A 72089-nucleotide genomic window follows, 5' to 3' on the forward strand; every position below is an offset into this window, starting at 1 on the left:
TATCGACTTACCTCGGATGTCGTCGACTGTTAAATCGGCTACTCAACCACTTGTCTTTCCCTGATCCAAATCCGATTTCTTTAATTCTTGATCTAAACATATTCAAATTAAGCTTATTTAAACACCATTCTATTCAATTTAGCCTAAAAACACATGAATGGGCAAATTACAATTTTCACCTAACATTTCACACTTTTTACAATTTAATCCTTCTTGCTCAAAACACAAAATTTGACTACACTCCTTAAGGGTCGAATTTTCCTAGTGTCCATACAAGTCCATATTTTTCATTTATTTAGCATTTTAGTCTCTCAAAAATTTATTTTCACAATTTAACCCTAATTACTCAATTTCACCAAAAATTCAAAAACAAAACATGTCAATGTAACAAATATATTTCATATTTCACCTACTAACATCATAAAACTCAAACATTCATCAATGGCACATTTCAAAATCATCTACAATTAAAAAAATTAAGACATGGGTTTTGAAGAACACGAAGCAACGATCTTAAAAACGTAAAAATTATCAAAAACCGAACCAAACACATACCTAAATAAAAAATCACTGCATGGTTTCTTCTTTTCTTTCTTTTTCTTTTGAAGTTTTGGCCATAAGATGAACCATTGCATGGTTCTTTTATTTTATGTTTTATTTTATTAACATTATATTAACATTATTATTATTTTACTAAATTAACCTTTACTAATTAATATATATACCATATAATTTAAGGTCATTCTTGACCATTTCCATCCACTAACTTATATAGTGGACTAATTGCATCATAAAACCTCCAAATTATAAAGACAACAACAATTAGGCACTTTCATATTTAACCACTAAATTTTCATTTTTACGCGATTAAACCCTTTTCTCAAATTAAGCACTCAAAAAAAATTTAATTTACGAAACTTTCACACATGTAAATTCACACATAATAAACACAGAATAAAAATATTAAAATATTTTTCAGACTCGGATGTGTGGTCCTGAAACCACTGTTCCGATTAGGATCAAAATCGGGCTGTTATAATAATGAAGTACCCACGAAGAATAACTAGACTTCCTTGGATCACTCCTTCGAAAACCACACCGCCCACACCGTGTCATCACCAATCTGCATATGTTGAAATGAGTGGGTGAGCTTTAACAAGCTTAGTGAATACAAAGAATTTCCACACGCAAACATGTCACCACGCAACACAGCCAATCATGTACTCACAATTACCTTATTTTTAAGTCTAACATCTTATAGTATTAAATCATGCATCATCTAATAGTTTATTATCATTACACATGCATACTCATTCAAGCATAGAACATAATCCAGACAATTACATAAAATATGATAAATTGGGATAAGATGGCACTTGCGTTATGAAACATATAGTGAGCTCTACCATCACACATCATATACACAGATATCCATTACACCATATAAACTCTTAGAGTCAAACATGTCCCAAAAGTGAAGCATTTAGCCAACACTCTCATTATTTCCCCTCACATGTCCTGTTGAATGGAGCTTACCTCTCATTCCCTTATCCCTCCAAACATGTCTTAATGCCTCAACACACAAAACCACTATACATATAAGTGAGTACTCACACTCCTATAGCATGCCAACTATATTCAATGGTTCCAAGGTCAATGTAACAGCCCGTTTCAGTGAAATCAGAACAGTAGTTTTGGGACTAAAATCCAATTTAAAAATATTTATTTTATTATTATTTTAATGTCTACAGCATGTTAGTATTATCGTATAAAAATTTCGTTAAGAAATTTTACCGTTTGCATACTTAATTTGATAAAAACGACTAAACTGCATAAAGTGAAAAAGTAGAGTTCTATAGGCTAAAGGCATTAAATATCTATAGAACCTTAAAGTATGAGTCCTTATGTGGTAATTAGACAATTAATGGTGTTAGTGGATGTGCGTGGCTTGGTATTAGTGAAATTTTTAATGTTTTAAAAGGGTAAAAAGTTAAATGAGTAATTAAACTAAAATAAACTAAGTAAATAATGTTCATCTTCTTCATTTTCATCAAGACACCACCGAAAATACTCTATTCAAATAAGCTAGGGTTCAGCCATCTCTATTTTGCTTGCTTAGTAAGATATTTTGTCCCGTTTTTAACAATTTTTATGTTTTCGGGATCGTTGTAGCTTAATTTAGCTGCCTTGGGGACTAATTTGTAAAAATGTTAAAATATTAAAGTTTTTCCATGAATGAATATAGGTTTTTTGATATTTTATGAAAGAAAATTGTTAGTTGTAGTTAGATAAACAACTTTAAGTGATTTTTGATGAAATTGTCAACTAGGGATTATATTGAAAAATAGAAAATATTCATGGTGAAATTATGAAATAAATGAAATAAAGGGCAGGCTAGGGAACTATATGAAATCCGGCAATGGTAGGTTTTGGGAAAATTGCATGAATTTTCATTTTATGAGCTAGGGATTAAATTGAAATGAAATTAAAATTATATGGGCAAAAATGTAATTTTTCTAAAATATGAATTTGGATTGAATTGAATAAAGTAAGGATTGAATTGAGTTGATTTATTCATTTAGATCAAGAAAAACCTTGTACGACTTTAGACCGGGGTAAAGATAAAGTTTCGGAATAATTGCCTCCGTATCTACGTTTTATCGTCGAGGTAAGTTTGTGTAACTATATTGTATTTATGTACTTGTAATTGAATTATACATGTATTGTGGATTCCCATATATATATATATATATATATATATATATATATATATATATATATACCGATTGCATATCCAACGATGTTACGTCGACTACTGAGCCTCGTTTGAACCTTAAGAATTCATAGGATACAAATGACATGTCATTAGGGTTTACATGATTCGAGTGCTGGTCTTGAACGTCCTACCAATGGCTGAGGTCCGGCATGTGTTGTGGATATTCCACAACTAGTGTAAGCAGCATCATGTAGCTACATTCCAACCCACAGCTCATGTGAGCAGGCCCATTTTCATAACTCGTATGAGCATACATGTACAGGAATTGACGGATTACAGTTATATGAGTTAGCACACTATGTGTGAGCTATCCCGGGTATCCAATGGTATTCTAAATGGTTCAACAGGCATGATTTGAAAAAGAATGGTATGAGTTCATAACGAACTAAGACATGAACACATGTGAATTTCATTTAATTGGTAATACATGGTATAATGAAAGTTGAGATAGATGATATATGCATATGATACATGATACATGATTAAATCTTGTGATCATCCATGATTAAATTGTTTATGTTATATGGTTATATGGCTAACATGTTTGGTGTAAATGTTTAGGCTTTGGCCAAGTGTGGTTATATTATGCCATGCTTAACTTACTTAATATGTGATGATGGTAAGTTGAGTCTTACATTATACAAACTTACTAAGCATTTATGCTTACTCTGTGTTATTTTACGTGTTTTATAGTGAATCGGAAGCTCGTTTGGGTTGGAAGCTTGTTAGAGTTATATCACACTATCCATCGACTAAATCGATAAATTTTAGTGTTTTTAAGTTTTGGTTATAATGGCATGTATAGGTGTTTTGGTTAATCTTAAAGCCATTTGTTTTGGCTTGTGTTTATGGCATTTGGGTAATGAAATGGTATTATTTTTGGCATGTATATATTTGGCCTTAAAATGATTGATATCTTGGCTCATGATGCTCGAGTGATTAAAGATGGAATGGTAGTTAAAATGTATGTTATAAAGTGTCTTTTAATATGTTTGAATGTGGTGATTTAGTATATTGGTTATAGATGACATATGTGGCTAAGGGTACTAGATGTTAAATGGTAAATTTGGTACTTTTGGAGTGAATTTGATTGGTAAACAAAGTGGTAAGTTTTAGCATAAACTTAGTTATAAGTTAGTTAAACTTTTGGCCAAATTGTGTATATAGTTATACATGTCTAATTATTGTGATTGAGGTGCCTTTTGGGCATATTGGTTGTATGCTTATGTACCTTATTTGGATAACTTGATTATGCATGTTTTTAGTGCAATTTGAAGACTTGTTTATATGTGGAATTTTGATTGTAGGTATGTGCTTGAATAGGTGAGAAAAATGGGTTAGAAATGGCCTATTTTTCATCCACACAGGTAGATACACGGACGTGTGTCTTACCCGTGTGTCACACGTGTGTCCCCTGTAGCTTTCAAAGGGTTGCAAGTCAGGTTGTTACACGGCCTAGCACTAGGCCTGGCACACGGGCGTGTGGCTTGGCCATGTGACCCAAGTTAGACAGTTACACGGGTACAGACACGGGCTGGGACACAGCCATGTGTCCCTACTTTGAACGTCCACAAGGCCGTGTGTCCCTACTTTGAATGTCCACATGGCCTGAGACACTGGCGTGTGTCTCAGCCGTGCAAGTCACACGACCGTGTGACCCCTACAGTTTGAAAATTTTCATCTTTTAATAAAAATTTCTATATGTTTCCGATTTAGTCTTGATTTGTTTCTAATGTGTTTTTAGGGCCTCGAGGGCTCGTATAAGGGACAGTATGTATTGTATTGATTGGTTTGGCTATGATTAATGATATAAATTAAAATGTATAAAAAATTTGATTATTTTGAAATGAAAACTCCGGTAATGCAACCCTATTCGGACGAAGGATACGGGTTAGGGGCATTACAGTCACAAGGCTAAAATATCCAAAAAACAACACACATTACTTACTGATTATCCGTGCACTGTCACTGCATATTAGCATCTTTTGCAAAACACTAGCATAGTCATATAACATACATTTTACGCATTCACTTTACACAATAGTCACTATATTCACATACAACTTTTCATGCACATTACATAACCATAAAATCTCAAGATAATTATGGATTCATGGAAACTTACACTCGAAACTTAGGCTACATATAAATTCCCAAATAACACATAACTCATGTTTATGAGTAGCAATTCCATACACTCACCACATTATGCTTTTGCTAAAAAATCGAAAACTCAACTAACGCTTCCCTAGCTCGTAACAAGCTCTAACAAATCCAAAGCTTTACACATATAAATCATACAATAACCACAGTCAAATATCAACCAAAAATTCACTTAAAGAAACTAACACACAAGCTTTAAGCTATGGTCCCGTGTAACTTAAACTATTAACACATAAAACTTTAAATTCTAATATTTCGGTCTATACTCAATGTTGTTGTCTAAAATCAGTTCTGTTCATCTAATTAATCATCTACACCTAATTTCCAACCTTTAAACTAGACAAATCTACTCAATTTATGGTATCGACATTTTTCGACATCATTTAGGAAAATTTCACATAATGCATTAAAACATGAGAAATCATTAATGAAACTTCAAGGTAAGTTTAAAAACCTTCTAATCATACTAAAACAAGGTGAAAAACACTTTGAAACCAAGTTTTGACTCAAAATCCTGAAATCCACCATTAATGGTTCAATTTTTTACTTTTATTTAAAACATGTAATTTGAGGGCAAATAATTCAGTTTTAGCATCTAAATAACATTAAAAACCAATGGATACATGAATGGTTACCTTTGTTGAAACAATGAACAAGTTTTGACGAAAATCCACGTTTAAAGATGATGATGAAATCTATAGAGTTTTGGGTGTTTTTCTTAGGGGTTTTTTTATGGTAAATGACTTAGGAATGATAGGAAATCAATGTATTGTGGTTTGGGAATAAAAAATCAAGTTAAAGATCAAGGGAATGGTAAGGGGCGGCAAGCACAATAAAGGGGAAAAAGAAATTGACGTGAAAACATGTTCATGGGAAGAAATAGGTTCAATTTTACACAATGGTAAAACTGCAATATAAATTCCTACTATTTTAACTTTGTTACAAATAAGTCCTTTCTCAAAATTAAGGGTTTCTAAAACACTTGTTCAAAAATTGATTTATCAGTTAAGATGCCAAAGTCGAAAACATTATCGAGTACTAACTTTACGAAATCCTAAGCTCTTCTAGGCCAAAATTCCTAAAATACCCTTAAAACTCCTAGGCCCTATTTTAGGGTGTTACATGGGGAAGGACTAATGAAGTAATTAAACTTTTTTAGGTTTGTAGATGGCAAAATAGAACAAAAAATTAATTAATTAAAGAGTAATTGATGGTAATTTTGTAAATAAATCAAAATTAAATAAAACAAATTGAAAGAAATGGACATTTCTTCTTCATTTTTTCTTTACCTATTGCCGAAACACCATGGAAGGAGGGCTCCAAGCTTCGGTTTCATCTCCCTAGTGCATGTGAGCTCAATTCTCACCTATTTCTTGAATTTTTTATGTTTTTTAGATCGTTGCAACTAGGTACCTTCGTTTTTGAATCTGTCAAAAATTTTATAAGTTGCCATTGTTGAGCCTTGGTAATTATTAATGATAATTATGTGTTTGAATCTTTGATTTTGGTAATTGGTTGTTTTGTGAAGTAATTGTTATTAGTTTTTGATTTAAGGATTAAATTGTTAAAATGTCAAAATCACATGGTTAATTGGTGATTAAGAAGTGTTTTGTGGACTGTTTAGATGCCTTAAACATTCGGTTGGAATGCTGAGTGTTTAGAAATGGTTAATTTGGCGATTTTCGAGTTAAGGGACTAAATTGCAAAAGTTGTAAAAGTTAGGGGCAATTTGTACTTTTAAAAAATATAAATGGGTATGAAATGCAAAATTAATTGGCATGTGTATATAAGCTAAAAAAGGGAAAATTTTACATTTTAGATCAAGACCCTGTTGATTTATGTTGAAAAGGGAAAGTTTCATAATAGTCCCTAAACTTCTACAACTATTACAAATTTGTCCAAGTAAGTTCGTTTTTATTTTTATGTAAGTATGTTGTAATTTATTTCATTGCATTTTCCTTACAAGTGATTTGAAATATTCTTGGGTCACTAAACTATGGATTTAACGATGTTCGATAGTGAAATTGAACGTATTGAATGTATTGATTCAAGCTTAGTGCCTAGCAGGCTTAGTGCTGGTGTTATACAAGCTTAGTGCCTAGCAGGCTTAGTGCCGGTGTTATTCAGGCTTAGTGCCTAGCAGGCTTAGTGCCGGTGTTATTCAGGCTTAGTGCCTAGTAGGCTTTGTGCTAGTGTTAATCAAGCATATTGCCTAGCAGACTTTGAGCCAGTGTAGTAAATGTTATTACTCCTTGAAAACTTGGTAATAGGTAGTAAATGAGTTGAGTTGCCGAACTTACTAAGCTTCTTTGCGCTTATTTGTTTAATTTGATTTTGTAGGACTCTTAGAGTCGTAGCATCGATTGAATCAACTTGGAAGCTTACACACTATCATCTATACCTTGGTAGTTATTTTGTGCTCATTTGAAGTTGGTTAAAAGTGGCATGTAATAACAAAAGAGTCTTGTAGGTGGAACTAGAAGTTAAAAATGGTCATTTTGATGTTTGTATGATATGTTTGACACTTTGGTGTTTATGCTTGTAATTATGATATGCGATGTGTAACAGCCCAAATTTTGGGATAGTCGGAATTGTGGTTTTGGGACCACAAATTCGATGAGAAAAAAATTATTTTCATTATACTTTTATGGTCTACGATTTCACAAAATGATTTCGTGAAAATTTCGTTCGAAAATTTTGACGTTTGGGCACTCAATTTAGTCAAAAGGACTAAATTATAAAAAAGTGCAAAAGTTGAGTTCTACATGTTAGAAGTGTCCAATTGTTATGAAATTTTAAATTGGAGATCCTTAAATGGTAATTAGACCATTAGTTAACTTGTTGGACAAAAATGGACAAGAGATAAGTGAAATAGGAAATTTTTAAGTTGGGGGCATTTTGGTCATTTAGTAATTAAAAGAATTAAAAAGGCCAAAATAGCCAAAAATTTGTCCATCTTCTCCATGGTGAACGAAATCAGCAAGGGGGAAGCCATATTTAGGGTTTTCAAGCTTCCAAGCTCCATAGTAAGTGATTCCAAGCCCCGTTTTTAATGTTCTTTACGTTTTTGGAGTCCCAGTAACTTGATTTAGCTTATTCTAGCAATAATTTAATCTAGGGTTCATATTTGGAAAAATACCCATAGGTGAAATATGTTTATTTTGATGTTTTATGGTAGAATATGAAGCTTGAAAGTATGTTAAATAACTTTTGCTAGCCGATTTTAAGTGAAAACGAGTAAATTGACATAATTGGTAAAAATACCTAATGTTCATAAGTAAGTGTTATAGTGAGAATTTGATGTTGCCATAGAAGGGAAAAATTTTAATCATGTCATAAAACATAAGAAAAAGGAATAAAGTTTAATTTCCGAGCCTAGGGGCAAAATCATAATTTTGTGAAACTTTAGGGGCAAAAATGTAGTTTTGCCAAAATGTGATTTTTGAACTGGATTGAATAATTTGAGTGTTAAATATCAAGAAAGACAAGGAATTGACTTTGATTAGTGAAAAAGGAAAAAATGAGAAAAAGTGAGAAATTTCCCAATTGAACATTTGGAATAAAAAGGGATATGAATGAAGTGACAGAAATGATCACATGTGTGGCATGGACTGTGTGTAGGCCACTATGTGAAAGTGAAAGTGATGGTCACGTGTGTAGTACTATGTGCAGGCTACTATGCGTACCGGATAGCTTCGATCACGTGTGTAGTACTATGTGAAGGCTACTGCGTGTATCGGATAGTGATGGTCACATGTGTAGTACTATGTGCAGGCTACTATGTGAACCGGTATCATTAATTATAAGGTGGTTGCTATGTGCTGATCCCACCGGATATCATTGGTTACAAAGGGTGGTTGCTCTGTGCTGAATCCACCGTGTATCTGTTATTATTCCGAAGTGTTCATCGGGAAATTGACTAAGTGAAAATCATGAGATCATGTAACGATTAAGTGTGATTGAATGATGAATATATGTGGAATTGAATTGAATAATGATTGAAAGTGAAAAGTGAAATTATGAAAAGTAAAATTAGCAACAAAAAGGTTTAGACAAGAACAATAGTGTGACTTTGAAAAATCACCAAAATGGTGGAAATTGAATTAGAGAGTGAATAAGATATGAAATGAAATCTTAATGAGTCTATTTTTAAATAAAAGAAATAGAGCAAGCAAAAGAGTTATATATTTTGAGATATTTGAATTTTAGTGAGGCAGGGTCGGATTGATTTCGGAATCCCCTATTCTGATTTTGGAAAATAATTAAAAATTGTAAAAAAATAATTATGAGTTATAATTTATATCTTAGAATCCTTAATGAGTCTATTGTCAAAGGAAATAAACGGAAATATCATCTGAATTCTGTACAATGAGATAATTCATTTTTAGTGAAGAGAGGTTAGAGATGTTAAGCAGTGAAACAAGGGTGACTTTAAAGAATAAACTGTACTAATTGGGTAAGCCAAAAATTCTGAAAATTTTATGGTAAGAAGATATGTGAATTTAGTTTCGGGGAAAATTAACAAAACTTAATTTGGAGCTCTGTAGCTCTGGATAAAAATAATTTAGTGACTGTAACTCGACTAGACAACTTTGAATTTAAATATAAGTGAATAGTGAAATTATGTATAATGCTATTTAAGCATGTTATATACATAAAGGATGTGGGATGGAGAGGAGGAGGAGGACAATAAAGTATATGAATGAATTGTGTATAATTGGTTAAATGTCTGATTATAATCGATAAATGTTGAAATAGGAGTGATGCTTATATTGGTGCATTACTGGTCATGGTAAGCTCATGAGAGAAAATAAAGTTTCATAGCATATGCGTGTGGTATATTTGGCATGAAATGATGTCATGAGTGGCTCATGAATTAACTCATGTTGGTAAATTGATGCATAATTATAGTATTCAAATATATACATATTTGTAATATTTTGCTATGTGATTTAGAAAAAAGGGAATAAATAGCATACTGAAAATTTCGGCCATGGTGCTAGTTTATGTTAAAGGAGTGTTTTATGGCATATCTTAAGTAATGGAATGTTATGAATTTTGAGATTAATTTGCTAGTCAAATAAATAACAAATGAATTGATTACGTATTCGTAATTTTGACATATGCTTGGTATATGAAACGTAATAATATATGCTTGAATAAACTTTAAGTATTCGAATGACATGGATTTGATGGTGATAAGATTTGATGGTGATGTATTATTTTTGTGAGATAGCTTGGTTCGAGAAATTTGTTAGGTAAATGGTAAGTGAAAGCATTTATGGATATAGAAGAAAATTTGGAGTGAATATGAAATTTAGCTCAATTAAATGATTTCATCAATTAAACATTGTGTATACCGAATGTGTTAGTGAATTACATATTCGTAAATTGACATTCAAAGTTCGATTAGTGATATATGAAAATAACATGAAAAGATTTATGATTGTGATTAATATTGATTTTGACTTAAAGTGGATTCTTCAATATTGGATTGATTTAACGGATATATTGAGCATATGAATAGGTATGCATTGGGCCTTGTAAACCTTAATTAGCGACTCGAACATAATAATTTGAAATTTTTTAATTTGGATGAAATTTTATAACTCGGTTTAATATGTTTATAAGTGTATTTATTCTGGTAATGCCTCGTACCCTATTCCAGCGTAAAATACGGGTAAAGGGTGTTACAATGTGACATCACCAGATTCGACCCTAATGTTTAAGTCGGGTTTGGGGTGTTACATGATGCATATATATACAATATTTGAAATAGTTGAGATTTTGATTGTGATGGGTTTAGGTTATTTGATTATTTGCATGTGGTACCAATGAGGGTACATTGGTTAGTTGATGGAAGTAAGTTGTATATGTGAAATTGCTTTGTTTGGTGGAACTTGGTTGGGTTCAATGTGGTGCCTTTGAATGGCATATTGGTTAGTTGAAATAGGTTGTTTAAATTGGTATGTCTATAAGTGTTTGAAAGGTGTTTAGGTTTTTTGAATGTATGCACAAATGTAATGGTTGATTGAGTAAGTTTTGGTCTTAAAATAACTTGTTTTTAGGGTCAAATTATGGAACACACGACCTGGGACATGGGTTGCCACACAGCCGTGTGTCACACACGGCCTGGCTACATGCCATGTGTCACTTGTTAAGTTTGGTGTATCAAGTCAGTGTGTTACACGACCTAGCAGACGGCCTGTGTCACGGCCGTGTGACCCTACTCAGTGAATTACATGGTTTGAGACACGAGCTGGGACATGATTGTGTGTCCTTTTGTTCGATTGTTACACAGCCTGAGCTATGTCACACGGCCATGTGACCCCTGTTTTCAAAATTTGCAACATTTTTCAAAACTTTCTGATTTGTTTCGAATTAGTCCTGAATTGTTTCTAAACTTATTTTAGGACTTTGAAAGCTCGATTTATTGCCCAAATGTATATGTATGTTAGGGTTGTAATGAGTTTCAAGTAATTATTGTTAAATGATATTATTAATATATTTTGATATTAAAGTGATCGGATTTGCATGGTAATGCTCCGTAACCCTAATCCAGCGATGGAGAAAGGTTAGGGGTGTTACACGCCCTAAACACTTACACGTGTTCGTTCTTATAATATAATTTTTTATAACTTAAATTTCCATAAATTTTTTAAAAGTTGAATCATGTATAAGTGTTTAGAATGTCATGGGTTAATTTAAATTTAGGTGTAATTATTCGCATAATTACTCTAATTCTCGCTCTCCCCTAATAATTGGAAGGTATAATTTAGGTACTCAAATTATACTTAATTCAATCTCAAATTATACTTAATTCAATGGACCCACCAAATAAAATGGTTGTCCAAATACCCCACACATGTATAATTTACAAACATTTACACCAAAATTCAATTATTAAGTATTTAATATTTAAAAGAGCTAATAAATATTAAATTCACCGCTTTGAATAAACTACAAGTTTAACGCTTAATGATATAATTAGAATTTTTAAGTTAAATTTTGTCATTAGTTCCTGTAGTTTGTGAAAGTTGTATATCTAATTCTTTGTAATTTAATTTGATCAATTTTAGTTCATGTACTTTTCAAATTGGTCAAATCTAGTCCTTGTACTTTTCAAATTTTAAAATTTTAGTCTTAACCCTAAAAGTAGCGTTAAATCTGCTTGGTAAATTTAGTTACTGAGTTCGGACCATGCATAAAGTTGTAGATTTAATCCATATGCTTCAATTAGATAATTCTAAGTCCCTATATTTTTGAATATAGTATTAACACTAATGATTGTAGTTTGTAACATAATTTGATCTCTATTTTTTGTAATGTTATTAAGTAGTTTAATATTTTTATAATGTAATTAATTAGTTCAAATAGTTAATATTGTTAACTTTTCAATTAAAATATTATATGGTTATACATAATTTGAAGGTAGATTTATAAATCTAAAAAGTAGGGGAATAAATTCTTGAAAATAAAAGTATGAGGATGAAATTCCAAATGTACAAAATGTAGAGATTCAAAGTCATAATTGTTTGAATCGATCGGGGTATCGATTTGAAGAGAGGAATTAGACCAATTGACCTGCAAACTAATATGGGCCGATTAAATCAAGTTAAAAAATCGATTGAATTGAGATTTTTTTTAAAATATTTTTATTTTTTAATAATTTATTCAATCTAACTGTACGAATTAGTGACCTGACCGGTTTGATCAACAATCTAATTCTATAATTTAATATTTAAAATTTTATTCTATAATTTAATATAAACCCAAACCATATATACCATACCAGTTGGATTGAAACGGACCATGCCCGTACTAAAGGTCATACCCAAATTCGATCCGACCCGCAGAGCAAGTAGATTTATTTGTGTAATCGTGTTTTTCCGGGTTTTGCTCGTCGGCGTTACGGTACAAATAAATAAAAAATAATTTTAAAAGTGAAAGGGCAAAAGGAAAAGCCCCTTCTTAAACCCTTACTATCAATTCTCTCTCTCAGTCACACCTCTCCCTCACGCCGCTCACTTTATAATATTTCACCTCCGTCTCCGTTTCAGTTCACCTCATAGCCATTCGCCACCATGGCTCAAATCACGGAGGTCTTGTTCTCTTCCTCTGCTGTTTTATTCTTCAATTTTATGAAGTTAATAAAGTTTTCTTAACTGTTTTTGTTTGACTTTCTTTTTGAACCTAATATTCCGAAGTTTACTGAAGTTGGAAGTTTGCTTTTTTATGGAATGAATTTTGTAGGGAGCTACGGATTCAGTGGATGCGGTATGGTTCAATTTCATGACAACCGAAGAGGTTCGAAAACACAGCGTTTTGAAGCTCACTAACGCCAATTTGCTTGACTTCATGAACCGCCCTATGCCTGGCGGTTTATACGACCCTGTTTTAGGGCCTCTCGAGGATCGAACTCCGTATGTTCTTTGTTTCTTTCCTGAAGATTTCTTTTTTCTTTCTGCTCCGTATATGTTTTTGCCCCATAACATGATAAAAAGTTGGCATAAAGAGAAACCAATGATACCTATAAAATTAATTACTCGATTAAGAATAAAAAAATAAAAAAAAAGTTAACACCTATTCTAACGTAATTTGTTCATAAATGATTTTTTTTTTTGCATTTTTTGTTTCCATTTTAATTCCTTAAACTGAGCAATGGATACAAAGCATTTGTTTTCTTTTGATGTAATTACATTATTTAAACTTCTAATTTGCAGTTGTAAAAGCTGTGGTCTCTTGAAATTACATTGCCCTGGTCACTGTGGTCACATTGACTTGGTGTCACCGATTTATAATCCCTTGCTGTTCAACTTTTTGCATACACTTATCCAAAGGACCTGCTTTTTCTGTTATCATTTTAGGGCAGAAAGGACTGAGGTAAATTGTTTTTTTCTTTAAATTTTTTTTATCTTGGATTATTTTGTTTACTTCTCTAATATATCTTTGACTTTTGGGTTTAAATTTGTTTAGGTTGAGAAATGTATTTCTCAATTGAAACTCATTGGAAAAGGTGATATTGTTGGTGCCAAAAGGTTAGATTCAGACTCGAAAGATTCATCATCACATCCAGAGAACAGTGAAGGGTGCCAAAAATTAGGTTCTAGACTACATGAGTCTGAGGCTGTAAACCCAAAAGAATGGACATCTCTTCAGCTTACTGAGGCAATGTCGGTTTTAAATAAATTTCTGAAGGTGAAGTACAAAAGGTGTAAGAACTGTGATGCAAAAAATCCTGCTATTACAAAGCCCACTTTTGGTTGGTTTCACACGGTATATTTCTTATTTTGCCTTTCCTTTTCTCCATTTTCTTGCAGACAATAACAAACTAAGTCATTTCCTACTATGTAGTCATTGTAGCCAAAAGTAGTAAATACGGAAGCAAGTGCCAAAATATTTTTTTATTCGGTATTGGGCCATATCAGTATTGTTGTGTTTTGGTGTAATGCTTTTGGTGTTCTAGCAATTTTTCTAATATTTTCATATACGGATACATTTGTAGCCTATTTCCAAGTTTCCTAATAAGATATATACAACTTTACCTGCATTAGATGCACTTATATGTTCATATACAAATATAAATTTCAAAATTATAAATATTTAACATTTAAAAAATAAAAGTAAAAAAATGAGAAAATGTAGTAAATAATTTTAATTAGGTTCAACAATCTAATTTAATGAACATGGTTGTTTTGTAAATGGAATTATGAAAAAAAATTATCCTGACAAAAAAAGTTAAAGAAAGATCAAAACCTTGATCAAAATCAAATGTGTGAAAAAAAATCAAAACCTTGTACTGATCATTACAGGTCATTAGAGGCTGTTATGATTATTACGAACCAGTACAACAACCCGAACAGTATTATACTAGTATTATTTTGGTTTATTTCAAATCAAGCAACCACTTTGATTGTATCTGAAGGATTTTTTATGTGTGCATATGATGTATGTGGTTATTTATGTTTTTCTTATGTTCAAATTTTCTTGATTTGTTAAAACACGGCTATAAATGTTCCATTTGGCCTTTTGGTGTTTTCAGTTGTATTCTTTCATTTGGATGAATGTGCAAAGTGACTCTGTAGTGGTTTAATTTGATTTATTTAATTAAGATAGTTGCGACAGTCTTCTTTCCCAACTTGGAATTCTTAAATCTCCTGGTTTCTTACTTCAGAGTGGCATGTCGGGTTCGCAAATGAGGGAAAACGTTATCAGAGGGTGCAAAATGGCAGATACTTTTTCTGGTGAAGTTGGATCTGACATAGAAGATGCCAATGATGCATCTAGCTCCGAAGAGGGTGTTGATATAACAAAAACGAAGACTCCTGAAATTGGCTTCAAAGGAGCTGATGGTACTAGTGCGAAAGCTCGTAAAAAGGCGAAAGTACCTCTTGAGTTCCTGAAGCAGAAGAATCTGTTTTCGGGACCTCTTTTGCCATCAGAGGTATGGTTCTTATTTATGTCAAACTATCTGGCATTGTGTTCGTGGTTGCTTTTGTTTACTGTCATTTTGAATAAATATTCATTTTAGAGTTCCTATTCTGCCACAGGTTAAAAAAGTTATGAAACTTTTATGGGAAAATGAGATTGAACTTTGCTCATTGATCAATTGCATCCAGCAGCAAGGGTTTGGTGAGAAAGTGGGTTATTCCATGTTCTTTTTGGAGACCGTTCTTGTACCTCCTATTAAGTTTCGTGCTCCTACCAAGGGAGGTGATTCTGTAAGTATCCACATTTCGCAGTATTTCCTTATTTCTTTTCTAGAGGGAGGTTCTGATAAAGCTCAGTCGGCTAGGTTGTCTTCTATTACGTGTTGAGAGTGTGACTGATGGTTGGTTTCATTAAATTCTACTAGTGCCCATTGAAGAACAAGGATTGAAGAATTGGGATGGGCTGTGGACATACTCAAGATTGGAAATTGAATTTTTAGCCCCTTTTTTGGTTCATTTTAGTTGATCCAAATAAAGGAATGAAGTATCATTTTTTTTCCTTTTGAAAAGCTTTCCTTCCCATTCTTTTATTAACTTTATCCAACATAACCTAGTAGTTTAAGAGACTCCTATAAATGTCTTTTGGTCAGTTTCGGTTAATTGATTGTTGAGTTTTTGCTGTTCAGAATTGCATTTCATAATTTAGATTGCACACTTTTCTATTCAAATTTCTGTTTCTTTGCTATTGCTGTTGTGTCACATGGACTAGGTGTTTTCTTTTAGGAATGAATCTCTGCCAACATCTTTTCATTTTCCCCCCTTGTAGGTGATGGAGCATCCTCAAACTGTTTTACTAAGTAAGGTGTTGCAGGCCAATATATCACTAGGAAATGCTTATAATAATGATCTGCAGAGTTCTAAGGTTATAGTTAGACTATGGATGGATCTGCAGCAGTCAATAAATTTGTTGTTCGACAGCAAAACTGCAATGAGTAAGTACAGTTTCTTCCCATTTCTCAGAGTGCACTGTGTAGATGAGAAAATAAATAGAAATTGCTTGCTGTTTGAACTTTATTAGCAAAGTGTGTTGGAACCCATGATAGTTGATACCATATGATACGAGTCATATTGTTGGTATGTATCTCTCTCTTAAAAAAGGAAACTTTTTTAATCTCCAAACGTTTCAGATTTTATACTAGCTTGTATCAGTTGTATTGGTCCATACTAGCTTGTACCAGTTTGTATTGGCTTATGCTGGCACATAATATCTTGTACTAGTCGGTACAAAAATTTGATTTTTGATTTCTTTTTTACTTGTATGATCCTTGTAACCAATTTCTTTACTTTTCTAGTTGTGTAATTTTTATCATCATAATTTCATTTAAAAATAAAATAAATATTACACCATTGACTTTAATTGATGATAAATTATTAGTATTTTTGATATTATATATTTTATTTATGATTGAAATTTTTAGATGTTGATGATTTACATTTGAAAACTTATATATGCATAAAAATATACATATATATGTTTATGTAATTTAGATGTATATTTGCACGTGTATTTAATATATTTGTCAGACAACATAGAAATGAGTTTTATAATTATATATGAAAATATATTTGAGAAACTCAAAAACCAGAAACAGTATGTCAAAGCGCATTGGTGCTAATACCAAAAGAAAAAAGCATAGCCTGCTGGTATGGTAATGACTGATTCCTTTGATTGAAAATGGTGTTGGGTGGTGAGACTTCAGAGGTTGCTTTGAGCTAAAGTTTCCACTTCTGGGGCATGAAATATCTATGTAGCATGTTATGAAGTGAAAATTTACTGGTTATTTTTGCACTAGGTGAGCTATAGAGAACATGGCATGCTGGTTGGACTTTGTGTATCAAACACATTGTAGGTAGACCTGTCAATTTTAATATCTGTGTGGTGTTTGCGTAGTTTTCTGTATCATAGTCATGTTTTTAGGTATTTTATATTCGATAAATTTTGATTTGTTAATAATTCATATATTATAAAAGATTTTGAGACATTTGCGAATTAGTTTTCTTTTTTATTGTTTCTTCTGTATCATGTAATATAGTGTCTAATGTTGCGGGGTCTAAGTGTAGGCTAGTGAGACATTGATTAAATCTTCCCTTGGGGGGGGGTCTCAATCATCTAATAGGGCCTCATTGAGCTTATCGAGGATATATTTTAATTACTACAGAGGGTGTTACTTAATCCCTGTAGTGACCTCCAGGCATGCAAAAAATGCTTTGTTGTGTTAATATGGGGAAGGGGAAAAAAGAAAAAAGAAATTCCATTTGTTGAAAGCTAATTTAGATAGTCAATTTGTATCTTCTCTCAAACTGTGCTGCAATAGAAGACAGCAAAGTGAGCACTCCTGTTTCTGTTCCTTTCACATGTGTGCATTCGTAGGAGGGGATGAATGGTGGCATTTTGCTTGCATCTGAATTATGTGTGCAATGTTTAAAATACATGGCTTGTACATGTGGCTCTTTGCTTTAGACTAATTATAATTTTAAAAAATTGAGATCTTTCATATATAGTTAGGCTATACCAGTTAACTGGTGCACTCTTTATTCTTTATGGCAGGTCAAAGGAGAGATGTGAGCCCAGGAATATGTCAGTTGCTGGAAAGGAAGGAAGGCATGTTCCGCCAAAAAATGATGGGGAAAAGAGTTAATTTTGCTTGCCGATCTGTTATATCCCCTGATCCTTATTTAGCTGTTAATGAGATTGGAATTCCACCTTATTTTGCATTAAGGTTAACCTATCCTGAGGTAAAATTATCTTTTTAGTCCAACTTGTGGATTAATACATTTTTAAGATTTATCTCAAAATTAATGCAATGGAGTTTAATGAGTGAAGTTTAGATTATTACTTTCTCCGTTATGTATTTTACTTTATGTTGAATCTTGAGATTGGCTTGCAGTGTGAGAAGATTGTTTCTTGCCTTGTAAGGATACTATAATTTTTACGGTCTCTGAATCTTGCAGTCTGATGAGTGCTTCTGGTTGCTTTTGCTTGTATCTGTTTACCTTATGTTTACTATGAGCCTGCGAATATTTATTTGATAGGAGAAATTTTGCAATCATAGTAGAAGCTAGAAATCTTCTGTCTCCATTGACGTAGAGCTGGTGGTTATGAAAGGATTATTGGCAAATAGGCCTATAAGTTCCAAGGCTTAATTAGCACATGAAACCAAGTTGATGGGTTTTTATGAGGAAAATGTTCAGGGTTTGCTAACCAAGTATAACTATGCATATGTTGATATGTTTGTATTTTCGGACTGACAATAGGATTGACACTGATTTAACTCTATTTGATGTATGGAACTTGCTGTAAACAGAAAAAAGGAAGGTATTAACTTTGAAACACCTTAAGACTTTTTAAGTCATGTCAATAACCAAACCCTTTCGATGATACATAGTTGATAGACAAGCAAAATGATGTTTTTTTTTGTTCCTTGGTCTTATAAAAACATCACACAGAAATAAATTATTGTCGTTACTGAATTATGAGGCATATGTACTGATGATAGATGCCTGTTATCCCTTCCTAAATACATATTAGGAAGTCTAAGAGGGGATAGAGGATTCCAACCTTTCATTGCTCTTCTCTAGGCTAAAGTTAATTTAAAATTAAACCTTTCCTACCATTTAAGATGCATATGTACTGATGGTAGATGCCTGTTATCTTTTCCTAAATACATATAAGGAAGTCTAAGAGGGGAGAGAGGATTCCAACCTTGCATTGCTCCTCTCTACGCTAAAAAGTATTTAAAATTAAAACTTTGCTACCATTAAGATGCACAGTTGAATTATGTGCAGAATTTCTTATTAGTATTCATGCGACCAAATTAAAATTGTAAGGTGCTATGTTAGAATATGTAATTTTATTTTAATAATGAGCTCAGTTTGAAATGTATACAATATTTCTCTGTACCAATTTTCTATTTTTTTAGGAAATAAATCCTCTTGGAAGTGCACTTGAAAATCATTGGTTTCTGAATTTTTTCGTATGCTTTTTCCCCCTTTAACTGTTGATGTGTTTGCAGAGAGTGACTCCTTGGAATGTCGTAAAGTTGAGGGAAGCAATTATAAATGGCTCTGAACTTCACCCTGGGGCAACACATTATGTTGATAAGTTATCCACCCAAAGACTGCCACCTAACAGAAAAGCACGAATTTCCATATCTAGAAAATTACCTTCATCAAGAGCAGCTATTACCCAACCTGGAAAGAATTTTGACTATGAATTTGAAGGAAAAATTGTTCTCCGGCACTTGCAAGATGGAGATGTTGTGCTAGTAAATCGACAGGTACTTGGACCTTATCAGTTACTTGCAGTGCTGATCCATACAAGTAGTCTGTTGTCTTAAAAATAGGAATTTTGCTTGGTGAGGTGAAAAATGCAGGAAACTGGAATCCTCTGCATAATAGTGGGGCTTATATTCAAGTTTTTCTATTCATCTCTAATGAGAAAAGAATTTAGAGAATGGAAATAGTACCCATTTTAAATAACGTCTGTCATCTGTTGTGGGAAAGTTATGGTGTAATAGACTAAGTGCCACTTGATCTGATGAGCTACCAGAGACTTGACTGTGTTGCTGTCCAATCCTCTTACGAAGTCCATCTTGTTCCGTCCCATCACTTTCTGTTACATTTCCATTCTATTATCTTGCTCTTAATATTAAAGTGGTTAAAGGATAACTGAAGGTTATTGACAAGAGTTTAGATATCGGCTTTTGTAATATTTATTTTGCTTGGAAGGTTCTTAATCCTATCCCACATTTTTTCTTTTCTTGACAACCTTGTTTGTGGTTACTGTCTTTTTTTTTGTCCAACTTGTTACTGTATTTACTTCTACTTTACTTTAGTGGATGCGCATGCTAATGACTCTGTTGGGACAGTGGCGCAACTGCTTGTGAGTGTTTTACTTTGTAAAGAAACAGAATGAGACCTTTTATGTTGTATAAGGTAGTGTAAATCTTGTAGAGCCAATGGATCATGCTATATAATTATGCAGTAGCAGATTAGTTGTATTCTATATTGGTAAATCTTATTTATCTCTTCTAAAGTTTTATGGTTCAGTGTAATTCGCTCATGGAAATCATGAAAAGATTATCAATGTTTGCTAAAGTTTGAAAAGTGTGTGCACTTTTTTCGAATGAAACCTTATGTCTTTCTTTGAGGTGTTCTATATTGCGTGAATCACATTTCTGATTAAATACTTCTTTTGTTGCATTTTTTTTTCTTGAGTTTAGTTTGATTCAAACTTTTTTCTGGCAGCCTACACTTCACAAGCCAAGTATAATGGCACACGTAGTTCGTGTGTTGAAGGGGGAGAAGACAATCCGTATGCACTATGCAAATTGCAGGTTGCTACATATGAACTATGAATGATACATGCATGTTTATTGAGTAAGAGCTAGAATAAATAATAGCACACACATGCTGTACTGTAATTACATGTTAAGGTATGTGTATACTGCACCCAGTGTTGGGAAGGGTCTAAGATGCACTTTAGGTGCTAGAATGATTATATTTCTTCGGGCGTAAGGTGTGGAAAAAAGTGCTTGCTGGAGCAAAGGTAAAATATGTGTTTATGTGTTTCTTGTACAAGTCTGTGTAGAGGTATGAAATAAGCTTAAGATATACAATTTGGATAAAAACTTTTAAGAAGTGATTTGCAAAATTTCCTTTCTCGTGTTGTGCAACTTTCCTGATTTTGTTGTTGAATGCTCAAAGATTAAGTTGAGAATTTGATATTGCCCCATTTTTAATTGTCAAACATAAAGAGAACTTCAACCATGTGGGCATTTTTTTGCTCCAAATGCCTTACCATTGTGCTTAGGCATACTAGGTCTGTGCCTGATCTTATGTGCCTCACTTCAAAGAGTTTGAGGTGTATTATTAGTTATTAATGGTTAGTTCTGAAGTCTAATGAAACTTTATAACTGCTATCAATTCTAATATCAGTTTCTTTGTTCTGATTTCAGTACATACAATGCTGATTTTGACGGTGATGAAATAAATGTACATTTCCCACAAGATGAAATTTCTCGTGCTGAAGCATACAACATTGTTAATGCAAATAACCAATATGTCAGACCTTCGAATGGCGAACCACTAAGAGCCTTAATTCAGGTTTTGAATGCATTATAGTGATTTTGCATGATGATGACTTTCATCTCCCTACACTTCTCAATATAACTGGTAACTTTATTTGTGTTTTCTTTTTTAAATTTAGGATCATATTGTAAGTGCTGTACTTCTCACAAAGAGGGATACTTTCTTAAGCCGTGATGAGTTTAATCAGCTTTTGTATAGCTCTGGGGTTTCTGGCTTAGCCCAACATCATCGCTTGGGTAAATCTGGTCAGAAAGTACTCATTTCTAGTTCTGAAGAAGGGATGCTGCCTATTCTACCTGCAATATTGAAACCAAAACCACTTTGGACAGGGAAGCAGGTTGGTAAATAGGCTAGGAAGCTTTTATATCTGTTACGTGCTCTTGTTTAATTTTCTGTTGCATGGGATTGAGATTGTGGTAAAATATTGCTGAGAGTTACTGGATGTAAATTAGGGTTATACATATACAACCCTTGGTTTGTTCCCTTATGTTTTACTCTATGCTCAAATTTTCTATTTGTTTGGTTTGCTTTTCATGTATCAAACAATTACATTTGGTAACAGTTTACTCTTTTCTTTTCTCCATCCATTTTTCTAGGTCATCACTGCTGTTCTAAATCATATTACCAGGGGTCGTCCACCATTTACGGTGGAAAAAACTGGCAAAACCCCACGTGATTTTTTCAAGAACAGATCAAATGAAAATAAACCGAAAAGTGTTGGCCAAGAAGGCAAGGATGCTGAAGAAAACTCAAATAAAGAACCTGATGAAGAAAAAATATTGATTTACAAAAATGACTTGGTGCGTGGTGTGATTGACAAGGCTCAGTTTGCTGATTATGGTCTAGTTCATACAGTTCAAGAGCTATATGGTTCAAACACTGCAGGCTTTCTGCTGTCAGTATTCAGTCGTCTCTTTACAGTTTTCTTGCAGGTCAGCTAGTTTTAATCTCTAAAATTCACTTCTTAATGTTGCAGCATATGGTATTTGATATTCAAACTTGCTTGATATAACATTGATGATGCAGATGCATGGTTTCACATGTGGTGTAGATGACCTTTTGATAATGAATGATAAAGACATTGAAAGGAAGAAGCAACTTGAAGAATGTGAAAAGAAAGTGACAGAAGCACATTATGAGTTTTGTGCAGTCAAGGTGGATACTGAAATAGGTATGTTGAATTTTTGAATGCTTCTTAAAATATCCTGTTTCTGTTGCAAGTTACTGTCAAGTTTATTGTAGTTATATAAAGGCTTATATTTCGTTTTTGTACGAGGTAAATTGTACTGAATGATTGGTTCTTGTGTCTGCCATATTGACTATGGGTCTTTTCAGATAGTCTATATCTTCTTTTGTTGGTTGGTTGATGTAGCATTTTGGTTGTACATGGTAGTTTACAACTATAATTTATTGAAAAGATATGTTGCTTGACTTATTTTTAGTCGACTTACGAAGGTTTTTTAGTTGACTTATGTAGAGTTATTTTACTATTAATACTACCACATTTTCTGAATGCTTGAATTACACATTTTTCTCTAATTTTGTTTCTTTAGAATTACATAAGAGAACATTTAAGAAATATTATACTAGATCACTTGGAATTCTTCTATATATGGTCCAATGCATGTATGTTTTGAAGCCTGCAAATACCTCTTCCACTTGCCTCCTTTTTCAAAATTTGTACTTAAAATGTCATTCATGTGATGTCATAGTGGGGAATGTATTTGAGAGTGCTAATCCTGTGTTAAGCACTAACGCAAGCAAACATCCTAACCAAAGCGAGCTGCTTGATGTTTTTAGTAATGGAAGAGAAGAAATTAAACAGTTAATCATTTCAAAGTCAAGAAGAAATCAACAGTTAGATAATCAATTACAAGCAAAGCAATTGAGATATCCTGTAAACGGTAACCCAGATTAGGATAAAAAAACCTTCTTTGCCATGAATATTAAAAAAACCCGGAGCCTGCTCCTGACTTTGAATCCTTTCCTCTTCAATTAATCATTTACCAGAAGAACAATCAATTCAAGAAGTTTTTATTTATCGAGACTGAGAAATTAACGGGAACATAGATTTTGCAGTCTATAAGGCTGAGACCAATCAGTATTTGGATAAGGAGGCATCTTTCTAAAAATGGTATAACTGAATCGTCTGTAGAAGTTATAGAGGTATCTGGAAATTCAAGCTGGTTGTTAAAGTTGATAGAACAGAGAGAGAGAGAGAGGTGTGGAGAACGGGAGAGATGAATATGTATGAATGTCAATAGATCTTAACTGGAAGCAACAGTGATTAGAGGAGAGAAATCTGCTACCTTATTAGGCAGGTAAAGTGGAAGTGAACCAATGAGAAACTAGAAAAAAAATCAAAACAAAAAACACGTTGCTTTTACAAAAAGAGTTATCATCTACTGTTTGTTATGCCATAATGTAATTCAGTAAGCATTTTGATAGCAGTCGGCTAACAAGTTTAACCAACAAAGAGACAATTGTAATCATATTTCCTTTGAAACAAGTTTGAGGAAAGTTTAACTTTGGGTGGCCTGTCGTTTATGATTAACTAAATATTAAAGTTATGCTCCTCGAATTTGTTGCTATAAGTCCTTTCCAAAAGAAAACAAAAATAATTAAATATTTGAACCATTCTATTTTATTTCTCATTTATGACTGACAGCTTACTGAGCATGGAAGGTTATATAAATGTGTGCAGTACCTTTAAAAAGTTTCTTTCATATAATAATGATTCATTCTCTTTTCATTTTCATTTTCTTCATATAATAGTGAGCCACATTCAAGAAGTCGCTGCCTCTTTCACAACATTTTTAATTTGTCATGTGGCTGATCTCCTTAATTTTTCTTGGCTTCTTCATATGTTAGAAGTTGCATATGCATACTATTTTCTATTAACATTGTAACACAAACGTAATGTCTTGATATGTTTCAGCTCCAATAGAATTGCAATTGAAAATTGAGAAAACCATACGCAGAGATGGAGAGGCTGCACTTACAGCTCTGGATAGAACAATGATTAGTGTGCTTAACAAGAACTCAAGCCAAGGTGTTCTTACCGAGCTGTTGTCTGAGGGTTTAGTAAAACCTATGGGAAGGAACTGTATATCTCTAATGACTACAACTGGGGCTAAAGGAAGTAAGGTAGTTTTCTGCTTTTGATATATTTCCGACTTCAACATGGGTATTGTAGCACAGTTTGGTATTATACATATATGTTCGTCTGTGTATGTGTCCGGGGTCAGAAAGAACTTCTCTATAGGAATTATTTACTGGTGTCTGTTGCCAATATCTGAACTTTTTCAAGTTATCTTTGACTAGTCCTATGTATCCTCTACAGACTTTAGTTGTTTTAGAGTGTTGGTTTGCATGCATAAGTGCTAGTGCTTTTAATTTTTTATTTATTTTCTATAAAGTTGTTAAGGATTTAATTTTACATGGATTTGAGAATATTATAGATATCACATTTGGATCCACTTTCCAACTGTTTCCAGCTTTTCATCATGATTGTAGGGTCGTGAAGATTCTAGAACTCCTAGTTTATGATAAAGTTTTTACTCATAATATTGGCATTCATTATGGATAAGGTGTTCAAAGATTTTTGTTATAAAAGCAAACAAAGTGTACTCATGCTATTGCCTCAATGTAACACTGAAGAGCACTTGTAGGTTGATTCTAACTATTTGCACTATGCTCCAAACAGGTTAATTTTCAGCAAATCTCATCTTTCCTTGGTCAACAAGAATTAGAAGGGAAGCGAGTGCCAAGGATGGTTTCTGGTAAAACATTGCCCTGTTTCCATCCATGGGACTGGGCAGCTAGAGCTGGTGGTTTCATCAGTGATCGTTTTCTTACTGGTCTTCGGCCACAAGAATATTACTTCCATTGTATGGCTGGGCGTGAAGGGTAAACCAAACTTGATCCTCAGTTCTTTTTTGTCTTTTTTAGTGGGAATATGCTTTCTTCCTTGAAGCTTATGTGGAATTTGATCTATACTATGAAATTGTGCTTTTTATTTACGGCTCTTCATATCATACTTATAGTAGAACCTCATCTTTTTGCTGATGGACATGCATTATGCAGACTCTCCATATGCCTTTGTTGTTGGGAAGTAATATATATTACAGGCCTTTTTCTTATATTATCTAGTTTTGTTTCCTTCTTCAAGCCAGTTTCTGTTCTTGCCTCCCACTTGACGGGTGTTTTGGTGGTATTCTTGAATGGTTGCTACTTTTTATGCTGAATATGTTGTATGGAGCTGGTTGATATCAATGGTAATGTTGAGCTCTAGACATGTTTAGTTGAATGCCTTTGGATATTTAGGTAGCTAGGGTGGGTAATTGCAAAATGTAGAATTGAGGTTCTGGGAGATCGGTTTGTGGATTTAGAAACTGAAGAAAGAATTTTCTTACTAATTGTGTTGTCATGGTTCTGCAAATCCTTTTGATGTTGAAGCTGATGCAAGAGAATTTGTGATGTATCTATTTGGACTTAGTGATTATTAAACCATCTGAGTGAATTTATCAGTTGAAGACATCTTGGATTTTTATCCTGACTTCTAAATTTTGTGGGTCATGGTAGGAAAAAGTTTAGAATTACCAAAGCGAGAAGGATAGAGTAATAGATGGAAACCCTATTATAAAAGCCCCGTCTGGTTTATGAGGACTATGGCTGGATTTTTTTGATTGAATGAGTAAAGTTACTTTTTTAATGGACTAAAATGAATTTTCCTTTCTTTGTTTACCCTTCTGTTCATATATTTTTCCCGTGCATGCATTCTTTAGCCCATTAAAGTGCTGCTTCATATGCTGAATTATGGCATTCTGACATGAAATTGTTATGATGATAGAAGTAGCATTATGGTTATAAATTTTTTTGGAATTTGCAACTGTTCATGTACAAGAATGCATTATAGCTGTTCTGTTCATGTTCCTTTGCTTAACCTTTTATCCTCTGTTCTATAGTCTAGTTGATACAGCAGTCAAAACATCTCGTAGTGGATACCTCCAGAGATGCCTCATAAAGAATCTGGAGTGTTTGAAAATCAGTTATGATCATACTGTTCGTGATGCTGATGGTTCAATTGTTCAGTTTAACTATGGGGAAGATGGTATTGATGTCCATCAGACAAGCTTTGTAACAAAGTTTGAAGCACTAGCATTAGTAAGAATTTCTTCCTGATTGTTTGAGTCTGAACTCTAATTAAAACTAGTTTCTTATTGTTGTTCTCTCTTTGTTTTCAGAATTGTGATGTGATGTCCGAAAAGCTTAGTTCCATGCTCGGGGAACCTTATGACTCTGGAAAAATATTGCCTGATGATCTTAGAGACAAAGCTGTGCAGTTTATAAAGGATAACCGGCAGCAGAAGATAAAGACAAAAAACTTCTTAAAATTGTTGAAGCTTAAATTTCTTTCTAGTCTTGCCCAGCCAGGAGAACCTGTTGGTGTGCTTGCTGCTCAATCTGTTGGAGAACCTTCAACACAAATGACGTAAGATGCTTTTTTACTTTCAGGAGAAGAGTTAACTTCTCTATTTGGTATAGTGTAGTATAAATGACTTTATGCTCAATATGATAGTCAAGCGACAAGTTTTAATGGTAAAGCAAAAATTTCATGCTATTTTATGGTCTTCCTTATGTTCATTCTATTAGGGTCCTTTGTTTAACATGATTTTTATGAAGCAAACTAATTTGTATTGTTAGAATATAGAGCAACCATATCTTTGGGCATATGGATTCTTATGTTATATTAACAAAATTATTTAATGGAAGGATCATAATTCCAACTGTTTTATCATGGGACTAAAAAACACAATAATGAGATTTTGAATGAAAATCAGGACAAACATCCTGTCTAAGGTGGACATATTCTGTACTTGTAATCAGTGTTGTCAAGATGCGTGTCTAGGCGCCTGCGCCTTAGCAGTAGACCACAAAAGTGCCTCAAACTCTTTCAGATAAGGCACATGGTGTGCGCCTAGGCATGATATTTTGTAAGGCGATGGGCGTTAGAAAAACACATGACTTAACATTTTATTTCTTGTATTTTCTACCTTTTCATTGGATATACCTTTACCGGTAACTAGTAAGGAAGGGATAGTATCGAACTCATGCAAAACTTACGACATATGCATATTGCGGTCCTTTTCTTGCACCTTTCACTCAGGCTAGCTCTTTTTCGTGCCTTGTGCCAGAGGCAATATCAGGGTTCTAGCACCTATAGTGCACTTTGTGCCCTTGACAACTCTGCTTGTAATCTTTGGTTGCATGCATTTGTTTCTCTTAGCTTGTTTAAGGCAGTTTTATGCACCAGTGGGGGATGCTAGGGTAAAATTTACTTTCAAGAATTGGATTTTAAACAGGTAGAACACAACCAGCATGCTAAATTTTCCAGTTAGTGAAGTTTGTTTTTGTTAATGTATTAGAGTATTATTATGCTTGGAGGATGTATCTGTAAATCATGCTTGACAAAGTTTTTGGAAGCAATTCATTTATTTATTTATTTGGAAGCAACTCTGCTTGTAATCTTTGGTTGCATGCATTTGTTTCTCTTAGCATGTTTAAGGCAGTTTTATGCACCATTGGGGGATGCTAGAGTAAAATTTACTTTCGAGAATTGGATTTTAAACAGGTAGAACACAACCAGCATGCTAAATTTTTCCAGTTAGTGAAGTTTGTTTTTGTTAATGTATTAGAGCATTATTATGCTGGGAGGATGTATCTGTAAATCATGCTTGACAAAGATTTTGGAAGCAATTCGTTTATTTATATATATTAGCTTGCTGGGTAAGCAGTTTTATTTATGGGCCCCTACTATTAGTTTTTCTGATATATTAGCTTGCTGGGTTCTAGCCAATCATACTTGACAACTGCTAGTTCCCTTGTTTATTTTTCCAGGTTTCATATAGACGTTCTCGTGTTCGTAGTACATATGCAATTGTGTATATCCTTACATGCTACTTTCTTCCATGGTGTGAGGATATATAAAAATATAATTCACACAATAATTTACTTGTATTTTTAAGGTGTTTAAGTATGTAATATATTCTGTTTCTGTGTCTTTGCCTTGTTCTTTGTCAAATTCATTTGGATATTCTGTTCTCAGGCTGAATACTTTCCATCTTGCGGGGCGGGGTGAAATGAATGTTACACTGGGTATTCCACGTTTGCAAGAGATCTTAATGACTGCTTCAATTGATATCAAGACTCCAGTTATGACATGCCCTTTGCATAAAGGGAAAACAAAGTAAGTTGCTAGTCACCTGTGAATTAAGCCTCTGTTGATTATTTTTATAAATTGCTTGTCAGTTGTGTCTCCCTTGATCAATATTCATGAAGATTCCTGGACTACTTGTGAACTTACTAGGACTAGGATGCGTAAGATCATTAGAAATAGGAGTAAGACTCAGCTTCTATAAAACCATCAACCATATGAAGGTCCTCTTGGTTCAAGTAAATCCTAGATTAGACACGACAACTTGTTGCTATGGTCTATACTTATAAAACAATGATTAATTGAAAACTGGATGCAAAAACTAAATTCAGGTTCAACTATTAAGCTGCGTTTGTAATGCATAATGTTAAATGAAAAAAGGATTAAGGAAATAAAGACTGCTTTGTGTCTAATACCTAGTAAGATAGGAGAACTTTTTTCATTTAACCATTTGCATGTGTTACAATCTGGTAAGAATAAGGGTATTAAGACTGCAGTTTATGGTAATAATACAAAGTTCTTAAGAAATAGGGAAATTGAGCACAGAAAAAGGGATCTGGCTAAGAGATGATCTGTGAGCATTTAAGGTTGGTTGGATCACCCAATCAAAGTAGCAAATATTGCCGGAAAATCTCTTGTTGTAGTCTCTTAATCTGTCCCCAAAAGAAAAGAGTACATTTGATATTTGTATAGGCTACTAGCCTACTACCAACTCTAAAAGTAACGTAATCACAAGTACCATTTCTAGTAGAACTTTAGGAAAGTATTTGGGACTCGAAAATTTTACACCTTAAAACAATACTTGATAGTTCAGCCCCTCATTTAGCTTATTAGTGTTCTGATCAGGTATCTCACACCGCAAAATCTAATTCACTCATTCTATGCTAATCAACGATTTGAAATCCTGTTCTCTTCTGGTGATTACCAATCTGAGAGGATATTTTTATTTTTATGTCACCCTGTCTAACATCCTGTAAACCAAATGCATCCTTAAATAATAATGAATTTGACTGAAGGAAATACTTGTAAATAAATTTTTTTTGATCAAGCTGAATTTTTTAAGTTTATGAGATATTTTATCTACACCTTTAAATCAGAAGCATACTGGTTTCCTACTTTTATATTCTCTTTAGCTGACTGTTCTGAAACTTTGAGCAAAAGACAATTCAGACCTGGGCTGGTCTACGACATAAACTTTTATTAAATTAGCTAATTAGAATGAAATTTGGGCCCAAATATGTGTTCCTTTCTGAAACTCAAGTTGTAATGGAAACAAGAGTCCTGATCAATGCCCCCTATTCCCCCCCCCCCCCCTTCTTCTTTTTCACCATTTCCCTCACAACCACAACATCCCCTTTCATTTATTAGCCTGGTCATAGCAATGGAACTGGAGTTCCTTCCACCTTCCCTCTATTTCTCTTTTCTCTGTGGTCATATCTCATGCAATGTATGTAACCAAATTTGAACAGCTGCATAAGCATTGCTCTTGTATTTCTGTCACAGTAAAACAGGTACGTTGACCTGAGATGGCAAGTCCATGTAAGAAATAAGGAAATTTTTAAGAATTATTTTCAATTGAAAACTAGCCAACATGCCTTCTTTGATAGAGTGATCAGAGGCAGGTTTTTTCAAGTCCTGACTTAGTTCAAATGCACTTTTAGGTTTAAATAAATATTAAATGAAATTTTTTTGTACATCAGAAAGATAATATTAATAATGAGGAACCCTTCCTCTTCAAATTGCTTCAGTTAAAGAGTAAGAACTTGGTGGTTTTGATGGTATGTTTAGAGCTCCAACTCCGAAATGAAAATGTTTTGCAAATGAGGGAGATTCTACTTTTCTCCTTCCCCTTATGCAAATCCAAACAAACCTCATCTCTTTACTAAAGTCTTTGTCAGGTAGTCTGTCTGCACTGTTTGCCAAGTTGTTCAGCTTTAGATTTGTAACTACTAGAATTTATTTTGCATGTGCAGGGAGGATGCCTTACGTCTTGCTGATAAGATGAAGAAAATCACGGTAGCAGAAATATTAGAGAGTATGGGAGTATCTGTCACACCATTTGCCATTCACAATGGTGATATTTGTAGTATCTATAAACTCAAGATGAGGCTTGGCAAACCTGGCCGATATTTGAAGAACAGTGATATAACTGTAACAGATTGTCAGCACATCTTAGAGGTAGTGTTTTTGAGAGAGTTAGAGGACGCCATACAGAATCATCTGGTTTTGCTCTCCAGAATTAGTGGCATAAAAAATTTTATGCCAGATTCACGACCAAATGCTTCAAGTGAAACAGATGAAGATGTTCCTGAAAGCAGATCTCATGAGACTGAGAATGATGATGATACTGATGATGAAGGAAGAGCCGAGGATCTTGGTCTTGATGCACAAAAACAGAAACAGCAAGCTACAGATGAGATGGATTATGAAGATGGTTCTGAAGAGGAACAAAATGAGGGGGCATCTTTGGCTGGGTTGGAAAGTGAAAATGATATGTCTGAGGATGAGAATGGAACTATTGAAAATAATGTGATTGGATCAGATAATGAAAAGGATGATATTTTTCATGGTTCACCAAACGCAGAAGACGGATCTAAGCTAAAGTCAAGGGAGGGAAACACCAGAGCAGAACCCAAAAGAAAAAAGATGAGAGGAAAGTTCATTAGGAAGGAGACTGATAGAGCAATATTCAGTGCTACAAAAGGATTGGTCTTTGAGGTCCATTTTAAGTTTGTAAATGAACCTCATATTTTACTGGCCCAGGTACTCATCTTTTCCTGGTTATTCATCACAGCATGGTTTCGTAAGCATCTAATTTCCTCCTTAGACCACCCCCATTTACATGAAATAAATTGAAAATGAAGTTGATCATAAAGGAAGAACATTTTCTTGTTCTCTTTCACTATTAAATTTTCTTAAGACCACTGGCCGCCTATGGAATACGGATGTGAAACTGAAAATATGGCGATTCTGGTTTAATATAATCTTGTCCTACTTTTTAGGAACATTTTCTTCTGTTTCGCTATTAAATTTTCTTGAGACCACTGGCCACCTATGGTATAGTGATGTGAAACAGAAAATATGCTGATTCTGGTTAAATATTATCTTTTCCTGCTTGTTATTTTGTGTATTTTTGGATGGATGGTTACATTTAAATTTGAAGGGAAGTAGTTCTCGAAAGAGCCAATGGACCTTTCTTGCTTATGAGAAGTTCAATTTTAGTTTAACTAATGCACACTTTGGTTCTTTCTGGTATAATCTTCTGCAGATTGCTGAGAAGACTGCAAAGAAGGTTTACATCCAGAGCTTTGGAAAGATTGACCAATGTCGAGTGACAGACTGTAGTGAGAATCAAGTTTTTTACTATGGTGAGGATCCGAAACAAAGGAAGAGTCCATCTGGCAAAGCAAATATACCAGCATTGCACACAGCTGGAGTGGATTTTGGTGCTTTTTGGAAGATGGAAGGTCACCTTGATGTTAGGTATTTATATTCCAATAACATTCATGCAATGCTTAATACTTATGGAGTGGAAGCTGCAAGAGAAACCATAATTAGCGAGATCAGTAATGTTTTCACATCTTACGGGATTGGTGTCAATATTCGCCACCTAACACTTATTGCCGATTTTATGACCCACTCTGGAAGGTATCGACCTATGAGCCGACTTGGTAGTATAGCAGAATGTATATCACCTTTCAGCAAGATGTCATTTGAGACAGCTTCTAAATTTATTGTTGATGCGGCAAAACATGGGCTGGTGGACAACTTGGAGACACCATCATCCAGAATCTGCCTTGGATTGCCGGTGAAAATGGGCACTGGATCCTTTGGTTTGATGCAAAATGTGGAGATTTGATGTATTATTTAAATCATTCACTAGCTTTTGGAAAGCTCGCAAAGGGGAGCCCATACTTGGGTATGAATGATACCAAAATATCTTGAATAGCTTCAGTTTTTCCCCAGATGAAAAGCAAGGGCAAAATTCTCATCGACCGACTCGTTGAGTTTATTCGGCCTGTAAGTTTTACTGGACGTGTATAATGTATTCAATTTTAGGTGTGCATTGTTAGAGAAAGGCTTAAATTTTGATAAACGATTTATTCATATATTTTCTTTAATATGGCTTATTAATTCGAAAGTCCTGCTGATGGAATTATGTCTTGGGTCCGTTAGTGAGCGTAATACGTTGCGGTGCAAGTCATTGATTATTGTTTTGGGAGATTCTGCCATGAGCTCATAAAAGAGTTTTGGAAAAGCTCCAAAATAATGTGAACAATTAGATTAGTAATAATGAAATTCTAGCCTTTGGATGAAAGAAAATAGGTTAATAAAGGTGGAAACTTGTATTTCCTGGCTATCGGTATCCAAGACACCAAACAAATCTGAAATTGGTGGAGAAAAACCTAATTGATAAAAAAACATATATTCCCACTTGATTTCATCACCGTCGAAGTCTCCCTTCTCTATCGTTTCTTCATCGATAAATATTCAATAAATTGACAAGATTACATGATTAAGTTAGCTCTATATTTCTTGCTTTATTGTTTGTTATGGATGCCGTTTTCAATGGACTCTAACCTGTATTGTACCTGCAAAATAAACCAAAAAGAAGAAACAAAGGAGAAATCACAGCAAAAAAGAAGAAAAGAGTAAAACTTGGAAGCAAATAGGTTGAAAAAGAGTTAAAGAATTAAGAGGGTTGCAAAATATATTTGAAGGTTAATGAGGCTGATTTAGGGTTTAAATTGGGTAAATTTAATCTAGAACTTGATAGGTTGTGTCACGGGTTGAGTAAAATCTGCAGGCTTTCATTTCGATGTTACGATATAGGGGTGCTTTGTCACGACACGATTGGCAGACTACTTATGCTGTGATATTGAGATTCGATGTCGTGACACACCCTAGAAAAATGCAATTCTTAGCCACTGTCGTTAGTGTTGCGACAAAGGGGACCCTATGTTGCGACACACTGAAAATTTTAATTTTTTAGCCACTATTACGACACCAACTCTGTTTTTACTCAATTTCATTTTTCAGAGTGTCTTATAGGTATAACTTATGTTCTAATCAACCATGTGCATATAATCCCCAACATACTCCATCTACAAAATTAGATTCTACTCCTAGCTAATAATTAAGTTTGAAGTTCATCAAGTAATTAAAATACAACAATATACAACACAATTATGAAATTCCACGAAATAATTATAAGTGTTGTTGATGGATTCGTCCAACAGATCTATTTGTTCATTTATATACTTCTGCTTTCGAATTTGTTCATCTTTATCCGTTCATGCTTCACCATGCCATTCTGAGTCTTTTCACTTATCACGTTCCCTCAGTTTATCTGTACAACTTGCACACACTAAAGAACACACCTTCCCTTAATCAAGGTCGCTAGGGGTAATCAAAGATATATAATAACAATTATTCTCTAAATATTTCCCTAACTCCATCTGTGGGCCACTACCACATTTAAACACTTCGATCTCACCATTTATTTTCATAATTAGTTCATTCTTTTCAAGGTCAACAGTGAACCTAAAAGTGGCAAAATTGGAATTTCCTAGTCTTCTTAAAAATTGAGGACTACAAAATCAACAGGGATCATAAATTTATGCACTTTAACTAATACATCTTCAAGTACACCTTTCGGATGTACAAAAGATCTATCAGTTAATTGAAGTGTGATGGAAGTGTTCTTGAGCTCCTCCAATTGAGTTTCTTATATATAGATAAGGGCATTAGATTAATATTTGCTCCTAAATTGCATAGGGCCTTTCCAAAGTTCATGTCCCCTATCTCTTTGGGAATAGTAAAGCTACTCGAGTCTTTATATTTTGGGGGTATTTTTCTAGTGATGATCACACTACATGAAGCTTTTATATTAACTTATTATTCTGTTTTAATTTTACTATGCCTAGCCATGATTTCCTTTAAGTATTTGACATATTTAGGTATTTTCTCGATTTACGATTTGAATAAGTTTAAGAAACTTACAAATTCTGCTTCATCCCTTCTTTGCTTGTCCTCTAATCATGATGGGAACTGTATATTTGCAGAAACAGGTTCAGTACTTTCTTTAATTTTCGGCTCAGTTGTCGGTTTAACTACCTCATCAGAATCTTGTTTTGGTTCATCTTCATAAAGGGGTTCCTCTGAAGCATTGTCTATATTACCCTATTCTACTTCTTATTAAATGGGTTCCTTTGAGTTTTTCAAAATCTTACCCGAATGGAGTGCAATTGCTTTAACTTGCTCATTCCCATCCCTACGAGGGTTATTTTCTGTGTTGCTCGGAATGCCGATACCAATTCTCTTTTGGATATCACTTATCATTTTCATCATCTAGCTTATTTGGTCCTTTAACTCAATCAATGTAGTACGTGTATGGGTGCATTTAGATTACACCTGTCTAATGTCTGATTTCATTAACTATATCTCCCCTTCGATCCTATCTAAACTCTAACCATATACAACATGGTCAACCCCTATGGCACTTTCTTGAGTTCTTTGCATATAAGGAGGTTGGTAAGTAGGATTCTACTGAGTTTGATTCTAGTTACTCCTTCCTTGATTTCCACACCATCTCAGATTTGGGTGATCCTTCCATCTGGGATTTTAAGTAATGGAATAAGGATTTACACCCCTATTCCCCACATAATTCACTTCCTAGGACTGGTTCTTGGTATATTGACAATAAGTGTGAGCTGATTCGTTTATCATTGGTCTAATGGATGTAGTCTCTAACTGGTTAAGCTTGTCCAAAATTTGTTGATATTTGTCCTCTTTGTGGACAGCTTTGGTAGTGGGTGGTCTCAGGCTATAAATAAACCTCTCGTTGGGCCACATATATGAGTTCATAACCATGTCCTCAATCAACTGACAGACTCGCTCATAAGTGTTGTTCATAAATGCCCTTTTTGATGCTGCATCCAACTTGGACCTCAGATTACCATCTGGACCGTTATAGAAGATTTGCATTTGCAGCCATTCCTACGTACCATGATGTGAGCACTTTTTTAGCAGTAATTTGAAGCATTCCCGTGCTTCATATAAAATTTCCCCTTCTATCTTTCTTAATTTACGAAGAATTTGTGTAGGAATTTTTCCGCCAGCTCATCCCATGTTGTAATTGAACTTGGAGTCTACGAATCTAACTAAGAGAAAGCTTTATCAACCAATGAAAATGGGAACAACCTAAGACAAATAGCATCGTTGATGAACCCATTAAATATAAATGTATTTCAAAGTTGGAGGAGTTGTTTCAAATGTTGGTTTTGATCCTCCATAATCGACCCACGGAACAGCAAATTGTTTTGGATCATCTGAATCATGGCCAACTTAATTTCACAGTTGTTTGCATTGATTGCTAGCCTTTCGATACTGCCTCGCACAACATCTAGATTCGATAGCGTATAATCACACTGTAACACCCTCCACTCGACTCGCTCATCTGGATTCGAGTATTGGGAGTTACTTCCTAGGATAGATGTAAACTAAACCTTTTTAAATGCCTATGTACAATTTTCCACTATGAATTAATAAAATTTCTTTACTTGGCTCCTGAATTACCTCATGTATTCTCATTACATTTATCCTTTTTGTACAATGTATATTCTTTTACAGAATGAATGAACTATGAACGTTGAACTTAAGTCTCACTTTTACTAAGTACAAAAATAAGAGTACTAATACTTATGCGCATGCATTGACTTTGCCATAAGGTTTTTTGTATAAACTTTGGCGTAGATTATAACTTCATTAGAACTCTTTACTTCTCTTCTCTTTATGTATATCAACACAATCCGCCGCCCCTTTGGCGTGGCCTTGGCGTTGTCTCTCGACACAATCTTTTTTATTCATCCTGCATTTAGATACATACACAGTAAGCTCATAAGAACTTGTGAGACATTTCTATACAATCATCCATTATTTCCTATTAAAATTTAAACATTACAACTTCCTTTACTTCTTGGACGAGTACTTACCAGAATCAACATTTCACGTAACAATCTTTTACTTACCTCACCCTTTTTAATATTCGTGAACATTCTTACCTTAGTTGGTGTTGTTCGACTTACTTGTGGGCTCATGTGTTGTATCACTGGTACACCCCATGGCGGAACAAAAAATTAAATTCGGTGATCATATCCAGGGATCTATGTGCAAGGAATGAATCGGGGTGAAAAGGGTATGAACGATTACCTTTAATCGTCTAAAAATCGAAGAAGAAAATTACACAATTGTATGTCGATTCCAAGCCGTTATGAAAACATTTCAGCCTTTACATAATCTACCCGGTGTGACAACGAACAGTAAGCACTCTAAAACTTTTTCAGAGAGAAAAATTACTTGACGACTGCTAGACCTCACACATCCCTTATTTCAAGTATATTAGGTTTTTCTCAAAAAACACTATATTTCCTAATTCGGGAATCATTAATATTTTGATATGAATCAAATCATAATAATTTAACCAAATAATATAATTACCATAATTATAATAATGTTTGACAAAAAAAATACAATTACATTAATTATAATAATATTCGATCCTAAATTATAATCACAATAATTATAACAAGGATTTCGGTAAATTATTTTTTTAGTTACATCAAACACAAGTCCACCTATACATGCTATTATAACCTTGGCCAAAACATAAAAAACTACCGATATATTCGTTGGATAGTGTGATAGATCTCTGACGAGCTTCCAAACCAATTAAGCTTTCGATTATCTATAAAACATAAGAAAGAAAACTACGTAAGCACATAATGCTTAGTAAGTTCGTAAAATATGAACATAACTTATCATTTCAATACATAACATTAAGATTAAATACAACATAATCCAACCACAAGCTTGGCACAAGCCTAAGCACAATCAACAACACATGTTAGTGCATTCAAACATAATTCACTTGAATTAACATAAGGCAAGCCATTATACATGAACATACTTCATTTGAACTCATCATTTTCATGAACATAAGTATACTTCCATTGAAGATTACCATTTCAATCCATTTCATAAATACATGATTTAGTTCATTTGAACACTTACTAATCTTTTCATGCCCGTTGAACCATTTAGAATATCATCGGATACTTGGGAAAGCTCACATGAAGTGTGCTTAAACATATAATCGTAACATTTCTTTTACATCGTTTCTCACTTGAGCTAAAAAATGGGCCTACTCACAGGAGCCGTGGGTCGAAATGTAAGCTACATGATACTGCTCACACGAGCTGTGGGTCCGAATGTAAGCTACATGATGCTGTTCACATGAGCTGTGAAGTATCCACAACAAATGTAGGACCTCAGCCATCGGTAGGACATTCAAGACCAGCACCCGAAACATGAAAACCCTAATGACATGTCATTTGTATCCTACGAATTACTAAGGTTCAAACAGGGCTCGACAATCGTCATGGCATTATTGGATATGCATAATTTAATTACATGGAAAATAACACATTAACATATAGATCAATATATCATTAAAACAATATTTAATCGTATGAATTTACCTCGACGGCCATGTTGTAAAAATTAGATTGACTAATCCAAGATTTTAGCTTTTTCTTGATCTAAATCCGTACTAGGTCTATCTTGATATAAATTGACAAATTCAATTCATTTAATACTTCTATTATGCAATTCAATCCATTTTTCATATTTTTGCAAAAATTACTATTTTCCCCCTAACATTTTAACTTTTCACAGTTTAGTCTTTAAGCTCATAAATTGAAACTTAAGCATTTTAATCTCATCTCATTCTAGTCGGATTCACTAGGGACCTATATCAACCCATACAAATCATCATTTCACAATTTCACCATGTACTTTTACTACTTTTACAAATAAGTTCCTAAATGACAATTTCATCAAAAATTACTTAACAAAACTTGTTTATTTATCAACAAGGACTCATAATCTTTCATTAAACATAAAAAATCATGTAGGAAAATTCTTGGTAAAACCCTAAATCTTTAACAATTTTTCAAATTAATCCCCAAACTAGCTAAATTTAGCTACAACAATCCCAAAAACATAGAAATAATTAAAAACGAGACTAATTTACACTTACATGCAAGGGATGTACTTAGCCGAATCAAGGAATCCTAAAACGGTGTTCTTATCCTTTGAAAAATTAGTGGAGGAAGATGAATGAATAGGAATAGAATTTTTTATTATTTAATTTTAACCTTATTTACTAAATTAGCTTTTTAACCTTTAAAAATATTCAAAATTTCAAATAAACCTTGCCATGAATATCCACTAACCACTTAAATGGTCTAATTACCATCTAAGTCCTTTCACTTTAAAGTTTTATAGCCATATGACCCTTTTAACAAATAAAACTACCTTTTTGCAGCTTTTACAAATTAGTCCTTTTCACTTAATTAAACATGAAAATGTCAAAATTTTTTAATGAAATTTTAATATGAGCCTTCTAACATCCTGTAAACATTCAAATAGTAATAAAATAAGAATTTACTCTTCAGATTTTGTGGTCCCAAAACTAATGTTTCAATTTCATTAAAAATGGGCTGTTAGAAAGTGGATTATTTTGCATCTACTGTTGCTATCTACGGTTGTGACGTATAATTATTTCTAGATCTGATGCTGGCTCTACAGGGGTGCCCCTACTCTGATTCATACACTGTAGTCCACAAAGAAAGCGAGAAATGAGTGCGTGGAACAGGTAAAAAATATAAATAAATAAAATTGTAGCTATGACTTTGAAATTTCCTACTTATTTACTTAAAGTGTAGAAATAAAAAACTAGTCTAATGATGAAGCCTCCTCGGTAATGACACCAACAACTTGATTGCCTCTCGACGTGTGAACGTTGAGAGTGTAAATTCTGCTACAAAGGATATGGAATTGAGAGGTGTTCGCAAGTATGCTGGTCAGGTTGTAATATAAATTGTTACAACGAAACACATAAGCATTCTGGTATAAAACAACAAGAGTTCTCAACGTAATCTTTCGATGAAGAGAGATAATTTATGGAAAATCATTGGTTATGTGCCTATTATACACTCAAATATTTTATTATTGAATCAATATTTCTTAAATTAAAGTAAACATATGTCTAGTGGACAAAAAACAATGCACACTATCCTTAGGGATAAGAAGCATTTTTCTTGTTTGGTAACGAAATAATCAATCTTTAGTGGTACAAAATTAATTTAAGGCTCTAGAAAAGCTAATATATTGTTACTCTATGTTCTATGTGGTGATGAAACATGTTAATATTTCATAGTATAAAATTAATTCAATGTTTTAAAAGAGCTAATATGATAAGGGGTTGCGCGCGGACCAAGATCGAGTTGCCAAGTCACGAGGAAAACTCCTACAAGGCTCTAAACGAATAGATCTGAAATCAAAACAAAGAATAAGATTAATACAAATCAGATCTGGAATTAAAATCCCCAAAACAACTAAGAACAACCAAGAATGAAAGAACTTATGAATAGATGTTTTTGAGAATGCAAGAATACGAAATCGATCTCGAAGATTGATTCCCCACAAGCTGAATCTGTCCAAGAACACCAAAACAGTAAGCAAATTAAAACAATCAGAATTTTTAATGGAATCTAAGGGTTGGTGCGCCAAGAAGACAAGAAAGAAATCGATGGAATTGAACGATTCAGGAAGTGAACAAAAGATTGCGATGCTGCCCAATTGAACACCCAAGATGGTTTCCCCAAATTTCAGCAATCGAATGGCCCCCAAACAGAAGATGTTAAAATCGGCAAGAACCCTAGAAATTGGGGATTTTATGACCAATTCTTTGCTGCCAACAAGAAGAGTGTTATTCGATTCTTTAAGATGGAAGAGGGCTGGAAACACAAAAAAAGAACAGCAAATAGATTAGTTAAAGATTCGGCATACACAAAAATAAAGAAAAGAAATTGAACAGCAAATAAACCCAAGATAAGTCCTAAGAAGCGTTGAAATCCCGAAAGATTTCACAACTCCCTTCAAACGACTCTAATCTCCCCTCCAAAGAATATCGATGGTAAGAAGAAGGTTGAAGATGGCTCCCACAATCACAAGATTGTTAAAACAACTTCTAAAGAACACTCAAGAGAGAATTCTATGAGAAAAGCCCAAAGAAAAATTCTGCACTTAAGAAATCTGAAATTTTGATATATCTAAGTAGTGAGTATAAGGGGTGGCCGACCATCCTTTAAATAGGCCTTAAAATAATCCTAATCTCACTAGGAAACTTAGAAATTAAACCTAATTAATAAAAATAATAAAGGAAATTCGGCCATGCACTTAAATGGACTATTTTGGGCCGAATTTAACATGTAATATTCCTAGAGCCAAAAAATTAAATTAAGAATTAAAATGTTTACAAATTGGGCCCTTTGACAATTTGGCCTGATTTTCAACTAAGTATGTGTGGATTTCTTGATTGGGCTTGGAATCTTCTTATTGGGCCTCGCCTTAAGAATTTGGGCTTGTGATCCATCTCCTACCGAAATTGGGTCGTTGATGCTTGTAACGGAGATCCAATGCGTTTTGGCTGCAAGATTCAGTTTCTTGGACCAAGATTTCCAAGATTTGAAATCTTGATTTTCTTGATTCTTGAAATCGCTCCAAATAGCAAAATTTGGCCAAGATTCAGTTTCTTGATTTTCTTGAAAACAAGAAAGTGAATCTTGATTTTCTCGTTCCCTCGTGTACGCATCTAAGGCCTTGCTAACAAACTCCTGAATGGTCCCATTTAGTTTGGAATGCATTTGTCGGGCCTTTGATCTCGTTATTGGGCCTTGTGGTAATTTGAGCCCATCACGTTCTTGAATTTGAGTTAGGCCTTTATGACTCGTATCATTCCCCCTTCCTCAAAAAGATTCGTCCTCGAATCTGAAAAATCAAATGGGGACAAGTTAGCCACATTAAAAGTAGAACTTACATTGTATTCACCTGGTAGATCAATTTTATAGGCATTATCAATGATCCGCTCGAGTACTTGGAAAGGCCCATCGCCCCTTGGGTCCAACTTGGTCTTTCATTTTGTAGGAAATCGTTCTTTCCTCATATGGACCCAAACCTAATCTCTGGGTTCTAGGACAACCCGTTTACGCCCCTTGTTTGCTTTTTTGGTGTTGGAATCATTTGTTTTGGCTATTCGTTGCCTAGCCTTCTCATGTAAAGATTTCACCAACTCAGCTTTCTGTTCGCCATATAAATTAACAATGTGTTAAAGTGGTAATGGCGCAAGATCAAGTACTATTAATGGGTTAAAACCATAAACAAGTTCAAATAGAGAATAACCAGTTGTAGAATGAATAGATCTGTTATATGCAAATTCAAGAAACGGTAGGCATTCTTCCCAATTTTTAATGTTATTTCCCACAACAGATCGTAATAAAGTCCCTAAGATCTGATTAACTACTTTAGTTTGGTCATCAGTTTGGGGTTGACATGTAGTAGAATAAAGTAATTTAGTACCAAGCTTACCCCACAATACCTTCCAAAAGTGGCTAAGGAATTTGACATCTCTGTTAGAAACAATTGTTTTAGGGATGCCATGAAGTCTTTCCACCTCTTTAAAGAATAAGTCTGCCACATGTGTAGCATCATCTGTTTTGTGACAAGGAATAAAATGTGCCATCTTTGAAAACCTGTCAACAACAACAAATATACTATCTCTTCCTTTCTTAGTTCGAGGCAAACCTAAAATAAAATCCATGGATAAATCTACCCAATGTGAAGTAGGAATCGGTAAAGGAGTGTAAAGGCCATGAGGCATTACCTTAGATTTTGCTTGTTTGCATGTAATGCACTTGGAACATACCTTTTCGACATCCTTCTTCATATGTGGCCAATGGAAGTGTTCTTCCAAGATGTCTAGTGTTTTGGCCACTCCAAAATGTCCCATTAAACCCCCACTATGGGCCTCATGAATCAATAAGTCTCTCATGGAACACTTTGGTATGCATAACCTGTTAATATGAAAAAGAAAACCATCTACAAGATAAAACTTTTCAAAAGTAGTATGTCCACAATTCTTATAGATATGGCCGAAATCAGCATCATCATCATATAGCTCCTTGATATGTTCAAACCCTAAGACTTTAGCATTCAATGTAGTTATTAAAGCATATCGTCTAGACAAAGCATCTGCAACTACATTATCTTTACCTGTTTTATATTGTATCACATAAGGGAATGTTTCAATGAATTCTACCCATCGGGCATGCCGTTTACTCAACTTACCTTGTCCCTTTAACCGTTTAAGGGATTCATGATCTGTATGTATGACAAACTCATTAGGCAGCAAATAATGTTGCCATACTTGAAGTGCACGAACAAATGCCAATAGTTCTTTGTCATAAGTCGTGTAGTTTAATTGTGCACCATTCAATTTCTCACTAAAATAAGCTATAAGTTGCTTATCTTCCATTAAAATGGCGCCGATTCCAATTCCTAAAGCATCGCACTCAAGTTTAAAAGTTTTAGAAAAATCAAGTAATTTAAGAAGAGGAGCAGAACATAACTTAGCTTTTAGGGTCTGAAAAGCTTTTTCTTTGGTTTCACCCCATTTGAAACCCACTGATTTCTTTATAACCTCTGTTAATGGGGCAGCAATAGTAGAGAAATCTTTCACAAATCATCTATAAAAACTAGCTAAACCATGGAAATATCTCACTTCAGTTACCGATTTGGGAGTCGGCCACTCCTTGATTGCCTTGACTTTGTCCTCATCGACATGAATACCTTGAGCACTAACTATGAAACCTAAGAATATTAGTTTATCACAACAGAATGTACATTTATCAAGGTTGGCAAATAATTTTTCAGCTCACAGAATATCCAAAACGGTTCTAACATGGAAAACATGATCATCTAATGACTTGGAGTAAATTAAAATATCATCAAAGTAAACTACTACAAGTTTACCCAAGTGAAGCCTTAAAACATGATTCATTAATCTCATAAATGTACTAGGTGCATTAGTAAGGCCAAAAGGCATAACTAACCATTCATACAATCCAAATTTTGTTTTAAAGGCTGTTTTCCATTCATCCCCTTCCCTCATTCGAATTTGATGATAACCCTTTTTAAATCAATTTTAGTAAATATAACTGAACCATGTAATTCATCAAGCATATCATCAAGTCTAGGAATTGGGTGTCGATACTTTACCGTTATTTTGTTGATTGGACGGCAATCAACACACATTCGATACGTACCATCTTTCTTTGGTACCAATAAGACAGGAACGGAACAAGGACTTAGGCTCTCACGAATGTACCCTTTTTTTAGTAACTCCTCAACTTGCCTTTGCAATTCCTTTGTCTCATCGGGATTGCATCTATAGGCTGGCCGATTTGGGATTGAAGCTCTGGGTACTAAGTCAATTTGATGTTCTATCCCTCGCAAATGTGGTAAACCTTTAGGGGCCTCACTAAAAACATCCTCATAATCTTGCAAAAGAGACTGAAACATACTAGGCAAATTTTTGTTAACGTTAGATAAAGATAAATAAGTTTTCTTAAACCTCACAAGGATACAAGGCTGCTTATTGAGTAGGGCTCTCCTCACATCTTTTTTTGTGGGCAAAAAATTTTTTCCGCTCATTTTACCACTTGTGGATTCACTCACCTTTGGCCTTTTTAAATTTTGACTTTTTCCACTACTAGCCTCTTTTCTCTCTGTCTTTTGTACTTGTCCTTTCTCCCTTACCCCCTCACAAAATTTCATCATCTTCAATTGATCTTTATATACATCAGTGGGATTTAAAGGAGCAAAAGTGAATTTCCTACCTTTAAACACAAGGGAGTATCGATTAAGTTTACCTTGGTGTGTAACATCGTGATCAAATTGCCAAGGCCGTCCAAGAAGCAAGTGTGCCGCATGCATTGGGACCACATACACCATACTTCATCCTCATAATTCCCGAGCTTAAAAGTGACCAAGGTTGTTTCGTAACTTTAACTTCGGAACATTCATTAAGCCACTGAAGGTGATAAGGGTTAGGGTGTTTGGTACAAGGAAACTTTAAAGAATCCACCAAATAGCTACTCACTACATTCGAGCAACTCCCACTATCAATAATGAGTGAACATAAGTTACCTTTAATAAAACACCGAGAATGGAAATTATTGGTCCTTTGGTTGTCATCATCTTTCATCTAGATGTTAAGGGTTCGGCAAACTACAAGGCATTGAAAATCAGCAAAGTCCCCTTCCTTTGGTGGTTCGACCAACTCTTCGCCATTATCACTTTCATCCACAAGTTCTGGCATGTCTGGATCTGTTTTATCAGAGTCGGAAGTATACTCACCATTATCTTTCAGAAGAAGTAATCTCGTGTTAGGGCATTCCCTACTATAATGACCATGCCCTTTGCACTTAAAGCATTCAATCTCACGAGTCCTCTTCACACTCGAATCACCTAAATTGGGCTGCTTAGAAGGTGTTTGGGTTTTAATAGGAGCCCCTTTTTTCCGATCTGATTGCTTACTTCCATTACTCAAAGAAGACTTATTAGTAACAAAAGATGACTTTGAACTCTTAAAATCAGAATTGGAATTGTTACCTCGGTAATGTTGTGAAGTAGAGAAGGAACCAAACCTTTGTTCCTTTAATTGTTGCTCGATCTCAATGGCTTTATGAACTACTTCTTCCAAATCAATGTAAGTTTGTAGCCTCAATGTATTAGCTATCGGCTTGTTCAAACCAGCAATAAATCGAACCATCGTTGTTTCCTCATCCTCCTATACATTAGCTCTCTGAATGAGCATCTCCATCTCCTTAAAATATTCATCCACCGTCCTACTCCCTTGAATAAGTCTTCTCAGTTTTGTTTTAATCTCTCTATAGTAGTGAGGTGAAATAAACCTTTTACGCATAATCTGTTTCAACGCATCCCATGTCAAAATCTCACCTTCATAATTCCGATGACGATTTACCCCAAGTTGAGTCCACCAACTTAATGCATAATCTGAAAATTCCAGCGTTGCTAATGCTACCTTTTCATCATTCGGACATTTATAGTACCGAAACATAAGTTCAATCTTAGATTCCCATTCACAATAAGCTTCTGGATCATTATTACCACAAAATTGGGGAGTTGTGAACTTTGGTTTTGCCAAAAAAGGTTGCCCACGATCATGAAAATCAAAATCAGTTCTAGTGACACGTCGAGGACCGCGCCTATGAGCAGGAGGCTGGTTATCCATATCTTCTTTAATTGGATCGATATTGAGACTCTTGATTCAATCACACCTCATCGATGGTAGCAGTCAAAGCTTGAAGTGCAGCAGCCTGTTCGTCCAACTATTGTTGGAATTTTTTAATGTTTCATCATTATTATCACCTTTAGACACTTTCCAAAAACCTGCAAAAAATAACACTCAACACTCAAAAAGAAAAATTAAATTCTCAATGAGGTAGAATTCAGTCTTGTGAGTTCTTTAGTAGAGTTTATATCAACCAATTAGAAAATGTATGAACCGAACTACCAAAGAGTCCTAATTTGCACTAGGATGCCAAAAACAGACGAGACACTAATTGATTTGTGTCGCACCGAGGAAGAATTGTGCACACATTAAAAATCCCACTAATACAAGAAACAATAAGGCGTTAGATAATGTAAAGGGAGAATAAAGGAAAAAATGAAAACCTACAGCTAAGAATCAATAAAAATGGCTGAAACCAGAAAACCCGAAAAACTGCGGAGTAACTTGACAACTTCGTTCGAGGTGTTCCCGATCTCCAAAAATCACGAAATTAAATCTGAAATGTCCTTAAATATTGAATTTTTGATCTGGAAAATTTGGGCACCAAATTCAAGCCGCTGAATATTTTTTTAAATTTTATTAGATTTCGTCTTTTTTGATTTTTTTGACATTTTCGACTGATTTTTTTAGGCAATTAATTTTTATAAATTCAATAACAGTGCAAAAAATATTTATGTAAAATTTTAGATCAATCGGACAACGTTTACCTACTCAAATGAATTTTTTTGAAAAATTTTTCTGGGTAAAACTGCAGTTTGTAGTTTAAAAAATAGAGATCAGTTTAGAAATCAACCAAGAACACCCAAAACGCCCAAAATCTGATACCAAATGATAGGGGGTTGCACGCGGACAAAGATTGAGTTGCCAAGTCACGAGGAAAACTCCTACGAGGCTCTAAACGAATAGATCTGAAATCAAAACAAAGAATAAGATTAACACAAATCAGATCTGGAATTAAAATCCCCAAAACAACTAAGAACAACCAAGAATGAAAGAACTTATGAATAGATGTTTTTGAGAATGCAAGAATACGAAATTGATCTCCAAGATTGATTCCCCACAAGCTGAATCTTTCCAAGAACACCAAAACAGTAAGCAAATTAAAACAATCAGAATATTTAATGGAATCTAAGGGTTGGTGCGCCAAGAAGACAAGAAAGAAATCGATGGAATAGAACGATTCAGGAAGTGAACAAAAGATTGCGATGCTGCCCAATTGAACACCCAAGATGGTTTCCCCAAATTTTAGCAATCGAATGGCCCCCAAACAGAATATGTAAAAATCGGCAAGAACCCTAGAAATTGGGGATTTTATGACCAATTCTTTGTTGCCAACAAGAAGAGTGTAAGTCGATTCTTTAAGATGGAAGAGGGCTGGAAACACAAAAAAAGAACAGCAAATAGATTAGTTAAAGATTCGGGACAAGCAGAAATAAAGAAAAGAAATTGAGCAGCAAATAAACCCAAGATAAGTCCTAAGAAGCCTTGAAATCCCGAAAGATTTCACAACTCCCTTCAAACGGCTCTAATCTCCCCTCCAAAGAATATCGATGGCAAGAAGAAGGTTGAAGATGGCTCCCACAATCACAAGATTGTTAAAACAACTTCTAAAGAACACTCAAGAGAGAATTCTAGGAGAAAACCCCAAAGAAAAATTATGCACTTAACAAATCTGAAATTTTGATATATCTAAGTAGTGAGTACAAGGGGTGGCCGGCCATCCTTTAAATAGGCCTTAAAATAATCCTAATCTCATTAGGAAACTTAAAAATTAAACCTAATTAATAAAAATAACAAAGGAAATTCGGCCATGCACTTAAATGGACTGTTTTGGGCCGAATTTAACATGTAATATTCCTAGAGCCTAAAAATTAAATTAACAATTGAAATGTTTACAAATTGGGCCCTTTGAAAATTTGGCTTGATTTTCAACTAAGTATGTGTGGATTTCTTGATTGGGCTTGGAATCTTCTTATTGGGCATCGCCTTCAAGAATTTGGGCTTGTAATCCATCTCCTACCGAAATTGGGTCGTTGATGCTCGTAACGGAGATCCAATGCGTTTTGGTTGCAAGATTCAGTTTCTTGGACCAAGATTTCCAAGATTTGAAAACTTGATTTTCTTGATTCTTGAAATGGCTCCAAATATATAAATTGGGCCAAGATTCGATTTCTTGATTTTCTTGAAAATAAGAAAGAGAATCTTGCTTTTCTCGTTCCCTCGTGTACGCATCTAAGGCCTTGCTAACAAACTCCTGAATGGTCCCATTTAGTTTGGAATGCATTTGTCGGGCCTTTGATCTCGTTATTAGGCCTTGTGGTAATTTGAGCCCATCACGTTCTTGAATTTGAGTTGGGCCTTTATGACTCGTATCGTAATATATTGTTATATGAAGAAATAAAGCAATAATTAAAGCACAATGTTCTAATCAGTCTCCAATAAATTATTTTGTTTTAAAAGGATATATTTTGTAACTGGTATCATATTGAGATAGTAGATGAGGAGGAAATTAATTAAATCTATTATATTGGTTAAGAAATTTGTATTGGAAAACTATCGCCTTTCCTCTAGTGCTACTATGTATATATTAGTATAGTGAAATCATATGACATGGTAAACCAGAAGTTTAGATTAGTCTCATTGAAACATGCGCATAGTAAATTTCTAGTTTACTAGTCTAGATATACTAATTAGTTGGCATGATCGGTTAGACCATCAAGATCTATAGTGATGCCATAAGATAAAAATTTACATGGATATGTGTTAAAGATCTTTTAATGATGAATTCCATACGAATCCTATCTTTGAAAGATTCTCACAATGAATTTGGCAATGATTGGGTTACTAGTTAGATCATGTCTTAAGTCAACCCAGATTACAACTTATTCTAACGGATGGAACATTCTAAGTCATCGCATGGAATCTTAGACAATCATGTTACATATCTTGAGAATGCCCAACTTGGTGGATTGCTTAGACTTCTAGATAACCTCTACACCTGGCATGAAAAAACTCAAATTTGGCGGATACTGGATAATTTAGATAACTTCCTTACACAGCGTAAACAAACTCAGATCTGAATAACACTTAGACCACCCATATCTACAATTACACTAGGTTCTTTATACTGACGAGTTATTATGGTAGATTCTTTATTTAGAAACACTGCTAAGAAATCTTTTCAGGAAATGCCTCCAAGGAATATTCAATTTCACCACAAGGCTAACCAAGCAAAGATATATTCAAACTTACCTATCTTTATCATAGAATCAACTAGTGGAGAATTTTCAATGCTTACTTAGATCTCGCCATAAAGGCGGTTAACCAGATTTCACCCCAAAGGCATCACAAATTACGCCACAAGGGTATCACAGAATACACCACAAGAGCTTTTTAGAGGATTCTGTGTTGACTGTCCCTGCGGACTACCTCTTTGTTTCCATAGGGCTTCTCCCACATGGTTTTATACACATCCTCATGTCGAGATCTATCCATCTAGTTTACATCTTATCGGAGGCTAAACCATGAGTATTCTCATTGTCATATGATGCCATAAGTCTCTACCACATGGTCTTCCACATATCCGCATGTTGTGATCTACTAGTCCAGTTAGCAATGTACCTGCCTTACTGGATGCATCACAAATAGTTGTGTTACTCATTTAACATAGAACCCACTTGCCTAGATTCATTCACAAACTCCTGATAAATTCATACTCTTCTAAAGCTGATTTAACATGCGTACATACCACCAATCATCTTATTCGTGCAACAAATCAGATATCTCATTTGTAAATATACAGAGTTTTTATGATACTTCACATACACATACATTCACCAAATATCCGAGAAAACATCAACATACAAATGTTCAATATAAATTATCATACATGAGTCAGGATAAAGACTCACCTGAAAATCACCTTTACTGTAGCTCAGAGTTCCAAATTTGATGATCCTTAGCAACAACTTAAAAGAACTAGGGATTACCATTAAAACCCCATTTATAGATAGTTTACCATTATATCAGTAACATACAACCCATATGAAGGACCTCCTATGTTGGAAATAATCCCGGTTTAAAGGAACTTCGATTTGTCATATTATGAAGAACCGATCAAGATTTTAGCACGTGAGGTAAAGGAACTCCGAAACAAAAAAATACCGTTAGTTAAAGTCTTGTGGAATTGTCACGGGGTTGAAAAGGCTACATGAGAAATAGCAGAATTGATGAAATCATAGTACCCAAATCTATTTTCGGGTAAGATTTTTGGGGACGAAAATTCCTTTTAGGGGGAGAGTTGTAACAACCCGTTTTTAGTGATATCAGAATAATGGTTTTGAGACCACAATTTTAATGAGTAAATTATTATTTTATTATTATTTTAATGTTTACGGGATCTTATTTAGGTTATATTAAAATTTCATTAAGAAATTTTGATGTTTATGTAGTTAATTATGTAAAAATGACTAAATCATAAAAAGGGAAAAAGTTGAGTTCTATTAGTTGAATGGGTCGAATGGCCATGAAATCTTAAACTAAGGGACTTGAATGGAAATTATACCAATAAATGGGTGTAACGCATAGGTTTGTGCAAGTGTACACAGTCATTATCAATTAATAAGTAAGTATCGAGTTATCGTCTCCACAAGGATTGTATTTGTTCTAAGTCACTTAATTTGTAAAATTATATTAACAATTTGGTAAATAAAAGTACAATATAGTTGAGAAGTGGTGATAAAAATATATTAAACTAAATGCAATGATCCCTAATGCAAATTATCCTAAGTAAACAAACTAGATGAGTGAAATAGATTTTAATAAAATTAAACACAATTTGCAACAATTATAACATAAATAAACTAGGATAATTACTTTAATGAAACTCAATTTATTATCAACATGCTTAATAACATTTGGAAAAACATTCCATGGCAACTCTATCTTTCATGAGTTTGGAAACCACATTAGGTCCTATCGGAATCCTTTACTTAGTAAATATGCATTTTACTGATCCTTATTTACTAAGGGTTTCTTAGCATTCGTGTGAGGTAGCAGGGACGTGCCAGGTTTGAAACAATTTAATCACACAAATCTAAAAACTATGCAGATAACAGAGCTTGGTTATAGTTGTTATGCAACCTTCAATTTAATTGGGTCAAGATCTAAATTGAGCATGCAGATTTCAATTATGTGTGTATTAGCCATCGTCTTGTCAGGATCGCTCAGGTAATTCAAGTGCATTTCAATCACGTATGAACGAAATACATTCTTAATTTTAATCGAAAACATGATTGATTGAGGCACAAACATTATAAGCATGAATCAAATAAATATGATTTAATCAAAGCAATCATCCTAGCTTAAATAAAATTAAGCTAACATTGTTGTAAACAAGAACAAAGAACACATAGCAAACATCTTTATATTAAATTAAAGAAAAAGAAGATTAAACCCAATTCAAAGTGGCTGTCACCCAAGACTCTGACTGACGAGGCTCCTTCGTTCCTTTGCTTTGCTCCTTTGCTGATGGCTCTCCAAGGTGGCCAACCAAGGGTTCTTTAAGTGGCTTAATTGCTAAAATCTCTATGAAGAGATGATGCTAGGCTTGGGAATGGAAAAGGCTAAGAGAATTTGGAGAAAAGAGAGAATGATGCTTGAGGGATGATTAATGAGGGATGAACTCTATTTATAGGTGAGGCAAGGGAGCTAGTTTACTAAAAATAGGAGTGTCCATCTTTTGAAACTTCTTCCAAGGATGGCCGGCCATGAATTGAGGAAATGTGGCTAATTCTGCTTGATTCTTGGTCTAAGACTCAGGACTAAGACTCGGTCACCAGCAAATCTTCGAGAAAATCTTTGATTTCTTTAACTCTTCAAGGACCTTGTGTAATTAAACCAAAAATTGATTTATGATCAGCCATGTGCAGTGAAAAATTGGGTTGACTTGGTCCCAAATTTGGACGGTTTTGCAATTAGAAGAAAACTCTCAGACCTGTCCAAAAATAGTAGATAGTTTAGAGGATCAAATAATATAATTTTAACCACTTCAATTAATTAATTTACTTAACTAATTAAAACCCAATTTATTAATGAAATATTTAAAATGAATTATTAAATATAACTTTATATTTTATTATTTAATTTAATCATGCATGGCCCACTTTATAGTTAAAAATATAATATGCTCAAACTAATATAAAATAAGCCATTTTATAAATGAAAACGTATAATAAAGCATAAAATTAGATTTTAATGATTTCCATGTCCTAATTTCATATTTTCACATATTTCATTAATTTATTAAACAATTAGTTGGTTTTAACAATAAATTTAAGTAAAAGGTGATGAATTCTATAGTAAAAATCCTATATATTTTTCAGGTTTACAATGGGTTAGTGGATGTTTATGGATTTGGTTTAAGTGAAATTTAGATAAATTTTTAAGGTTAAAATGGTAAATAGGTAATTAAAATGAAATTAAGTAAAGAAAAATAGAAACAAAGGTTGTCATATTCCTATTTTCTTTCTTATTGGCTGAAACCACCAATTTTGAACGGGAGAGAGCTTCGTTTTGAATTCTTCCTTGCATGGTATTATTTTGTGTCCTATTTTTAGTGATTTTTATGTTTTTGAGATCGTTTTAGCTTAGTCTAGATAGCTCTGTAGTTAATATGTAAAACTCTTAAAAGTAGAGGGACTTGCCACAAAATTTTTGAATGAGTTTGATGTTAGTTGATAGATTATGAATCCTTGTTGAAAAATAAACAAGTTTTATTAAGTGATTTTGATAAATATTGGAATTAGGGACTACTTTGTTAAAAGTAAAAATTTTAGGGTTTTATAGTGGAATGATGGTAAAAATGAGTTGTTTCAATGTCCCTTGCATGTTTGATTAACATGGATTATTAAAATGGTTAGATTTTAAGTTATGATCTTAAGGATTAAATTGTAAAAATTTTAAATATTAGGGTAATTTCATAATTTTACATAAAAATGAATTTCGGATTAAATTGAAGTTTAGAGACAGTTAATTGAATAAAACTATTGTTTTAGATCACGAACATGTTGATTATCTTGGAAAAGGAAAGATTTCGGAGTAGTTCCTGTACTTTGCGAATACAACAAACTAGTCCTATAAGTTCGTTTTATGTTTAAGTATAGTTGAATTAAACTCTTTGTTAGTGATTTAATCTTTAAATTCTGTTATGTAATGATGTTTAAGTGTTGAATCATAATGTTATTCAGGCTTTGTGCCTAGCAGGCTTATTGCCGGTGTAATAATTGTTAACATCCTTTACAAATTTGGTATTTGATAGGAAATGAGTTTATTTGTCGAACTTACTAAGCTTCATCGTGCTTATTCGTTTGATTTGACCTTGTAGGACTCTTGGAATCATTGCTTTGATTGGATTGGATTGGCTTAGAAGCTCACTCACTATCATCTTGGAAGTCATTTTGTTCTTGTTTGAAGTTGGTTAAAGTGACATGTAATAGGATAAGTCTTTAGTATAATGATGTTTTGGTGAATATGTAAGTGCTAAAGTTTGGTATGTTTATGTTTTGATGGTAATGAATGGTAAATAGACTTATAATGCTTGTTTAGCTAAGTCCTTTTTGGACACTTTTAATAATAGATGTATACATAATTTTGGTACAAAATGTTTGCTTGAAATGGTAAATTATGATGTGTTTTAGATTTAATATAAAATGGAGTCTTTATGCATGGATTTTGGTATTTTTGACATGTTTAGGTAGGTTTTGTTTGTATGTGTTTGAGGTGCCTTTGAATGGCATATTGGTTAGTTGTATTAGGACTTTGAAACGACATTTCAGTGTATGTTTTGGTAATATAGAGGTCCCTTTGAAGTATGCTTAAATAGGTTAAAAGGTCATGCATGATGAGGACTTGGAAATGGCTTGATTTTAGGTAAAATTGGGTCCACAAAGCCTGAGACACGAGCGTGTGACTCAGTCGTGTGAGACATACGGCCTGGCAACACGACCGTGTGTCATCTATTGATTTCTTAGGGTGAAAGTTAGTGAGTTACACGGCCTAACATACGGCCTGACACACGGGCATGTGGGGCAACTCAGTGAGTTACAAGGCCTAGCACACGAGCGTGTGACACGACCATGTGACCCTACTCAGAGAGTTACACGGGTGAGGACATGGGCTGTGCCGTGTGTCCCTAGTTCAAAGGTTACACGGCCTAAGACACATGCGTGTGTCTCTGCCATGTGAGGCACACGGCCTGACCACACGGCTGTGTGACCCCTATTTTGCAAATTTTGTATCTTTTTCCTAAATTTTCTAAAAGCTTTCAAATGGATGCCAATTTGTTTTTAAGTTATTTTTATGGCCTCAAGGGCTCGACTTATGGACTGATGTATATGAATTGATTAAATAGTGGATAAGTTATTGAATGATTTTAAATTTTAAAAGTTTTTTATTGTACTGTAATGCTCCGTAACCCTAATCCATCAACGAAAATGGGTTAAGGGTATCGCAATTTGACGTATGATTAGCGTGTAACGATGATAAGTAAAGAGTATGATAGACTTAAAACCTTTACGGATGATATTGGGGAAGGCGTCTTAGTTTAAAATGAGGTTTTACTCGTTGTGTATGATATGAGATGATGGTGTGGCATCTTTATATTTGAGCTTGGCGACTAGGCCAGGTATAGGGTGTTACAATAAAACGTATGATAGATTATTACCTTACAAAATTTTCAACGTACATCATTGGTAGCTAAAAAATATCCAATCTATTAGGCGTATAGGTGCAAAGCGGAAATCTCATGGAACGAAATATATAAGATTAAATCCAAACATTAAAAATTATAAAAATTATAAAGGTTAGAGAGCATTAAAGTACAATAAAAAACTTTTAAACTTTAAAATCATTCAATAACTTAACCACTATTTAAGCCATTCACATACATGCATACAGTCCATAAATTGAGTCCTCGGGTCCTAAAAATAACTTAGAAACAAATTGGGATCCATCTGAAAGCTTTTAGAAAATTTAGGAGAAAGATACAAAATTTGCAAAACAGGGGTCACACGGCCATGTGCCTCACATGACTCAGACACACACCCGTGTCTTAGGCTATGTAACCTTTGAACTAGGGACACATGGCCGTGTGACATGCCCGTGTGCTAGGCAGTGTAACTCACTGAGTTGCTCCGTGTGACATGCCCGTGTGCTAGGCAGTGTAACTCACTGAGTTGCTCCACACGCCCGTGTGCCAGGCCGTGTAACTCACTGACTTGCACCCTAAGAAATTAATAGATGACACATGGTCGTGTCACCAAGATGTGTGTCTCACACGGCTAAGTCACACGCCCATGTCTCAGGCCGTGTGGACCCAATTTTATGAAATTACAAAATTACCCCTAACATTTAAAATTGTGTACAATTTAATCATTAAGCTCATAACATAAAATCTAACCATTTTAATCTAAATTAATATTAATCAAACATTCAAGGGACGTTGAAACAACTCATTTTTACCATCATTCCACTATAAAACCCTAGAATTTATACCTTTAACAAATTAGTCCCTGATTCCAAAATTCATAAAATATCACTTAACAAAACTTGCTTATTTTTCAACAAGGATTCATAATCTATCAACTAAAATCAAAACTCATTCAAAACATTCATGGCAACTCCCGCTACTTTTAAAAATTTTACAAATTAACCCTGAGCTAGCTAGACTAAGCTAAAATGATCTCGAAAACATAAAAATCACTAAAAACATGACACAAAATTGTACCATGCAAGGAAGAATTCAAAACGAAGCTCTCTCCCCTTCAACAATGGTGGTTTTAGTCAAGAAGAAAGAAAATAGGAAGATGACAACCTTTGTTTCTATTTTTCTTTACTTAATTACATTTTAATTACCTATTTACCATTTTAACCTTAAAAATTTATCTAAATTTCACTTAAAGCAAATCCATAAACATCCATTTTTGCGAGCTCGTATTTGTTTGTTGATTATGAGTCGTAAGATTTCCTGATCGAAATTAAGAAGTATCAAAATGATGGGATAATTATAGGTTGAAAATGGGAATGGCAGGCTAGCAAAAAGGGTGTCTTGTTGGCTGGGAATGAAGAAGTTTTAATTCAGTTTAAGGGCTGAAGAATGAACCAATATTAAAGGAAAATACCGACCCAATTCTTATATTAGAATTTAGGATGATTATGATAAGGATATCAAAAGAAAACCGTGACCCTCTGGAAACACGAAAATTTACATATTTTTACATACCTTTTTTAACTTAAAATCATACAGTTTAGAGAAAATTCTTGTCGAAAAAATAATTAATCTTACAAAATAATTTAATGCACTTAAAATATGAACATGTCGAATTTCAGTTAATTTTATATTTAATTTTAATTAATTTTGGTTATTTTTGACAGATTTGCACAAAGGGCGAAAAATGGCTTGGCAGACACTGCTAGAAGCGCAAAATCGAGAAGCAATTTGAAGTATCGTGGCGAACTAAATTTCAGCCTAAAACGGTCCAAAATTATATGTATTAATTCATAATATAATTAATTTTAATTTATATCCAATTTAATTTGAGTTAATAAATTATTATTAATTAATTATGAAAAAGTGGTCCAGTTGAACTGAACCGACCATGAAATGGACAGCCCAAAAATCGTCCCAAGAGCTGGCCTAAATAAGCTTATTAGCTGATTATTTAAGCTTGTAAAGAGGCCCTTGAAGACTTGTTCAAGTTGCATTCAAACCCCTCCACAATTGGTGGCTTTATAGATTTGACCCAAGCCTAAATTAGCGAAGTTGAAACTATCAACCTTGCCACATGTGTGGCCGACCAAGGGAGGGCTCTTTGGCTGATAATTTTAGCAATTTTTAGTAGCCCTCCTCAGCTATAAAAACTCCATTAGGCTGGTCATTTGGAAAACACACCTCAAGCATTCATATCTTTCCTCTCTTCTATCCACTTTCTCTCTTATTTTCCATTCAAAAATTCCCCTGCTCTCTTGCAAATTTCTCCTCTTGGGAAAGGGGCATTCATCAGCTATTTGGAGGAGCACTCAAGTGTTCATAGTATCCTTGGTTGACGAGGACAACAGAGAAGGAAGAACGAAGCAACTATTCAAGCCATGAAAAAACACCGAATTTTATTCTTGTTCTCTATCTCTTTAATTTCTATTGTTGTTATGCTGAACATATCGATGGATTATGTTGTTGGAATGGTTAATTTAATCAATTTAGCTTGAATTTAATTCGTGTTAGTTTGATTGCATTTCGTTTGTTAAAATTATTGAAATTGTGTTTATGTTGTTATAGGCCTCGGAAAGATGCTTGATTAAGTAAAACCATGACTAAGTTATCCTTGCATTACAATTGTTAGGTAACTAATGAATTAATTATTTAAATGGATTGAAATTGTAATTAATGGACACAGTACTTAATTAGTGCATGTTTAATCATCTAAGGTAGCTGAGGGTTAGATTAACAACTATATCTGACGATACATTTGCCTTGCATAACTTGCCGGAGTATTGTGATTAAACTGTTTCAAGGTGAGGATACTTTTGTTCCCTCACATAGTCTTTTATGTGCTTATTAAATTGAGTTAATTTTTTGAATTGACATAGGGATATGTACAAGAGATTATTTTGATTTAATAAGTATGTATGTGCAATAACATATTTGCCTATTAAGATTTGTTTAATCGGTTGAATTGACATAGGGATATAGTCAAGAGATAAATGGATTTTGGTAGGTGAGTATGTTCATAAGTTAGCAAACTACTGAGTTGCCGTGAACTTATTCTTAACAATATAAACATGAGTTCAATTATTCTAAGTTAAGAAATGTAATTAATCTAACACAATTATGTCATCTTGTTTAAAATCGTATGTTGAAATCATGCATTTGAGATTTACTTATTTAGTTTACTTAGTTTAAAATCTTAGTTTTCAATCACCCTCTTCAAGCAAAGTATTTTTCTTCACCAAAGTGTTTTAAATAGCATTGATAAATAATTCTTTTCACAGTCCTTGTGGGTATGATAACTCGACATTTACTTGTCACTTTATTACTTGTTGCGATTGTGTACACTTGCAATTGCTGTCGTTCCAAGTTTTTGGCGCCGTTGCCAGGGACTGTGTTTTAAAAAAGTCATTATTTGTGTAGTTGTTAGTTTTGCATTTTGGTTTATTTTTCTGTTGAAATTTTAACTTAGTTAATTTTTCTTTGATTATTTTAGGTGTTTATGAGTATTGACCGAATCATCGATTTACTCTTTGTAGACCCTGAGATTGAACAAAATTTTCGACAGCGAATAAGACAAGCAAGTCAAAGAAGGACTGAAGAGATGAACTTCAAAAATCTGAATTAAGGAAACGGAGCAAACCTTGCTCAAAATCCTATCCTTATTGCTAATGATAGGGATAAAGCTTTGAGACAGTATGCCATGCCAGTATTTCATGATCTTAATTCGGGTATTAGGAGACCTAAAATTGAGGCACAATAGTTCAAGTTAAAGCTAGTCATGTTCCAGATGCTTCAGACAGTGGGCCAATTCTGTGGGATTCCTACCCAAGATCCTCACCTACATTTAAGACTGTTTATGGATGTGAGCGATTCTTTCAAGTTAGCTGAAGTACCCGAAGATGCATTACGATTGAAGCTGTTCCCATATTCACTAAGGGACAGAGCTTAAGCTTGGTTGAACTCATTACCACTAAACTCAATTTCAACATGGAAAGAGTTAGCAGAAAAATTCCTTATGCAGTATTTCCCGCCTAGCAAGAACGCTAAGTTGAGGAACGAGATCACTACTTTCCAACAATTGGATGATGAGTCATTGTATGAGGCATGGGAAAGGTACAAAGAATTGTTACGGAAGTGCCCTCATCACGAAATCCCACATTGCATGCAACTTGGGACATTTTATAATGGTCTCAATGCTTACATGAGGATGGTAGTGGACGCTTCTGCTAATAGTGCTCTCCTTTTTAAGTCTTATAATAAGGCTTATGATATCATTGAGAGGATTGCCAGGAACAAGTATCAATGGCCAACCAATCGAGCAGCGTCAGGAAGACGAGTCGCTGGAATACATGAAGTAGACGCTCTTACTTCACTCGCATCTCAAGTATAATCAATATCCTCAGTGTTAAAAAATCTTACTACTAATGAGTGTAATAGTTTTGCAGCACAACCACTGAATCAATTTGAAAATGTAGCCTGTGCTTATTATGGGGAAGGAAATTTGTTCGAAGAATGTCTATCGAACCCAGAATCTGTGTATCACATGGGTAACCAGAACCAAAATTGAGGAAGGCAAGGGCTGCAATCCAATTTCTATAACCCACCATGGAGAAATCACCCAAATTTTTCCTAGAGTAACCAAGGGACAGGAACCAGTAACAATTATGTCCAACCTTGATCGACCCAGCCACCTAGTTTTACCCAACAAGCTCAGAAACCAACCCAAGTTGAACCATCCAATAGCCTAGAGAATCTATTGAAGGTATACATGGTAAAAACTGATGCCTCTCTAAGAAATTTGGAGAATCAAGTGGGCCAGCTTGCAAGTGAACTCAGAAACTGACCACAAGGTGTTTTACCTAGTGATACGGAGAATCTGAGGAATCGAGTGAAGGAGTATTGTAAAGTGTTGGCATTGAGGAGGGGAAAGAATTTAGAGCCCAATTCCCTCACAGTTGAGAAGGAGCCAGCTGACGCTTAAGACTCAAAGGAAGTTCAATCGAGTGTTGAAATTTCAGTTTCACCAAAAAATGAATCTACAAATTCTGACGCAGTAACTTATAAACCAGCTAATTCTGATCAACTAATAACTCTGTTAGATGCAAAATTGCCACAGAAAATGATCAACCAATTCCAGTAAAGAAACCCCCACGACCTTACCCTCAAAGACTTTAGAAGCAGAAGCAGGAAATTCAATTCAAGAAGTTCCTAGATGTACTCAAGCAACTTCATATCAACATCCCGTTAGTTGAAGCACTTAAACAAATGCCGAACTATGTCAAATTCATGTAGGATATCCTGTCTAAAAAAATGAAGGCTTGGAGAATTTGAGACGGTAGCCCTAACGAAGGAATGTAGTGCATATCTTCAAGACAAACTACCCCCAAAATTGAAGGATCCTGGATGTTTTACCATACCTTGCAATATTGGAGCAACATATTGTGGTGAGGCACTATGTGACTTGGGTGCGAGTATCAGCTTGATGCCCATGTCAATGTTTAGGAAGTTGGGGATAGGTGAAGTTAGACCTGCTACAGTTACACTTCAATTAGCAGATCGATCCTTAGCACATCCAGAAGGAAAAATCGAGGACGTATTTGTACGTGTAGAAAAATTTATCTTTCTTACTGACTTTGTGATTCTAGACTTTGAAATAGACAAAGAGGTGCCAATCATCTTAGGAAGACCTTTCTTAGCAACCAGAAGGACCCTTATTGATGTGCAGAGGGGCGAGCTTACTATACGTGTTTAGGATGATTAGGTAACATTCAACGTTTTTAAGTCCATGCGATTTCCTGACACAATTGTTGATTGTTTTGCAGTGTTCGTTTGAAAGGATTTAATCGTGGAGAAGGAACTCAATTATGTTGCGGACCCATTGGAACAAATTTTGACATCAGATCTTCCAAATGATGAAGAGGAGGATGAATACTTAGCTTTGTTAGAAGCTAATCAAAGGGGATTTAATCTGCAATCCCGCTTTGAATCTTTGGAGTTAGAGAAAAGGGATTATGCCCAACCCAAAGCGTCAATCGAGGAGCCACCTAAATTAGAACTAAAAGTACTTCCCTCACATTTGAAATATGTTTATTTAGGTAACTCTTCTACTCTACCTGTGATTGTTTTAGCATAATTAACTATTGAGCAAGAAGAGAAACTCATCCTGGTGTTGAAACAATTCAAAAAGGCTATCGGATGGACCATAGCTAATATTCACGGAATTAGTCCATCTGTATGCATGCACAAGATTATCTTAGAAGATGGAGAAAATGGGACAATTGATGGACAACGAAGATTGAACCCCATCATGAAGGACGTAGTCAAGAAAGAAATCATCAAGTGGTTAGATGCGGGTATAATTTACCCCATCTTAGATAGTTCATGGGTAAGTCCGGTCCAGTGCGTGCCAAAGAAAGGAGGTATCACGATTATTAAAAATGAGAATAGCGAGTTGATACCAACTAGAACGGTTACGGGATGGAGAATTTGCATCGATTATCGAAAGCTAAACAAAGCAACTAGGAAAGATCACTTTCCTTTTCTGTTTTTTGGACCAGATGCTGGATAGACTGGCAGGGCGAGACTATTACTGTTTTCTCGATGGATACTCAGGGTATAATCAGATTACAGTAGCACCAGAAGATCAGCACAAGACAACATTCACCTACCCGTACGATACATTTGCATTTAGGCGCATGCCATTTGGTTTATGTAATGCACTTTCTACATTTCAAAGATGTATGATGTCTATTTTATTGACATGGTTGAGAAATATTTGGAAGTTTTTATGGATGATTTTTCAGTATTCGGTGATACATATGATGATTGCCTAGCCAATCTAGCCAAGTTACTAAGGCGATGCGAAGAAACGAACCTTGTACTTAACTGGGAAAAGTGCCATTTCATGGTACGAGAAGGTATTGTTCTAGGGCATCGGATAACAAGACATGGAATTGAGGTAGATAAAGCAAAGGTAGATGTTCTTGAGAAACTCCCACCTCCAGTATTTGTAAAGGGTGTTAGGAGCTTTTTGGGCCACGCCGGTTACTATCAAAGATTCATCAAGGACTTCTCCAAAGTTGGTAAACCCTTATGCAAATTATTGGAGAAGGACACAACGTTTAAATTTGATGAGGAGTGCTTAAGAGCTTTCAACGATTTGAAGAGTCGGTTAGTCTCTGCACCCATAATAGTCACACTAGACTTTGATTTTCCATTTGAATTGATGTGTGACGCAAGTGACCTCACGATCGAAGCTGTCATGGGTCAACGAAGGAACAAGGTCTTTCATCCCATCTACTATGCGAGTCAGACTCTGACAGGAGCTCAACTGAATTACACGGTAACAGAAAAAGAGTCACTTACTATTGTGTTTGCTTTTGACAAGTTTTGATCTAATCTTGTAGGTACCAAAGTGACTGTTTATACGGACCGTTCGGCAATTAAGTATTTACTTGCAAAGAAAGAAGCTAAGCCGAGACTGATCCGATGTGTACTTCTCCTTCAAGAGTTCGATCTAGAAATTCAAGATTGAAAGGGAGTGGAAAACCAAGTAGCAGACCACTTGTCCAGATTGGAGCTGCAAGAAGGGAACTCTCCTCTTATACCAATTCGAGAGACGTTTCCAGATAAACACATACTGAAGGTAAATCATGTCCATAATACCCCTTGGTTTGCTGATATTGCTAACTTTTTACCTTGTGGTTTGATACCGATTGATAAGACGTATCATCAAAAGAAAAAGTTTCTTCATGATGTGAAGTACTATTTCTGGGAAGAACCGTATTTGTTTAAAAAGAGTGAAAATCAAATGACCAGGAGATGCTTGGTAGAAGATGAAGTACTTAAGATTTTATACCAATGTCACTCAGCTCCGAGTTGGCGACACTGCGGAGGTACACGTACTGCAGCCAAGATATTGCAAGCCTGATTCTTTTGGCCAACACTATTCAAAGATGCATATGCTTACGTAAAGAGTTGTGATCGATGTTAAAGGGTCGAAAATGTCCCCAATAGAAATGAGATGCCTCTAACAAACATCATTGAGGTAGAATTATTAGATGTTTGGGGTATTGACTTTCTCGGTCCTTTCCCTTCGTCTTTTGGTCACATGTACATATTAGTAGCAGTAGACTATGTGTCTAAGTTGGTTGAGGCAAAGGCATATCTGACAAACGATGCTAAGGTTGTAATAAAGTTTTTGTAGAAACATGTGTTCACAAGGTTTGGAACCCCAAGAGCCATCATCAGTGATGAAGGGTCCCATTTTGTGAACAAGTGGTTGAAATGGTTATTTTATAAACATGGAGTGAAACACAAGGTCACTACAGCTTACCATCTATAGACGAATAGGCAAGCTGAACTGGCAAACAAGGAGATCAAAGGCATACTTGATAAGGTAGTTTGTCCGAACTTACGAGATTGATCCAAAAGAATGGATGATGCTTTAAGGGCTTACAAGACAGCATAGAAGACACCTTTAGGGATGTCACCCTATAGGTTAGTCTTTGGGAAAGCCTACCATCTACCCTTGGAGTTAGAACACAAAGCTTACTGGGCTCTCCAATGACTCAACTTGGATATTAAAAGGGACAAAGAGAAACGAATGCTTCAACTTAACGAGTTAGAATAATTCTTAGTGTCTTGATACGAGAATGCCAAATTACTTAAGAAGAGACTCAAGAAATGGCATGAAAAGCACATTCGAGTTCAAGAATTTGAAGCAGGTTAGCGAGTCTTGTTATTCAATTCCAGATTAAGGTTCTTTCCAGGTAAGTTAAAATCACGTTGGTCCAGTCCATTTATGATTCATCGAGTCTGTCCATACGGAGTTGTTGAACTTCTTCAAGGTAAGGGAGGTAATTTTCGAGTTAATGCTCAGCGTTTGAAACATTACTAGGGAGATAAAATTGAACAGAATCAAATCACGTTCATTTTATCAGATAATTAATTTTTCTTGTTCTTCTATTTGAATAAATGATTTAGGGTATATTTTCGGGATTAGTATGTTTAAATAAATTCTGTCTAGGAGATTGGAACTTAAGCGGGACCGCTTGTGACCTCTCTAATCTTTCCCGGGAATTGATTTTAACATAATTTCTCAAGAAATTATTCCCTAAATAACAAAATAAATTTTTAGTTTTTCAAATCAAAGGGTCAATTTTGATCCAAGTTTTATGTTGCAACTCAATTTTGAATTTTCATTAAGTCTAGCAACTTAATTGAATTATTTTAAAAAATTTGGTTGCTCTTTTTGTAAATATTTTCAAAAAGCATCTAGAATAAATGATTTTAGTTCAATAAAAAAAGAAAAGGTGATAATTATTAATATATAATTATAATATATATTAATTATTATCGACTTTATTTAGAGTTAGGATTAGTTTTAATTTAATCATATTTTATTCGATAAGTTTTTATCTTAATAAATTAATAGCAAATAATAATTTAATATGCATTATATGAATTATTAATTGTTATTTACTTTGAGTAGAATTAGAACTTAGAATTTTTAAGAATTCTATTCTATCTCCTACCCCTTTCACTATAAATTCCACCCATCTATTCTTATTTTTTTTTATTCATACACCATTCCCTCCAAAAATACCAAACCTCCTAACAATTCCCCAGCCAGAGCATCGCCTAGCTGATAGTTCAGCAGCACCCCGCGTGCCCAAACCAGGTGTGCTCAACGACCCGCACGCTGCTCACATCCATCCCCTGTTGCACGCTGCTGCCTTGCATATCCGAGCGGCATACCACCCTTTCACCCATCCTTAGCCAAAAACCCCTCAACCTATTTTAATTTTCCACTTTTTGATTAAAAAATATTTTTCTTAAGAGCTCTTAATTTTTACAAAAAAGGTGGTAAGACTAATTTTACTCCTAAATTTTAATTTTATTATCTAATTTTTCAATTTATTGAATTATTAATATTTTATATTAATTAAATTTTTGAGAAAATAATTGTTACCATCTTATGATCAGGTTAATCATGCCTCGCAAGAGAATTCGTGCATCTACCCAAATTGACGAATCACAAAACAAGTTCCACTGTGAAGAAGCCAAAGCAAGATACGAGAGTATCTTCAAGAATCAACAGATGCATCCAGAGAAAGGTTTTACATTGAAAGAAAGCAACTATATTGGTTTTATGGCACGTATTCGTCAAGTTGTTGAAACTTTCAATTGGGAGTTGTTTTGTGAGAAAAGACCTCGTGTGGATGAGGAGTTAGTGCGTGAATTCTATGCGAATTTAACCTCAAGCGAGTTGATGGAAGTTCTAGTTCGCAGAATCAAGGTACCAATAACTTCAAACGCTATTAATGAGTTCTTTGAACTGCCTAATTTTGTAAACGACAAATATTCCTCCTTGATGAGCAATATAGAGCCTGAAAATTTGCAAGAAATTCTCGAGGAACTTACAGTTCTAGGTTCTAAGTGGACTGCGTCAAAGTAAGGAATCCACACTCGTCGAAGAGAATATTTGACACCACTCGCAAAGGTATGGTTCTACTTCATCCAATTTAGCCTTATGCCTAGCTCACATGGGACTACAATCTCATTAGAGTGAATGGTCTTATTATACTCGATTTTAACTGGGAAGACTATTGATGTGGGAAAATTCATCCTGAGGGAAATGAGGAATTGTGCCGTTAGACGTTCATGTTCTGGCCCAGCTTACTTTCCCTTTACGATAACAATTCTGTCCTTGAAAGCTAAAATTCTTGGAAACGTAAAGAAGACATGCTATAGCTAGGGCAAAATCACAGATTGGAACCTCTATTGAATAGCTGGAGACTTTGTTCTACAACAACGAGTTGAAGAAAGTGAGGATCCCGAAAAAGAAGAAGAATATCCCACAGAGATCGAGCCAGCGCAATCGGTTGAAGTCCCTGATAAGGTGGAACCAATGGAACCAGAAGTTGAACCTGATATCGAGACTTCAATGTTCAGAGCTCAACTGCCTCACCCAGATCTTTGAGATGAGTTGTCAAAGTTGATGGACATAATGCAACATATGCAGTGGCAGCAACAAGCTTACAGGAAATACTCAAAAATAAGGGATGACTCGATGAGAAGTGCTCGTACGAAAATTTACAATTACCCATTTATTTTTGTGCCTGAGTTTCCAAATTACATATTTGAACCATGGAGCCCATTATCGAAAAAGGAGGGAAGTGATTCATGCAAAGACAATAATGATGGAGCAAAAGATGAGTCGAATTTGGAAGGATCTGTAAATAAAAAAAGGGGGATCTCAACTTTATTTTATTTATGTTCTTAGGTTATTTTAGGATAAAGTTAATTATGAATTTTTGCATAATAAAACAAGAGATTAAAATCATTAATAAAATTGAATAAGTCGCGAAGTATAAAGTGTGGCAATAGATATATACATGTCTAGGGTTGGATTTAGAAAGAGCTTGGTACTTAAGCAGTCAAATTGACTCACCTCTCCTTTTATAGAATCCTACTTGGTGTATAGTATCTATTCACTTTAAACAATAAGGACATTGTTCATTTTAAATAGGGGGACCAAAAATTGAAATTATTTACACTCAGAATAAATAGTTCTTTTCATTATGATTAGGATATATTTTGTTCAATAATTTGAAATTTTTTTAAGTATGCTAAATTTCAGTATAAATAAAGTTCTATTATTTCAATAAATTGTTATGTTAGCTAAATAATGATATAAATGTATTTTTAATAAAGCATGCAAATCGTACTGTAAAATTTTTAGTTCCTTAAGAAAGGTAGGCATGCATGAAAGTTTAAGTCTCTAGAGTTGACTTAGTAGTTTCTAGAGGCAAAATCCTAGGAAGCATGGAATTTTGAAAATGATTTAGGCAACTCTTGTTTGGATCGTTTGAGCCTTTCAAGCCAACCTTGATGAAATTTTATCCTTTGAAACCCAACTTTGAGACTATATGGCCTAATTTTATTTGAACCCTTGCAATATTTAGCCATCACTTCTCTCTTAATTATCTTTAAATTGTCCCAAACACTAGATTTAGTACTATTCAGAATATTCTTTGAAAATAAGTTTGGGGGAGTTGAAAGAAATATCAAATGCTATAAAAATTGTAGTACATACAGTAAAATACTCAAGAAAAAAAAAGAGCACATGTACTTGAAAGAAAATAGATGTACAAAGGAGCATGTGAAAGTAAAATAAGTTGGTTTATTGAGGGAAATTATTCCAAAGGTTCGATTAAAGCTGAGTCTAGGGTTTAAAAGCCTAAATTTATCTATCTTTTACCTACCTCTAGCCTAGCTACGTTACAACCTTTTTAAAGACCTATTGCTATGTTCAACATATGAAGTCATAAGTTAAATTTAATGATTGCAGCTTAATCTCGAATAAGAAGATAAAATCAAATTGGTAAGGGTTAACATGTCTTATTAAGGAAGCATTTAGTCTAATTGTGCTATCATAATAGTTGTTGAGATTAATTTGAACGATATGTATACTTAAGTAGCATAACTATAAAATTTCTTGTTTTTGAGCATAAGTATATTAAATTCATAATTCTGGGAAGAATGTTATTCTAAAGGAATTTTTCAAAGGTATTTTCTGAGTAATTCTTTTTAATTTGTGCATTACTCGGGACGAGAAATGAATTAAGTTTGGGGGTGTGGAAACACGAAAATTTACATATTTTTACATACCCTTTTTAACTTAAAATCATACAGTTTCGATAAAATTCTTGTCGAAAAATAATTAATTTTTACAAAATAAGTAAAGTGCACTTAAAATATGAACATGTTGAATTTCAGTTAATTTTATAATTAATTTTGATGAATTTTGGTTATTTTCGACAGATTTGCACAAAAGGTGAAAAATGGCTCGGCGGACACTCCTAGAAGCGCAAAACCGAGAAGCAATTTGAAGTATCACGCTAAACTAAATTTTAGCCTAAGACTGTCCAAAATTATATGTATTAATTCAAAATATAATTAATTTTAATTTATATCCAATTTAATTTGGGTGAATAAATTATTATTAATTAATTATGAAAAAGTGGTCCAGTTGAACTGAACCGAGTGAACTGAACCGAACAAGAAATGGATAGCCCAAAATACGTCCCAAGAGCTGACCCAAATCATCTTATTAGCTGATTATTTAAGCTTGCAAATAGGCCCTTGAAGACTTGTTCAAGTTGCATTCAAACCCCTCCAGAATTGGCGGCTTTATAGATTTGCCCCAAGCCTAAATTAGCAAAGTTGAAACTATCAACCTTGCCACATGTGTGGCCAGCCAAGGGAGGGCTCTTTGGTTGATATTTTTAGCTATTTTTAGTAGCCCTCCTCAGCTATAAAAACCCCCTTAGGCTTGTCATTTGGAAAATACACCTCAAGCATTCACATCTTTCTTTTCTTCTCTCCACTCTCTCTTCTTTTCCATTCCAAAATTCCCTTGCTCTCTTGCCAATTTCTCCTCTTGGGAAATGGGCATTCATATTAAGTGTTCATAGTAGCCTTGGTCGACGAGGACAACGAAGAAGGAAGAACGAAGCAACTAGTCAAGCCACGAAAAAACATCAGATTTGATTCTTGTTCCCTATCTCTTTAATTTCTGTTGTTGTTATGCTGAACATATCTATGAATATTTATGTTGTTGGAATGGTTAATTTAATCAATTTAGCTTGAATTTAATTCATGTTAGGTTGATTTCCTTTCGTTTGTTAAAATTATAGAAATTATGTTTCTGTTGTTATAGGCCTCGGTAAGATGCTTGATTAAGTAAAATCATGACTAAGTTATTCTTGCATTACAATTTTTAGGTAACTAATGAATTAATTATTTAAACGGATTAAAATTGTAATTAATGGATATAGTACTTAATCAGTGCATGTTTAATCATCTAAGGTAGCTGAGGGTTAGATTAGCAATGGTATCTGACGATAGATTTGCCTTGCATAACTTCCTAGGGTATTGTGATTAAACTGTTTCAAGGTAAGGATACTTTGTTACCTCACATAATCTTTTATTTGCTTATTAAATCGAGTTAATTGTTTGATTTGACATAGGGATATGTACAAGAGATTATTTCGATTTCATAAGTATGTATGTGCAATAACATATTTGCCTATTAAGATTTGTTTAATCGGTTGAATTGAAATAGGGATATAGTCAAGAGATAAATGGATTTTGGTAGGTGAGTATGTTCATAAGTTAGCAAATTACTGAGTTTCCGTGAACTTATTCGTAACAATATAAACCTGAGTTTAATGATTCTAAATTAAGAAATGTAATTAATGTAACAGCCCGATTTAGGGCTTAGTCGGAACAATGGTTTTGAGACCACAAATCTGAAGAGGAAAAATTTATTTTTACTATATTTTTATGGTCTACAATTTCACGGAAAGATTTCATAAAAATTTCGTTCGAAAATTTTGACGTTTGGGCACTCAATTTAGTCAAAAGGACTAAATTGTAAAAAGTGCAAAAGTTGAGTTTTATTTGTTAAAGGTATTTAATTGTTATAGAATTATAAATTAGGGGTCCTTATGTGGTAATTAGACCATTAGTTAGTGATGGACAAAAATGGATAAGAAATAAGTGAAATAGGATTTTTTAAGTAAGGACATGTTGGTCAAATAAATAGAATTAAAATGGGAAAAAGATGTAAAAAAATGGTGTTATCATATTTGCTTGCTGCTGAAACTTGAAGGAATCCATAGCTAGGGTTTTGGCCACTTTCAAGCTTGATTGTAAGTGCATTTTAGCCCCGTTTTTAATGTTCTTTACATTTTTGAGATTCTCGTAACTCGATTTATCTATTTCTACTGTTATTTTGAGCTAGGGTTGGAATTTGAAAAATTACCCATGTGTGAAATGTTTGTATTTTGATGTTTTATGGAAGAATATGAAGCTAGAATATATGTTAAACAACTTTTGCTAGTCGATTTTAAGTGAAACCGAGCAAAATAACATAATTGGTAAAAATATTTAATGTTAATTAGTAAGAGTTAGAGTGAGACTTTGATGTTTTCATAGAAGGGAAAAGTGTTTGGAATGTTATAAAACATAAGAATAAGGAATAAAATTTAATTTTCGAACTTTGAGGCAAAAATGTAAATATGAAAAAGTTTAGGGATAAAATTATAATTTTGTCAAAAGTTGAGTCGAGGATTATTTTGATAAATGTGAATATGAAACAAGCTAAATTTGCTATTATAGATCAAGAAAGACGTGGAATCAACCTCGATAAAGGAAAGGAAAAGATTGTGGATTGAATTGCAAAATTCCTATATTTTGCATCGAGGTAACTAATATGAAATTAATACATTTTTTTAACTATTTCTGATATTTTGTTATAATATATGATATAAAAATAAGAAATTTAGAATTTATAGTTGAATCGATTAAAATCTGCTTGAATTGTGGATATATCATTGACAAGTAATAAGTGAAGTAGTTGAATTGAATTATTAAATTTGTTATGGGATTGGACTGAAATATTGAAATTGTGATTTGTGTACAGATAAATTGTAAATCCTTGAAAAGTAAGAATCTCTGTGGGACTGTCGGAATAAGAAAGGATTCAATAAAGTGCCTATAAACATGTGTGTAGTACTAAGTGCAGGCTACTACGTGTATCACTAGGTAATGGTCACATGTGTAGTACTATGTGCAGGCTACTATGTGTACTGGAAGGTTTTGGTCATGTGTGTAGTACTATGTGGAGGCTACTATGTGAACCAAAAATTTTGATCACGTGTGTAGTACTATGTGAAGGCTACTACGTGTATCGAATGATAATAATTACATGGGTGGTACTATGTGCAAACCACCGAATATTTGCTATTATACCGACGTGTTCAACGGGATATGAGTATTGATAAACAAATATGAGTATATGATTGAAGTGTGAAAATTTGCGAAATAGTAACTGGAGTGATGAAGTTCCGTATTGTGCTTAGAAAATAAATTGTTGTAATGTTATCTAAATGAGTGAAATTGAAACAGAACAGATTCGAAAAGTGGAAGTGATGTTAGTTTTAAAAATCACAAAAAATTTAGAAATTGATTTATTAGTTGAATGATATATGGAATTAAAGCTTAATGAGTATACTTTCATATAAAAGAAGCAGATCAAGCAAAAGAGTTTTATATTTTGAGATATTTGAATTTTAGTGAGGTAGGGAATTATTGATTTGAATCCCTGTTTTGACTTGGAAAATCATTAAACATTGTAAAAAAATAATTATGAGATATAATTTATATGCTTAGAAATATTAATGAGTCTATTTTCAAAATAAACAAACAAAAATATCATCCAAATTTTTTATAGTGAGATAATTCATTTTTAGTGAAGAGAGGGCAGAGATGTTGAGTAGTGAAACAGGGGTGACTTTAAAGAATAAAATGTACTAATTGGCCAAGTAAAAAATTCTGAAAATTTTATGATAAGACGGTATATGAGTTTAGTTTTAGGGAAAATTTACAAAACCTAATTTGGAGTTTCGTAGCTCTAGATAAAAATAATTTAGTGATTGCGATTCAGAAAAACAGTTTGCTGGAATTTGAAAAAATATCAAATTTATGGTTGATTAAAATTATGTTATCTATGGAAACAAGTTTTAAATTTGTTTATCAATTACATACGTACTTAATAAGCTACATGCTTACTTCTCTTTCTTTTTTTTCTTGTTTTATAGTGTTATAAATCATCTCGGAATTCGGACAGAGTCGGGGATCATCCACACTATCTACATCTTTTGGTATTTTGAAACCAATATTTCTGAATTATGGCATGTATAGAAGACTTAATGTGAATGTGATGTATATATATACTAATTACTAGTTAGCTTAAGATGTTAATGTATATTAATTGATAGGTTGTTTTTTAAAAAATGCTAGCGAGGTTACTTTGAATGTCGTGAATGATTTAATTATGTTTAGGTATATAACTGTATTAGTTGAAATATTGAATTGGTTTGAGGTTGTGTTTTGAAAATTTGCAGGAGGGATTAGACATTTGTAAAAGGGATTATGTCAAAAATTTTATAAAAAAAACTCCGATTGTATGAAAATATGTATTTTATGTTTGATAATACTTTTTACCCTGTTTCGGCGATGAACACGGGTAAGAGGTGTTACAATTAATCTAACACAATTATGTCATCTTGATTAAAATTGTATTTTAAAATCATGCATTTGAGATTTATTTATTTACTTTAATTAGTTTAAAATCTTAGTTTTTACTCACCCTATTCAAACAAAGTATTTTTCTTCACCAAAGTGTTTTACATAACATTAATAAACAATTCTTTTCACAGTCTTGTGGGTACGATAACTCA

At 34.0% G+C, this 72089-nt stretch overlaps 1 protein-coding gene and 1 non-coding gene across 2 annotated transcripts; one reads left to right on the forward strand and one right to left on the reverse strand.

The window, feature by feature from the left end:
- The first annotated feature begins 12872 nt into the window (after nucleotides 1-12872).
- On the forward strand, nucleotides 12873-32869 carry LOC105788331 (DNA-directed RNA polymerase I subunit 1). The gene is made up of 21 exons (XM_012615178.2): nucleotides 12873-13041; nucleotides 13193-13362; nucleotides 13663-13822; nucleotides 13916-14215; nucleotides 15114-15383; nucleotides 15490-15660; nucleotides 16196-16361; nucleotides 17978-18165; nucleotides 19443-19706; nucleotides 20677-20765; nucleotides 21387-21534; nucleotides 21638-21856; nucleotides 22116-22451; nucleotides 22546-22690; nucleotides 24458-24666; nucleotides 25226-25428; nucleotides 26487-26685; nucleotides 26766-27013; nucleotides 28628-28768; nucleotides 30709-31498; nucleotides 32004-32869. Exons 1-21 carry the CDS (start codon nucleotides 13024-13026, stop codon nucleotides 32592-32594), a joined length of 5025 nt encoding a protein of 1674 aa, XP_012470632.1. The 5' UTR covers nucleotides 12873-13023; the 3' UTR covers nucleotides 32595-32869.
- Nucleotides 32870-58822: 25953 nt separating this feature from the next.
- Nucleotides 58823-58929, reverse strand: LOC128039331 (small nucleolar RNA R71). Its single transcript, XR_008193835.1, has one exon. It is a non-coding gene; the product is annotated as a small nucleolar RNA R71 (small nucleolar RNA).
- Between the last annotated feature and the right edge of the window lie 13160 nt (nucleotides 58930-72089).

Source organism: Gossypium raimondii, chromosome 2 (assembly GCF_025698545.1).
Source record: "Gossypium raimondii isolate GPD5lz chromosome 2, ASM2569854v1, whole genome shotgun sequence".
Classification (NCBI taxonomy): domain Eukaryota; kingdom Viridiplantae; phylum Streptophyta; class Magnoliopsida; order Malvales; family Malvaceae; genus Gossypium; species Gossypium raimondii.

Excerpts from the sequence above, each read along its gene's own strand:
- LOC105788331 (XM_012615178.2), top strand. Across the intron at positions 21,535-21,637 it reads CACTAAGAGCCTTAATTCAG|GATCATATTGTAAGTGCTGT; the intron begins GTTTTGAATGCA and ends TTTTAAATTTAG. Across the intron at positions 22,691-24,457 it reads CAAGGTGGATACTGAAATAG|CTCCAATAGAATTGCAATTG; the intron begins GTATGTTGAATT and ends GATATGTTTCAG.